This window comes from Nannospalax galili, unplaced genomic scaffold (assembly GCF_000622305.1).
Source record: "Nannospalax galili isolate Female #2095 unplaced genomic scaffold, S.galili_v1.0 scaffold805, whole genome shotgun sequence".
Taxonomy (NCBI): Eukaryota; Metazoa; Chordata; class Mammalia; order Rodentia; family Spalacidae; genus Nannospalax; species Nannospalax galili.
Genome location: NW_008353486.1, coordinates 2132135 through 2182939, shown reverse-complemented (window position 1 = coordinate 2182939; position 50805 = coordinate 2132135). Strand labels below are relative to the sequence as shown.

Here is a 50805-nt window from a genome sequence, read left to right as displayed (position 1 = left end):
AACCAGTTTTAAAACCAAGACTGATTTTTCTTGTTCGAAGGGAGAAGAGCACAGCGTCATATCTGAGCCAGCAGAGTTTCCAAGGATGAAAAGTGTCCCTCCCCAAACAGACCGTATCTGCCTGCATACTGAGCAGTGTTGCAGGAACCAGAGGGAAAAGGACAAGGCCAAAAGGATGAGATAGGAAGATCAGTCCCAGAAGTTATTTCCAGCAATGAAGATGAGTTAACATATTAGATCAAACCTATAACCAACAGTATAATTTTCTTAAACCATTTTCAAGTCTTTAGAGGTCTGAAAGGAATATAAACCAGATCAAGAATGTCAAACCCAAAATAACTTCCAAAGTGAGCAAACCAAAGAGATATTATGAAAGCAAACCCAAACCAAAAGGTATGCAATAAATAAGGACCTTAAACAACCAGTTCAGCCAATAAAATAAAGATATTTAGGGTTTTTGATGGAAACGTATGAAGACAATAATCATAGACATACATGACAGAATTACTTGAGATTTCAGTACAGGCACCCATGACAAACACAGATACAAGACCAAAACACAGAACAAGACAAGCACAGACAAATAACATCAACCAGATTGCCATCAAATCCAGGTCCCAAAAGACAAGCTTTTGGGCTCACGGCTAGGTGGGTCCAGGGACGTCTTTTCTGGAACCTGACTAGGGGGAGATTTGCTGCATCCAGCTTCTCACCTAGTTTTTCTGATCAGAGCTCAGAACCAGATGGCGACAGATCACCGGCTAGCCAAAACCAGGAGAGAAACCAAAAACAAAAATGGTTTCTCGAGCGCTCTTACCTTGCTGGTGGTGTGGGGGAGAAACTGGAGGTCAGGCTGGGGAAGCAGAAGCAACCAGGACTGATGCAAGTCCCCTCTTAGGGAGTTTGCTGGTACTGCCTGACAGCCGAGGCTGATGCAGGTCCCCTACTGGGGAGTCCTCACAACACTGCTGGGCAGCTCTCTTCGCAGAGAGTTTCTCAAATTGTTCTTTGGTTAATAAGTCTGTTATTTTATTACCTAAAGATAGCATACCTGGCAAATTAGTATGTTCTCTTATATGACCAATAAAACGTTTATTTTGCCTGTTAATAATCATACTTTGTAATTTTTGTAATAAAAGTAGAATTTTTGAGCTTCCAGATAACAGAGCAGTCTCTAAGGCTGGAAAAAGGTTAACTACATACTTAGAGTCAGTATAGAGGTTAAAAGGTTGTCTAAAGGTCTCAGCTGCAGTTATGACCGCAATTATTTCTGCTTGCTGAGCAAATAAACCTTCCTTCCTTTTGATAATAGGTGGACTGCCAGGTGTGAAAACGACAGAGGTTCCATTAGAGGAGCCATCTGTAAATACCATGGTATCTTTAACCTTTGAGGGAAATATTATGTCTGTTTCTTGCACAAATTTTAATATAGGATGTCGGGGAAGGTGATATTTGATTTTCTCTGTATAATTTAATAATGCCAATCCCCAGTCATCATCATTTGTAATAAATACTCTAATTGTTGTTTCTTATAAGGGATAATTATACTATGCACATCTCTACCAAATAATTATTTTGATCTAATTCTCCCCTTAATTATTAATTGGCTAATATATATATATGAAGATACCATTTTAACTTGTGTATGGGGTAAATGCATCCACTCCAAGATTCCTTCTTGCCATAAACATGCAGTTGGTGTATATGATGTTTTTATTATTATTAAATCCCATGGTGCTTTATAATCAACTTGTTTTACCTTAGCTGTCTGTATTTTTTCTTACCAATATTATTTTTTCCAAAGCTTCTGGGGTTAATTGGCATTATGATTTAGGATTAGCATCTCCTTTTAATAATTCAAATAGGGGGTGTAATTCTCCTGTAGTTATTTCTAAATAAGATCTTACCCAGTTTATATTTCCTAATACTTTTTGAAAATCATTTAAACTTTTCAATTTGTCTATTCTAATACTTACTTTTTGTGAGCTAATTTTTTGTTCACTAATGACCTTTCCTAAATAGTACAGAGGCCTATTATATTCTATTTTATTTGGAGCTGTTATAAGACCATATTTAATGATCAAATCATGCCTTTTAATATTGATTCTGTAAAATCTTTAGTTTTATGGGCCAATAGAATATCATCCATATAATGTATTATATAAGCATCCTTGTATTTGATCCTGATATCTCTCAATGCTTTATCCACAAATTTTTGACATAAAGTTGGACTATTTTTCATCCCCTGAGGAAGTACTTTCCATTGATACCTTTGAAAAGGTTGTTTTAAATTAGTTGATGGAACACTGAAAGCAAATCTCTGAGAATCCTCAGGACTTAATTGTATCGTAAAGAAGCAATCTTGCAGGTCTATAACGATAATAAATAAGTCAAAGGGGATTGCCACCGGTGAAGGCAGACCAGGCTGTAAAGCCCCCATGTCATGCATGGTTTCATTTATTGCTCTTAAATCTTGCAATAGTCTCCACTTACCGGATTTTTTCTTAATGACAAATATAGGTGTATTCCAGGGACTGGTTGATTCTTCTAAATGCCCTTTATCTAGCTGTTCTTTCACTAATTCCTCCACAGCCTGTATTTTCTCTGAGGTAAAGGGCCACTCTCTGATTTTTATATATCTGTACCACTTCTTTAAGAGTTTATAATTTGAACTTTTGCCAATTATTAAGCCAAATGTACCCAAAGGCAGACCTCCTTTAACGGAGGTCTCTATTAATTGGGTCCCTTCCATAAGCGAGAGTATATACTCTTTATTTGCTGCCAAATCTAACCTAGCACTTCCTGGAGTGGCTCTAAGAAGATCATACATACTAAAAATTTCAGTCAAAGGATTTAGTTCAAATTGTTTGTCTTTTTCCTTACCTGAATTCACCATCTCTATCCCTCTTTCTTTTAAGGGGCTGAGGGCTTGCCCCTCTCCTCATTTTATTTTATGTATTTTTTCTTCTTCCTATCTAGGGGTGTCCCATCTTTATGATAGTTAGACTTACATTCATTTTTCCAATGTTTTCCTTTCTTGCACCTAGGACAGATCCCAGGAGGTTCTCGCTTATTACCAGGTTTTCTCTCTCTGTTATTGTTCCTTTTATTTTTACTGAAACATTCTTTACTCATGTGACCTGGCTTTCCACATGAGAAACAGACCCCCTTGTAATTGGTCTGAGGCCTGCTTTTAAGATTCTGAACATATGCGCTGAAATGCTGTCCCTTCACTGCTGTAGCATAGGCCATTCCTTGGACCACTGATGGTGAGGCATCTATTCAGGCTTTTACATAATCCTGTAAAGAGCCTGTTTTCTTAATTGGCCTTATTAATTCTTTACATAGAAAGTTAGCATTTTCCCAAGCCAATTGTTTTAATAAAATTTCTGATCCCTCAGATGAAGGCATCATCCTTTGTAATGCTTCTTCCAGTCTTGCTACAAAATTCTCATATGGTTCTTCCTGTTTTTGTCTAATTTTAGAAAGAAGAGTGGTTGTACCACCTGTTCCTGGAAGTTTTTTCCAGGCTGCTACTGCCAATCTAGAAATTTCTTCCAATACTGTTTTTGGTATACTAATATTCAAAATTGATAAGAAAAGGCTCTTATTCTTTGACTGAGAATGCCCTATGATTGTTACCAGTTACCTTCTCATCCTCTTAACCTGGTCATCCTTTACCAGTGGGCCTGCAGCACCCTGACGAGGTCCTATCCTTGCCTGAAATTATTAAAAAGAGAGAAAAGGGGAGAGATTGCTTACCCTCTGGGTCCCTGTTCGGGCGCCACCTGCGACGGACCAGCCCAGACCAGGGCAGTTCCGTCCAATGGGAACAGGGTCATCGAGAGGGTGGACAAGGAGTTGGCGAGTGACAAACAGACACAAAGGAGCTTGATGAAAGTCTGAGTGTAATTTTTGCAGTTGCAAGGTTTGAGATATATACAGCAAAGATTACAAAAACCGCAGAACAGTCATGCTAAGATTTACAATTCCAGAGATGAAAATAAAACACAATTTTGCCAACACATTTCCTTATCTTATCAACCTGATACTAGACAGTAAATTCCTGCTTTACTGTGGTTTTTTACTACCAGCCTTTCTCACTCACTTAGGATTTTGCTCGGCTTTGTAGTCCCAAGTCAGAATGACCTTAACCCACCAAGCACTTTCAACACCAGCTGCGCCTGATGTTACTTTTTTAACTATTTGATAATATTCCTTGCTTGTTTGTAGTGGGCCATAGGGCTTCTAAGTTATTTTAACTCTATAAGGCCCAAAAAGGCTATTCCATGTTAGGGATCCATGAAACCATACTTTTCTCTTATCCTACCAATTTTCAAATACCTTCTATATTTGCCCTTTAATGCTCTCTTATTGATTGTTTATCAAAAAGACACCAAGGTGCTCTTGATCTTACCAATTTATCCATGAATTGTAATGAATAACAGAAACCCTTCTTCTATCTATATTTATCTATCTACATTTTTCTTCTAGAAATCTATTATTCCCTGGACTTTCCAGCATTAACTCTGCCTAGTCACTTCTCACTAAGAGCTTTAGAATTATATTTTTCTGATCCTATTACCTCTGAGAACTCTTCCTGCATACTAGGATAATTAAAAGATTTCAATAAAGGCAGTGACAGCGGTGTCAAGGACACCAGGTGCTTTCTGGGCCCCTGAAAGCCCATGATACAGTGACAGTCAGAAAGATAATAGCAAGTAAAAGCATGCCAAGTACACTGCATGTTTTTTAGCACAGCCAATTCCAAGAGGCAACCTTTCTTGAAGTTCTAGCCTCAACCCATGGGCTTCATTGGAGATGGCGTGACAGTCACATGCCCTCACTTCCTTGCTTTCCGATTGTTTACACAGCTCAGGGTAGTTAATGTGAATAACCTAGACTGACATGACTACTAAGCAGACAAGTACCATTGGAGTCTATCCTGGGTCCTCCTAAGACCTGGGTTTTAGTTTGTCCTTTAGCCAGTAAAAATTCCAGCCAACAAGCCTCAGGACATTTCTTTTTTCTTTTTTTTTCTTTTTGTCTTATTGAGACAGGGTCTCTCTGTAGCCCCAGCTGGCCTGGAACTCACTATGTAGACCAGGCTAGTCTCGAACTCACAGAGATCCGCCTGCCTCTGCCTCCCAAGTACTGGGATTAAAGGTGTGCACCCCCATACCCAGTTCAGAACATTTCTTGCAGCCAGAACATTCATTGTCCTAGCATTGATTGGGTGACTGAGACTTATTCCTGAGCTGAATGTCAAATGCATCAGAATGGGGAAATGCTTTCTTTGCAGTATGTATTGGCAAGCTTTTTCCATAAAGGACCAGATAACAAATTACTTATGTATTTGGGGTTAGAGGTGAAATAAAAGAGATCATGTAAGTTCTTTTCATTTGTTTGTTTGTTTGTATGTTTGTTTTTGAGACAGGATCTCCTTGTAGCCCCAGCTGACCTGGAACCGCTACGTAGACCAAACTGACCTTAATCTTACAGAGCTCTGCCTCTGGAGTGCTGAGATTAAAGGTGTGTGTCACTGTTCCCAGCTCATGCTGGTTACATTCTCAAGACAAAGAGCCACTTACATGAAGAAGAGGGACTTGCTCCAGGCCACTGGCCAGAGGCAGAGTGAATGTGTCATGTTGTTGACCCCTGGACTGAGAGCCACTAGGCAGTTGTCAATAATAAAATTTACAATGTATAGGTGGTAACTTCATGGACCCTGAGCAGGGGCAAGACACAGTCACTAACCAGGGAGGTTGGAGCTGGGAGTAGAGGCAGAAACAGGGTTAAATATGACTTTTGAAGGCTGTTGGCACTTTGGTGTTTGTGGGCCTTTCTTGCATAAAAATAAAGATTTTATAACTATGTTGGTATAAAGGCAAATATAATCCAGGCTACATTATCTATTTTTCTTCTAATTTTAAAGCAAGTTAAAATGTTTTCATGTGCCCACAGATGAATGGTAGGCCTGGGTTCTAGGTAGGTCAGCCCTGATACAGTGACCAGGCCTGGTCTGTGACTTGTGGTGATGGTATACAGGAGCAGTGTCCATGGACTGCAGAAAACCAGGCAGTGGGCCATATGGGCCATTGATCTATGGGTCATAGTTTGCTGATTTCTATTCTTGATGACTAATTAGCTGAGAGAATTTCTGAGCCACAGGACACTCAAGAAAAGACATGGTCACTTGAGCTGATGGTAGCCGCTATACAGAGCTAGATCTACCAGGTCCTAACTGTCTCCCCAACCCATACCCCATTGTTCTCACAGAGGACAAAACCCACAACTGCATGACACTGAATGGTCACAAAGCAGATGTTCTCTAGGCCAAGACTCGGAACACTGCTAGTACACCAGACCCACCCAGTGCTTGGCAAGCACAACCCTCCTTACCCAAAGGAGGTGACTCTTGACTTCTAACCCTGTAGGTCAATCCTGTTGGGTTTTGACCTGGAATAAATTAGATAATACTGCAGATGATATTGCACTCTTTGCAATAAGACCTTTCAGTCCTGGCCATTGCTGTCCTGTTTCTGGAAAGATTTAATAAAGTGATCCATTACTCATGAGGTCTTGGGGTCATGATTCTAGAAGACAGAGTCTCCTAGATAGGTTTGGCTATAGATGAAAAAGTCTATAAGCCAGACAACCAGTCCAGCTAATCCAAGGAAGAAAGATCAAAGAGCGAAAGGCCAATGTGCTGCCCAGGACTGCATTTCTAGCATTTGGGAGGCTGAGGCAGGATGATCATGAATTTGAGGCCAACCTGGGCTATACAGTGAGTTCCAGCCTGCTTGGGCTACATACCCTGTCTCAAGCAACAGCTGTAACAGATAAATTGATGCTAAAAAGTACCTAGCAAAAAAGCAGGGTGCCTTGTTACATGAATGTTACACCGGAAAAGCCACATGAGTGTGAAGTCGATTAAGGAAGTTTCTGTTGACCACGATCCTACTGCCTCTAAGATTTGTTAGCCCACACCTATTAAATAGAAAACAAGCAAACCAACCATTTTTACAGGATGGGCATACTCAATACGCTTTATGTTTGAGTGTGAGTCAAACTTTTTGACTGTCGTTCACCTTCACAGTCCAGGACTTCTATGTATAGCTATGAAGACTGTGCTCTACACAACCCCTGTGAGTGCTGTTCACACAGAGTACAATGTAAATTGTGCCCCACTGGAGCTGTATAGGGTGGCAGCTTGGCCAGTGCTAGTAGAATCAGTTCCCTGGATCCTTAACTTAGCACATGGTCTAGATGCATAGATCTTCAGCTGTTGTGTTGGGTCAAAAGACTCTAATATTATGTGTTCTGATTTATATGTGAACCCAGAAATTCATCCCTACCTTTTTTTTTTTCTGTAGTCCAAGTTCTTGATGGACAAAATCCTTCTGAGTAGGTATAGGACAAGCCAAAATGATCAAAGCTGTATTTGGTGATTTGGAGGCTGGTGATTTGGGGGAATTATCTCTTGTGAGGCCTCCCTTGGGCATGTGAGAAGAGTAGGATGTAGTGGGAATGGCAGGGATCTCATTTTGGACATCAATCATCTTTCCCTGGGACTTCTCTATAATGGAAAAAGCTGTTGTGATCACAGGTATAAGAAACAGAATAGGCAACAGGCACAGAGGCAGGAATGGTTAAGGGTCCCGGGACTCTCTTGGGGATGATGAGAATCTTTTGGAATCACACTGTTGTGACAGTCTCACCATACTGTGAATATGTTGGAAACTACTGATCTGTAGATTCTCTCTCTCTCCCCCTGCCCCCAGGCAAACTTCATCTTTAGGAAGTTTCCTTGAACACAGTGTTTTGAGTTGGATTGCCTGCATGTATGTGAGCGCACCTGTGTCGTGCAATGCCACGGAGGTCAGAAGAGGGCTTCGGATTCCCCTGGAACTGGAGTTAAGGACAGTTCGTAGCCGCCATGTGGGTGCTGGGAATCGAAATCGGGTCCTCTGCAAGAGCAGCCACTGCTCTTAACCACTGAGCCATCTATCTCTCCAGCCCTGAGCTGTAGATTTTTAAGGGATGAACTTTATGAGCATGTGGATTATATTCATCATTAAAAAAAAAAAGTTAAGAGTGAATCTTTACTGAGCTCAGGACACACCTGAAGCTTTTTTTTTTTTTTTTTCACAAAAGAAACACTTCTGAGCTATGCAGTTTTCTCTCTCCCTACAGGAAGACCTGGTACACAGTTGTTCTGAGTTCTCTGAAAAGTTTGCCTGTAATAAACTATTACCTGTTGAAATTTAATCCCTGAGGTGAGTAAGCAGGTACAAATTTGATCCAACTACAGTGGTTGGAGGTGAGGCCTTCAGAAAGGTGCTAGGAACTGTTAAACCCCTCAGAGGGGGGTTTATTATTGAATCTTGGTGGCTGTTTCAGTAGAGGGAGACACTGAAAAGGGCACACACGTCCACACTCCTATGTCTGCCCTGGGTGCCCTGTACCACCTCTGGACTTTATTAAATTTGAGCCCTCAACCTTGGACCTCCAAAACCATAAGCCAAAAACAACCCCCCCACTTTTTTTGATAACTCACCTAGTCTAAAGCATTGGGTTATTAGTAATAGAAAATGGGCTGACACTTTTTAAAAATATATATTTTATTATTTTTATTTTATGTGTATGAATGTTATGCCTGCATGTAGGTAAGTGCACCCGTGTTGTGCAATGCTCGTGGAGGATAGAAGAGGCTGTTGGATCCCCTGGAACAGTCAGTGTTCTTAACCGCCCAGTCATCTCTCCAGCCCCAGGCTAAGACAGTTTTGCAAAGCTGACTTGAGAAATTCTAGGACACTCAATTCCAACTCTCTGAAAATGTGAGATGCCAGTGAACATCTTGACTGCCTTCCTGGAGTGGGAGGAGGCTTTGCTTCAAATGACTTGAGAGTTCCTTCTTGCTGCTTCTTCCCTCCCTCGGTGAGAGCCCCAGCCAAGGACCTGCAGATCAAGGGCCTTGAGCCTGGTAGGCAGGCCAGAACCGGACATCCATGCCCAAGTTGTCGTCACTGAATGATGGATAGGGGCTGTCGGCCAAGAGAGCAAGTCCCTGTCTGGAGGACAGCATGTTGCTAGGAGGGAGGTGCTGGCACCGTGGATTGTAATTTGGAAAGACATAACCAGAGAGGCAATTGTAAATGGAAAGCTTCTTTTGTGAATAAGGGACATCTGAGAGTATCTTCACAAGTGTGGCAAGCCTCAGTTTCATTAAGACTATTGTCTAAATGTTTTAGAACGTTTTTATTATTTATTTTGTGTGTGTATACACAAGCACTCACGCATGCTTATTATGCATGTGCAGGCCATGGAACAAGCATGTAACTCTTAGGAGTTGATTCTTTATATCATATGGGTTCCATGTATAGAATTTAGGACATCAGGCTTGGCAGCAGGCACCTTTACCCGATGAGCCATGTCTCTGGCCCCTAAATTTATTTGGAACTCAGTGTTAGCAGTAGACACATTCCTATTCTGTTCCGTTTTGGGGACTCAGTGTTAGCAGTAGACACATTCCTATTCTGTTCCGTTTTGGGGACTCAGTGTTAGCAGTAGACACATTCCTATTCTGTTCCGTTTTGGGGACTCAGTGTTAGCAGTAGACACATTCCTATTCTGTTCCGTTGCCATGAGTGAGCAGAGGGGCTTATGAGTTGAGGTAGGGCTTCCTCTCTATCTCTCCAAGGGGGAAAGGAATCAAACACATTCATGACACTTGTTGAGTTTGTGGAACACTGTTCTCTGGGCATAGTGTGATCATTGCCCTCTTGAACTGTCTTGAACTGTGACTCTTTAAAAAATGTTTATTATGAGCCAGGTGTGGTGGCACACACCTTTAATCCCAGCACTCAGGAGGCAAAGGCAGGCAGATCTCCATGAGATCGAGGCTAGCCTGGTCTAGTACCAGGTCGACTGGGAGACAGTCTCAAAAAAAAAAAACCAACCTGAAAAACATTTATTAGTATTATTTGTGTGTGTGTGTGTGTGTGTGTGTGTGTGTGTGTGTGTGTGTGTGTGTGTGTGTGTGTGTGTGTGTGTGTGTGTGTGTGTGTGTGTGTGTGTGTGTGTGCCACACATGAAGATCAGAGGACAACTTGCAGGAGTCAGTTCTTTCCTTTCATCATGGATTCTTGGACTCAAACTCAGGTTGCCAGGCTTGTGCAGCAAGTGCTTTTAGCACCTAAGCCAGCACTGGTCCAGCGCAGCTTTTAGCACTGGTCCAGCGCAGCTGTGACTGTCTAAAGGAGACCTGCACAAGATTGGGTCCATAAACTCACCATCATGGAAGTAAGGAGGGACTCATGAGGGTTTATAGACAACAGCTGTCAGGGGTGAGGGTTCATGAGGCCACAAATGCTCCCCTAGGATATACAGACTGTTAACAGTTGCTGGGGAAGAGAGGGTTTTTTCCCCTTTTTCTTCAGTGGTGTAGCTGCTCATAAGTTGCACATACTCCTCTACGTAATCCATCACCCATACTCCTGAATGTAACTCTAATTATTATTAAACTCATTGTTTCACGGAGCTAGACTTGAGTGGAACAATTTCTTCGGTCTGCTGTTGGTGAACTATCTGTGGTGAATAGATACTTGTTCATCTCCCCAAGGAAAAGTTCACACAATACTTAGCGCCCAAATGTGGGATCCAACAGAACCAAAGATGAGAGGAGCATCGTCTCTGTTGTGGGTGATGGGACATGGGATTGAAGCTAAGCCATGTGGAGTGTCCACAGGGGCAATCCCATATGGTATGGAGTAGCATGCCTTCTTGCTGAGGTGGTGGCTGCACTACCTCTCCTATGGGTGGAGATACTCTGAAGGTGAAGTGTCCTTGGGGAGAGTCCCAAGGTGACATCTTCCCCTATGTGGTGCGGAATGTCAAGACTCCTTGATGAATGAGTCTACCACATGAATACTGGGACATCTCCCAGATGGCTGATGGACTGAGAATCTATGACAATTCCTGAAAGTAGCTCATATGGGATGGGACTTAAGTAGGTGGTAGCGTCAGTTGCATGGCCTTTGCTCTGGATAATAAGACACAATTGAGTCTAAGCTGCCTTTCTAGAAAGAACTTGCCTGTGAAGGAGGAATTTCAATGAGAAAGAGACATGTGGGTGTTATCCTCCACATTAGCTGATGAATTTTCGGGAAAAATGAAGAGAGAATGACAGAATTGCTGTTTCTTAGGGCTGAGGGGGAAAGGGAGTACAAATCAGATCTGTGCTGAATAGCCTCCCAGGGTCCAGAGACGTGGAACCCATGGAAAAAAATCACTCAGTGAGGAGAGAGTAAGCCAGAAGTGATGGAAGATATTCCTCAGCTCTGACCTTTGATACAGAGGAAGGGAAAATCCAGGGTACGGCACGCAGATGGGGGCCTTTGTAATAACCCAGTGCCGAAAACTATGGTAATTGGGGAATATTCTGTCTCTGAGCTATTTGAATTGGAAAAGAATTTTAAACAAGAAATGAGGAAGCCTCTCATAGCCTTGGCTTGTGTGGCTGTGGGGGCTGGGGAGAATGGGACCAATCTGAGTGCTGTGGACACGGAGAAGTTGAGTAACGTAACTGCCCTTCTTCCTTGAGACAAAAGCTGTAGAACCTGAGGCAATGTGAGGGAAGTCAAGTGGCTCCTAGGTCCACTTGGTTATAGTAATAACTGGCTGGAGTTCCCACAAACATTAGAGACTAGAATAGAGGAAAGACAGGCGTTTCTGAGAGAACTGGGTGTAAGAGAGGCAATGTTTCAGACTGGACTGTGTGCACAGGAGAGTTAAAAAAGGGGTTGATCCAACAAGGACTTCAGGACTGACCTAGTGGCTTTGCTGAGCTCCATGATGAGCTGCAATCTTTACAAGGTAGGAGATATTTTTGAAGGTCTGTGTGGTGGTTTGAATGAGAAGGTCCCCTATGGGCTCCAAGGATTTTGGACATTGTGTCCCCAGTGGGCACTGTTTTGGGAGGTCTTAGAAGGTGTAGTCATGCTGGAGGAAGCACGTCATTGGAGGTGGGCTTAGAGAGTTCTTAAGCCCTGCAGGATCTCCAGTCTCTCCCCACCTCCTGTACCTGATGCACGATATGAGCACTCCTCTTTTTGCCCTGGCCACCTCCTGCCACTACACCTTCCCACCATGGCAGACTAATTCCTCTGGAACCATAAGCTCAAATAAACTCTTCCTTTGATAAGTTCCCTTGGTCACAGTGTTTTATCACAGCAACAGAAAAGTAACTAATACAGTCTGAATGATTTAGACTGGCATGTAAATCAGGTTTGTAAGGTAAAAGTAAATCAGGTTTGAAACCAAGAGGACATGAGAAAAAGGGAAATGCTAACCAAGAGACCCATCTGGGTCACTTAGGAGCAAATATGGCAAGATTTGAGTCAAGCTGGAATTTCTAGGGAAAAAAATATATGACAGAAAGTAAAATTTGGTGCTGTGTGCCTTTGGAAGGCTCTGAAGCCTGGGCAAGGCTTAGTGAAGGTATAAATGATAGGGCAATGCAGGTGAAAAGAGCTCGTCACGTGGGTGGGCAGTTCTCACTGCACAGTAACCTATCTGTGCACATGTCTCTTCTGCAAGAAAGTATACCAGGGTAGAAACTGTTCCCCTCACCCAGGACCTGTCTGTAGCCAGGCATGTCCAAGGGAGAGGTAGCAGAGAGCCCCTGCTTGGGCCCAAAGACAGGCCCAGGAGCCTGCAGGGGTACAGCAGGTGAGGGCACAGCTGTGCTTCCCTGGGCCCTAGGTCAGTTAGAGCATGGACAGCCAGCCCCAGTGTCAGGAGCCCTGCTTGACTTAAGCATTGAAGAACAGAAGACTGCCACTTTAAGAGCTTCTAAGCTCTCTGCTTCAGCGGTTTGAGCTGACAGGCTATGCCTCTGTGAGTAATTAGGTACTCTGGAAACTTAGTTTCGTTTCCGGCTTGGTGGTGTGATGCAGCTACGTGCTGCATCCTTGGTTACTTTCTGTTAGTAAAATATCCTTGGTGATTCCTTGGTTACCCCAAATCTGATTCCTATATAAGATCTGTGTTCCTCACAAAAAAAAAAAAAAAAAAAAAAAAAAAAAGCCATTCCGTGATTGCTCACCTGTTAACGAATTAAACTTTTTATAAAATCGAGACCTTTGTCTTGACTCTTCTCTTGTTGAAGCGCCAAGCCTGGTGGGCTTGCGGGGCGCTCGGCACCCCAGCTCCATCGAGCCTCCTGGAGGTGGGAAGATGCATGATAACCCTGTGACAGCACCCAACAACAAAAAGGCAGGACGGCGCATGGACAATGATTGGGCTGGGGAGGGCTAACTGAGGTAGTGCCTCTCACCCAGGCCATGGTGCCCAGCACCGATCTTTTGAAGAAACAATCAATACAAACGATGGAACCTTCCATGCTGTGTTGAACCCTGCTAACAGTTTTCTCTACTATCCCTTCAGCTGCTCACTGCTGAGATCAAATGGCATTTGCTAGGAACGGTGGGTGCTGGGACTTCAGTGGTCCTGCCCACTTTCTGCAGAAAGGATTTATTTCACAGATGATAGGAACACTAACCTCTAGTTACAGATTTAGAAAAGTACCTGAAAGGTGTGAAAGCACATCTAAGGAGCAAGGATGGGAAACAGCTTCACACAGAATGCATGGTCCAGGTACACCTGTGAAATTCTTAGGAGCTTTGTGGTTGAATAAGGCATGGATAACACCCAACAAGGTGAATGAAAAAAGCCCTCCAACAGCCCGTGCTGTAAACATTAAAACAAAGTGTTTGAATGAAGCTACATTGGAAAAAATGTTCCTAGAAGCCTTAGGGTTATTAAATGAAATCCTAGTGCCAGGGACAGTCTGTCTTCCTAGTTGTTGGCCAGGGAGGCCCAGGGATCCCCCAAACAATACATGCTATTTGTCACTGCTATTTGTTGCTCACCAGAACTGGATGGGAAAAACCCCATGGCTAAAGACACTCTAGGCTTTGCTGCAGGACAGGGAGACATCAAGTTGGGATCTGTAAGCTTCCCTGCTAGCCTGACCGCATTGTGCAGGCTGCTGGGAGAACAATGTCCTCAACAATCCTACTCAACTGTGGACCCTGCATTCTATACCACCAATACACCAGGCAAGATAAGCCCACTGGTGCAATGTGACTGTTAGGGGTATAGCCAGCTGCTTTCTGCCTGAATTTAAGGAGGGAATTCACAATGTGGTCCTGTAAGCCTGGTCTGAAACCTGTGGCTGGGGAGGTCAGAGGCTCTAGCGGGGAAGCTATTCTGTTGTTTTGATAAATGGGTGACTGTCAAATTGCCTTCTAAAAAATTTATGCTCATGTCCGCAGATTAGTGCTGCTATCATCTTGAGTCAGAGAAGCTTCTTTTTCTGGTGGATGGCAGTTACTGCAGAGATTCGTAAGTGATCAAACTGCTAAGAATAAGTGACTCTTGAATGCCCAGGCCTAAATGGGACAGCTCTATCATTTCCAAAGCTCAGGGGACACCAGGGAAGTGGGAGTGGAAAGAATGTTAAGAGTGGGCATGGGGTGGAGTGTTGCAGAACCCTGTCCTTGCACATAACTTGTTCATTGCACTTGTGCACCATGAACAGCCGTGCTAACCTGAAGGAGACCTGCACCAGTCATTTGCCATCATGGGATGGGGGTCTTCATGAGGCCAGACTCCACCCCAAGATTGATGGCAGCTAACAGTTGCTGGAGACTTTTCTTCAGTAGTGTAGCTGCCTATAAGTTACCTGTGATCCTGCAAATCCTTCACCATGTTCATGTAAGTAACCCTAATTAAACTCACTGTTTTACTAAGTTAGGCTTCAGTGAAATTTTGTCTGTTGTTGGTGCTCCATCTGGGATAAATGTTTTTTCATCTAGACACACACACACACACACACACCCCACAAAGTTCATATAACACGGCGGGCCCAGGCACAAAAGGACCCAGGTTGGTGAAGAACATTTCCAGCCATTGATGTGAAAATCAACTTGAACACATCATAGCCTATGTGCCAGGTGCTTGCCTGAGCACCTACACACATGAACTCATCTGCTCTTCACAGAGATAATTGGAATTTCCTCTGGGCAGGTGTGTTCCAACAGGCCAGCACTCTTCTTGGTCACCTGGGCAAGGGCGGCTTGACCAGTGGAACTGTTGCTCTTCGTTTGGCTACTCTGGCAAGCTGATCACCAAGACTGATCCCCACCTCTGAACACTCTGTAGAGGTGAATCAAGACACCCATGTTCCAGGGAGGAACTGGTGTTTGCCACAGGTCCCATCAGGCCTACACAAACTCTTCCAATCTTTGCCCAGGAATTAAAGCCAATTTCCTATTATATGAAGAACTGGAAACATCCAGGTCAGAACAGGAACTTGTTTCTTCCAGTGTAAGCTTGTCAAATAATCCCCTCACCAGAGCTGCTAAAGTTCCTTCTTTGTGCTGGAATATGATGTCACTGAAAACAGAATTATGTAAGAGGCAACATGCCTATAACCCTAGTGCTTGGGAAGCTAAGGCAGGATTCCCACTAGTTCAAGGCCAGCCTATAGCACATAGCAATACCCTGTCTTAAGAGACAAGCAAAACTTTTAAATGAAGACTAGATTATATGCTGGGTGTGGTGACCCTGGGTACAAGCATGGGCAGCTGTCTACCTGCCTGCTGTGGCTATGGCTTTCCCAATAGGGGCTTTCCCTGTAACTATATGCCCTCAGGCTTTCTTTACCATTCCTGCTCTGATGCTTGGTTTATGGATGCTTAATTAATTCCTCTCAACCTAGTTGTTTTGACAAGACCTAATTTTAGAGGTCTGTGGCAAACCCACACACTTTCAGCAAAAGTCCTGCTCATGTGGAGTGAGAGACCCAGGCACAGCCTGGGCCTTCACCAGCTGCCGGCTGGTGGCCACAGAGGACCAGAGAGAGATACCAGTTCCCAGAGGGAATTTGCCCACCTGTGTGAACCAACCCTGCCTGCCTCAGGTGCTCTCACGCTGGCTGAAAAAAGAAAGAAAAGCAACTAGGCCCCCTCAGATGATCCCCTAGAAAAGCAATAGCCCATTGGGAAGTACTTTTTCAAACACAAGCTAGGAATCAAAGACATGTAGGTGCCAGTAAAAATACTGTATTCATTTTTGATGACCGTGCTATGTTTTAAGGCCGGTATCACACATATACAAAACGTCAGAGATGAATGGTTATTTACATGTTAGAGAACAGCAGGGACATATTTCAGACAGTCATGGTGGAATTTTCCTCAGTTACCAACTGCCTGGATTCCTCTGTGGGCCCCAAATCAGAGACCCGGCACCTCCTCCCTCTTCTTCTGGCCTCCAAAGGTTATCCTCCTCCAGACCCCAGCAGCATTCTTCACTGTGGGTCTAGGATGGGACATGAGTATAGCTCCAATCCCAATTTAATGATTCCTCTTAAAAATGGGAAAATCAGAATGGCAAAGATATAGCTTGTAGTTTAGTACTCCTCTATCCAAACTCAAACTTGCTTGGGTTGGAGCTAAAACCGCACATGTACACGCACACACATACACATACCACACATAGACATACATATGTGTATGTATATAGACATAATATATGTAAGGAAATACATAATATATGTAAGAAGGAAAAAGATTCACTGAAGCCCAAAAATTAACAAATGCTCATTTGTAGTTAGTAATCAAATGATGTGATTGTTTCTTCTTTTAAAAACAGTGTTGGCAACAAGCTCTGGCCAGGGGCCCAAGATCCCAGGCCACTCTCTTCTTGGTTCCTTCCTGGACACTCCTGTCCCCACTGGAGAGTGGAGTGGCCCAGTTGATTTAAAGAGAGCCAGGCCTTCTTACTGGCTGCATGGGTTCTGTTTCCCATGGGTTGTTCCCATCCCTCCACTCAGGCATAGGTCCCACTGTAAAGTGGTCTCTGTCCCAAGTCTGTGGGTTTCAGTGATACACACACCAGGGCAAGCAAGAGAATGAGTAAGGGTGACATCTGGGGCTTAATCTCCTGCCATGGGTGGGGCAGCAGAAATGGGGCCTGGACCTGGGGGTACAACAAGAGAGATGTGGTGGACAGTGGGTAGCACGCCAGGGAAGAGGCAGCTTCAATGCTATCAAACGACTCTTGGGAATGAGTGCTGAGGCATGAAGAGGACAGAGCTCTTTCAGGAAAGCTGCCCTCACCAGTGGCTGTGCTCCCTGGAGAAAGCTGTCCCTCAGGTAAGTTGAAAGCGTACAGGTGTTAAGACTTGATTTCCAAGCAACAAAATGACCGTTTTCAGATTTAGAGCTTGCCTCACCAGATCCCACTGATGTAGGTAAGAACAGGTGACAGGATCCAGGACTTGCCACCGGTCACACAGAAGCAAGTCCACACCTGTGGAAATCAGTCAAAGCTAGGGGACCTGAGAACAGGAGCTCCCCTTTGATTAGTGCATGGGTTGACTGGGTGAGGAGAAGTCCTGTGATTTTGTTCTTGGCTGCCCTGTAGCATTTTAGAGAGGATCTACAACCATAGGATCTATAAACCATACTAACAGACTGATTAACCAATATGGGTCAACAATGCAGTGACCACATGACACCTCCTAGAGAAAGAGGTCCCCAGGGCCTGTTGCCAAACCAAAATGGAGATAAAGATGAAGTGCTCACAGAGACCCAGGCCTCAGAAGGAAGCAGAGAAGTGCCATAGGGCTAGGATGGGCACAGCCCTGTTTCTTGCCCTAATCAGGGTACTCCCCACCCTGATTGTATCTTGTAATAATTAGGGCCCCCCCTCAACTCCTTTCCCTGACCTCAGAATTTATATGGTTCACTCAAGCTCCTGAGGCCCCAGCCATCCTAACCTACTTGGTGTATTTATGACCTGGCACTGGGAAGCCCCCCAGAAGCCATCTATACAAGTGGAGCACAATTTAAAAAAAAAAAAAAACTGAAGTCTCAGCTCAGGAAATTCCAGCCCAGTCAAAGAATTTGAGAATTTCTCCAATGACTACTGCTGATGAGGCAATGTGACAGACAACTGGTTTGCCCAGAAAACACCCGATGTAGCTAACCAGGGGGCAATGAAGAATGCATCTGCATGTCCCCAAGCTTCGCCTACAGGACTCCATGTAGGCCTGGCAGCTCAAGGGGGTGTTTCCAAACAGAGTCAGGGTGTATCTGCAGCTGCACTGAGACATGGATCAAGCCAACCATCAGAGTGTCCTGATCCTTGGTAAACAGTTCTGGCCTGGGAGCCCAATGCCTGTGCCAAGAGGTCACCCTCAAATTGGTGATTGGGCAAAGCATTGCTTGAGAAACTCAAAGTCCGTGACGGCCATGCCCACTTCTAAATAATGAGGCAGGCTACCAGGGCAGGCTGCCAGAACTAGCAGTTTGGCTAGCAACTCAGCTGTGTCACAGCACTGACTCCTTAGATTCAAGTTCCAGAGCACTGGCTGCAGGGCCTGCAGGGTTCTGGTGTGTCACCAGCGGTGACGTCTCCCCCTCAGACTTGTAGTTGGGAATGGCCTCCACCTTCACCTCTTGGAGCTCCTGCTCACCTTTCTTCATTGACTTCTGATTCAGGTGGTTGAGGATCCCTGCTCCCAGGGCATCCCCTTCCACATTTACCACAGTGGTGGTTCGGTCCCTGAGGAAATAGAAAGGGAAAAGTGCAGATGTCATATCCAGGTCACTAAGGGGAGCGCACTGTCACAGGCAGGATGATCACAGGAAGTTGTGACTGGGAGGGGTTTGTTTGCTGGAGGGCATGTCTCTAAGGGATCTGTTCTACACTGATTTTTTAAAATATTTTTTATTCTTCTAAAAATATTTTATTTTATTTTATGTGTACGAGTGTATTGCCTGTACGGATGTAAGTGCATCTGTGTCACGCAATGCCCACAGAGGTCAGAAGAGGGCGTTGGATCCCTGGAACTGGAGTTATGGATGATTGTTAGCCACCAACTGGGTGCTGGGAACCGAACCCAGGTCCTCTGCAAGAACCACTGAGCCACCTCTCCAGCCCCTGAATCTCTCTCTTTTAGTCTTATAAAAGTAACAGACTCTCATGATAGAAAAGATGGGGAGAAGGAGAAGCTGAAGGAAGCAAAGGAGTCACCTTGCATATTTCACAATGCTGGGGGTCGATGTGAGCACTGCAATCTAGTTCTTTCCAGTCACCTTTCTGCACATGCCCATTGTACATGGTGGGCCCCATCACAGAACACTGCACACATTCCAGGGAAGCGCAGACATGGTTTTCTTTCCTCAGTGTCACACTTATCCTCATCTTGGCCCCGCTTCACTCCTGGATGCCAAGTGCATGTGCACTCCACAGCTGTGGGCAAGCACCACATCACAGAAAGCAGCCCTGGCTCTTCAACAGCCTACTCAGCACAGGTTAGCCCAGCATCTATTTCCATCACTGGAGCTCAGAGAAGGTCCTGTGCCCTTTAGAAGGCAGGGAAGAAGACAAGACCCTCCCTCAAGGGCACTGGAGGGCTGAACTGCTGGCTGCAGGTGACTGAAGGGCCAGCGTAGGCAGCCAGCAGGGTGTCTCACTAAGCACCTTGGAGGAGATGCCTTGTTCAGGCACAGGTGGCAGCAGAGGGAGGGAAGACACAGATCCTAGACACTGCTCTGGTTCTGCCCAGCTCGGGGATGGAGCTTCTGCTGAGGTGTCTAGAACACAGGAGTCTCTACTGGCTATTTCACTCCATTTCTGAGAGGAGCCCTCAGAAGTCAGCATGCTATTTTAAGTCAGAAAGACCACCATTTCCAACCACCACAGGCAGACCCAGTGCCAGGCACCTGAAGACAGGTTCTGTCAGCCTGGCTGTGACCAGTCCAGCAGGAAGTCCCTCCTCACTAATGTTTACCAAATGCTGTCCCAGGTGCCCAGTGTTCTGTGCACTGTACACATGCTGACTCATTTAGTCCTCACCGTAACAGTGGCATAGTTTCTGCTGTGAGTCCAGGAGCAGATGCACAGAACAGCCTGGGCTCCAGGCCTCATTTCCTCACCCATGGGCTCTGCTGTCTCCACGTCACTACCTAGCCACCTTTCCCTGTATAACAAAAGGCATCACAAGGCTCAAGGAATCCATAAGACACTCTTGTGCATCTACAAGGAGCCCTAGCAGCCTGATCATCTCCTTGCCTAACTTCTCTCTAGGGTTTAAGTACAAGGCATCCTTGTATAGAAATCATTGCTTTCCTTGTATAGAAATCATTCCTTCGATGTTTCCAGGCCAAGAGATAATCACTATTCTAATTAATGTTCCTTGCAGTCAACACCTGCAAATGCCCTTGAACCTATTGAATGCTACAAGCAAATTCTGGGTGGTCTCGTGACACTACTGGATGTTCATGGGCTCTTGACCATTGTTCATCTTTCAGTTCTAAATCTGGCTAAGTCAGTCTATAGGCTCCGTCCCAAGGCAAGGAAGGTTTTAAGTTTCTCTGCATGCCCCAGGCTTAGTAGAGTGTCAGGTTCCCAGAGGCCTCAACAGAACTTTCTTTATTCCAGGGTCCTTAGTACTAATTACTTACACAATCCAGTCTACAGCAAGGATTAGAGAGAGGTCATGTGTGGGTAGCCCAATGCCCTCTAGGATGATGGCGATGGTGAGGACCCCTCCAGCTGGTACGCCTGCTGCGCCAACACTGGATGCTGTAGCTGTCACTCTAGGGAACAGCAAAGCAAAGACAGTCATGTTCACAGCACGTGGAGGAGACCCAGAGAAACACATAACACTGCAGCCATGGCTTATAAATGAAAACTAGATGCCAGGTGTGGTGGCACACACCTTTAATCCACCCCCACACCCCCGCACTTGGGAGGCAGGAGCAGGTGAATCTCTGTGAGTTCAAGGCCAGCTTGATCTACAGAGTGAGTTCCAGGCCAGCTGGGGCTACAGAGAGACCCTGTCTCAAAAAGACAAAAACAAAACAAAACAAAAACAAAACTAGACTCAGACTCTGAAAGCTGGAGAGATATTTTCGTCAAGCACAGTGAGACCCCACATACTTAGGGTCTGTATTCATGGACTGAACCAACCACAGATCAAAACTGGTAAAACAAACTGTATCTCTCCTAAACATCTATATATAATTTTCTCCCCATTATTTCCTCAGGATACAGTATACCAACTATTTACACAACATTTATATTTTATTAGGTATTGTAAATAATATAAGACGATTTAAAGTATACGGGCACATATATAGACCATATACTACTATGGCGTGAGTCTGAAATGTCTGCCCACAGGCTCATGTTTTGGATGCTTATTTCCCAGCTGGTGGCACTAATTTGAAGGCTGTGGAGCCTTTAAGAAGTGGGGCCTGGCTGGTCAAAGTAGTTCACTAGGGATAGGCCTTGAAGATTATACCTGCCTCATTTCCTGACCTGCATTCCCAGCTTCCTGTCTGTTACCGTATAAACAAGACACCATCTTCCTTTACCATGATGGACTAAAATCCCTCTAGACCATGAGCCCAAATAAATATTTCATCTTTCATGTAGTTTTTGTCAAGTATTTTATCATAATAATGCAAAAACTAACTACTACAAGTACCCATTATACATAAGGCTTAAGTGTTATGGAATTTGGTACCTGTAACTAAGGTTCCTATGACGGATAATTTGGATTGTCAAGTTAATTGAATTCAGAAGTGCCAAGAGCATCAGTGAGGCACACTTTTGGGTGTGGTTTTTTTCGTGGGGGGGGGGATTTCCAAAAAGGATTAGCTGAAATGGGCAGACTCATTGTGAATGTGTGTGATACCATCCAATAGGCTAGGGAACTGGACTAAATAAAAAGGGAAAAAGGAGACAGGCAGCTGAGTGCCAGCAGTCAACTCTCTCTGCTTCCTGATCCACTCAGATGTGAGCAAACAGTCTCATACTCCCACTGCCATGCCCTTCCCACCACGATGGACTGTGTCCTCTCAGACTGTAAGCCATGGGATAGCCTGCTTTCCTTCCTTCCTTCCTCCTTCCTTCCTCCTTCCCTCCCTCCCTTCCATTGCTTTCTCTCAGGTATTTTATCCAAGCAGGCAGCACGAAAAGTAATGAATCCAGCCCCTAAGATACTGTGATGACTGTGATGAATTCCCATGGTCTTTTACGTTTCTTTTCTCTCTTTTTTTTTCTTTTTGAGACAGGGTCTTCCTGCAGCCCCAGCAGGCCTAGAACTCACTATGTAGACCAGCCTGGCCTCCATCTCACGGAGCTCCATCTGCCTCTGCCTCCTGAGTGCTGGGATTAAAGGTATGTGCCACCACCAGGTCTGACTCACGGTCTTAATTAAATGAGATGCTAAGTGGTGGCAAGACTGGTTTTTCAAAGGAAATCACAAGGAAAAAAAAAAATCCTCAAGTTTTAAGCCAGGCCTAAAGATGAAAGAAAGAATAACATGCTCACAGAATGGTGAAAATCTGCCCTGCACTCAGCTCCACGTTGTTGAGCTGGGCAATGAACACTGCGGCCACACACTGGAAGATGGCTGCTCCATCCATGTTCACGGTGGCCCCAATGGGGAGAATAAACCTGCTGATCCTCTTGTCTACACCATTGTTTTCTTCAATGCACTTCATCATAGAAGGAAGGGTTGCTGAGCTAGAAATGGGAAAAACAACCAACCAACTATGAGAACAGCCCCTCCCAACACTACTCATCCCAGGCCTTGGAACAGATCAGCCAGCAACAGCGTGTTCTAGTTTCTGGCTTCCTTCCTTTGAAACAAGGAGGAAAGCCAGAGCTGTTTTGGTTTCAGGTATAGCACAAGGCTTTTTCATCTCCCATAGTATTTCTAACATGACTTCAAGGACTCCCCTTCTCCGAATGTCTCAAGAGTCACAGCTTGCCTCAGTGCAAAATGTTCCCAAGAGAACCCCTGGGCTCACTTGGTTCCACACTGATATTGTTCTGAGTAGCCAAAGTAGTTCCTAAACCCACTCACCTGGAGCAGGTAGCAAATGCTGTTGCAAATGGTGTGAGGAGGCCCAGGAGGAATCTGAATGGGTTTTTCCGTGTAAAAGCAAAATAGACCAGAGGTAGAACAATTCCTCCATGAATAACATGGCCCAATATTGATGCGAAGATATATTTCCCGAGGCTGGTCACCAGCATGACAATGTCCTTCATTTCCACAATCTTGCTTCCAATCAGAAACATGATGCCTATAGGTACATACCTAGGTTATAAGCACAGGGCATGCATCAGGGAGGTGGTGAGGAGGGACTAGAGACACTGGGCCTTCCTAATGCACAGGGACTTTAAAGCTGGCCATCTTCATTTCTCCCTGGCGTAACTCTGAACACTGAAAATGAGGAGGGCTGACCATTTTTTAAAACCGGTTGTGTGGTGAGTGAAACGAAGATGATCTCACTCAGACTTCTTCCCTTTGATACATATGTACCACCCTCTTTTCCCTTTTCTTTTCCTCTCTCCTCTTCTCCCTTCTGTTTAGATATTATCCCACTAGGAAGTCTAGGCTGACCTAGAGCTTGAAATCTTCCTGTCTCAGCCTCCTGAGTGCTGGGATTACAATTACAGGCATGTGCCATTGTACCAGCTATACATGTTCCTAACAGATTCTACCAACCACATGACAGAAAGGCAACGAACTCAAGATTAAAGGTGTTGGGACTGTGAGCTTGCCTTCCAGCTTTGCTCTGATTTTTCCTGAGAACTTAGAAATACAAAAGACTTCCATCTATTTCACAGAAACGCTGTGATACAAAATGGGATATAAACTCGGACTTCTGTGAAGTTTTACATTCTTTGTGGTTTGGAACACATGATCCCATGGGAAAAAGTCATTAACAATGACGTTCTGGGAACACTGCCAGACGGGAAGATTTTTTTTTTTTTTTTGAAAGAAGAAGAATGAATGAATTATAGGAGCCACAAAGAACAAAAGTCTGTTTTAAATTTAGTATCAATTCAGGAAAAATTTTATAATTTTTAATTTGTAAGTTTTAATTTACAGCGAATATCTTAGTTCAAGAGGGACAAAAAGCTGACTAGTGTGAAGTCTTTCCCATCTGCCCCCAAGCACCCAGTGGAGAGAGCCAGTGTGACTGGTTTCTTGAGTTTTCTTTCTAAAGATATTCTGAAGAGTGCTATAAATTTTAAAGCCCGTCTTCAAATAAGAATATATTCTCGGGGCTGGAGAGATGGCTCAGTGGTTAAGAACACTGGTTATTCTTGCAGAAGACCCCGGTTCGAATCCCAGCACCCACATGGGAGCAAACAACTGTCTGTAACTCCAGTCCCAGGGGACCTGACAGCCTCTTCTGACCTCCAAGGGTATTGTATGACACGGGTGCCTTTACCTACCATACAGGCAATACATGCAAACACATAAAATAAAAATTAAGAAAAAGAATATATTCTCCCCTAAAGCCTAGAACAAATTCCTCTTCAGGTGCTATCCTTAAGCTAGACCTTCTCAGATAAGAACTCCTACTGCCTATGCACCTAGACACAGCAGAAGGCATGTAAATCTGCCTTTACTTTACGTTCCACATTGTGCTTTGGAGATCTTTTCAGTATTTAGAAATCTACCCAAAGCCTTTTAAAAAAAAACTGTAATTAAACACACATAAAATTTAATATTTACACCATTTTTTTTTTGACTTTTTGAGACAGGGTCTTCCTGTAGTTCCAGATGCCTGGAACTCACTCTGTAGACCAGGCTGGCCTTGAACTCACAGTGGATCCGCCTGCCTTTGCCTCCCGAGTGCTGGGATTAAAGGCATGTGCCACCATGCCCGGCACATTTACACAATTTGAAGTGTACAGTTGAGTGTCATTAAGTACACATTTCTGGGCTGCCATTACCACCTCTCAGCTCCAGAATGTTTCCGTCACTCCAGAGCAAAGCTCTGGACTCATTAAATAGTAACGCTCCAAACCCGCACCCCCTCTACCCCAAACAGCTCCTGATAACTACTTTTCAAAGGTATAGAAAAGCAGAATCATACATATTTGTCTGTTTGTGATTTATGTCAGAATTTCATTTTTTATAAGAATGGATAATACTCCATTTTGTGATGAGCACACTTTGTTTATCCATCAACTTACAATAGTTGGGTTATTTCTACCTTTACATATTGTTTTCATTTATTGATTTTTTTCTCTAAGGGGAGGTGGGTTTGAAACAGGGTCACATGTAGTGAAGGCTGTCCTTGAACTCCTGATTCTCCTGCTTTCACCTCCCAATGGCTGGGATTACAGGCATGCATCACCAGGCCCAGGACCTTTAGTCTCTTATTTCCTCAGAATGGAAATGCCCTGGTTACTCTGCCATGGCCTACTGTTGGACTTGGATGTTCCCAGGCTCTCATCTGTGCAAACACATCGCTTTGTGCTCATGTGCCTGTGTTCTCTAACACCAAGTGGTGGCTCTGTGATTTGGGGTATGTGTACATTTTAATTGTTAGTGGGTGCTGCTGAGCTGTTCTCTGAAGTGGCTAGTCTGAGTCCCATTCCCCCAGCAGTCTAGAGCAGCCACCTTCCTCCTATACTACCTGGGCCACCCAGGGGAGATTATTCCAGAGGTCTTTTGGCGATGTCAGGAGGACAGTTCGGATGTCATAGCTTTGAAGGTGTGGTTTTAATGGCATCTAAACCTACCATAGTGTACGCAACAGCCCCTCACAACAAAGGATGACCAGCCCCAGAGGTCAAAAGTACCAGGGTTAAAAACCATACCCTCATCTTCATCAACTCCTGACAAAGCCAATTTGCCATTTCCCTGGTTTCTAACTAGGTAAGGCATCCCTCAGAATGTATTCATGCCAGCTTCTTGTTCTGTGAACTGCCTGCTTGCATACCCTGTCCATGTTCTAATTCTTTTTCTGTTTCAGTAATCTGGACACGTAAGTGGGGGTGCAGAGTAGGTCTGCCAGGACTTGGGAGTTTGAGACAGGGGGATCAGAAGCTCTAGGTAACTCTCAGCTGCATAACAAGTTCAAGGACACCCTGTCAAAGAACCAAGACAAAACAGAAGCCACAGTTCTCACCACAGAACAAGAGTGGCCTGAAGTGGGGCGTTTGCAGTGAGCTTTGGGCTACAGGGTTTTCAGACTGAGTAAGAGAAACACTGCTGATGGGTTTAGATTTGGCATCTTGGTTTCAAATTTCTCTGAGTACCAGTCCAGTTGGCACTCAAGCCATCTGAGAGAAAATTGCTGGAATTGTCAATGGTTAACAATAAAATACTTCACGTGTGAAATATGAACTAGTTTTTAACAAAAGGCAGAGGCTAAAATTCACAGAGGTCTGCTTAGGTGAAATACCAGGAAAAGCTTGTAAGATCTGGGCCCTGCAATTGGCTTGATTTCTGACAAGTTGCTTTGAAGGAGCTTGTCAAATATTAATTTTTTAGCCAGTAATTAAGCTAATGTTTTTAGTAAGCATTTATCCTTTAACATGATACAAAGAAACACTTCTTACAAATTAAAAGCTTGCATAAAAGACTACTCCAAGTTTTACATATGCAGGGTAGAGATGGGTCTGTCCTCTGTATTGTGAGATACTCTAATGAACTTCCTTAAAGCTTAAAGTCTATCATTTTAAGATAAAATAAGCTTATTTTCCACAGCAGATAGCAAACTAGGCATGATATGGGCTGATGTGCAATGCATTATGTGGATCACAGTGATAGGAGTCAAGGAGTCAGTGTGGGCACCAAACACTGACTATGCGCATGATGATTCTTTGAGATCTTGACAAGAGGAGAAATAACCGCTACTATCAGCACCTCTTTAAACATTTAAAAAACATTTATTTATTATTTGTATGTGCTTGTGTGTGCGTGTATGTGTGTGTGTGTGTGTGTGTGTGTGTGTGTATGTGTGAAGGCCAGAAGACAACTTTTGGACTTAATTCTCGTCCACTGTGGGTTCACAGGATCAGACTTAGGCCATCAGGCTTGTGGGACAAACACTCTTACTCACTGAGCCATCTTGTACTGTGACTGGCCTGTGGTGCATCAATTGCACACAGGGGATGGGGCCAGGTGCCTCAGAGGGTAACCTAGAATGGCAAAAATCTTTCTTTGATGTCAGGAGGAAATCAGAGGAAGAGACAGGTGGTAGGTGGTACTCACCACATAATCCAGGACACCAGCACCATCGTTGCCTCATTGAAGGAATTGAAGAAACGGATGAGCTCTTCTCCCTCAGAGCCTAGCTTCTTTAGAGCCACTCCTAACACCAGGGCAAAAAAAACCAGTCCCAAAATGTTCATTCCTTCAATATCAGAGACGACAGGGATCTGCAGGATCAGAAGAGAAGGAAGGATTCAAGTTCAACAACAGAGGTGTGCGACTTCAGCGTGTATGTGCTTGGTGTCTAGAAAAAGCAGATGCTTATATATTCTTTAACCTTTAGTGAGTTTACAAACACAAGGGAGAAAACAAGGGGAGACAGAGTTGGAGGACACACAATCAAAGAAAAACTTTACTTGGGAGCCAGCAGTGCCAGCTCATATTTGTAATCCTAGCACTTAGGAGGCTGGGGCAGGAGGATCACTGAGGGTTTGAGGCCAGCTACATAGTGAATTCCAGTGATGGCCTGGGCTATAAAGTAAGATCCTGTCTCAAAAATACCAAAAACAACAAAAAAGAAAATCTGACAGGTAGAAAGTTCCTTCAGATGTCGACTCAAGGACTGTTAACTGTGTCACCTAAATGCCAACCAATCGCCTGTTTGGCTCTGACCTCCTAACTGACAAGTTCCTCCAAAGATTTTCCCCAGATATTCTTTCCTAAATCATTGACTGGAGAGGTGTAGACATAACACAGCCTTTTCCCAGCAGTGCTGAATCTCACAAGTAAATAATGCTGCAAACACAAGTAAATAAGCATTTCATCCTATCTGAACATTATAGCCCAGCATGGTGGTACTGTCACCCATACTTAGGAGGCTAAGACAGCTTCAGGAGATCCAATGCCCTCTTCTGGTTCCTGAGGTACCTGTACTCATGTGCACAAACCCACACACAGACACATATACATAATTAGAAATAAATCTTCAAATGAAAATAATAAGAAAAATTTTCACAGAGAGCTATACAGGAAACATGCCACATGGTAAAAACCAGATGAGTTCCGGTTCTGGCTCTGGGCCTTTTCTGAGCTCAGATTCTTCATGTACAAGTTGGAGAGAACTGAACGAAGTAACTATCAACTATCTTTTAAAAATATTTTTTGTTTATTAGTTTTATTTTATGTGTGTGAATGTATTGCCTACACGTATATAAGTGTACCCATGTCATGCAATGCATGTGGTGGTCAGAAGAGGACACTGGATCCCCTGGAACTGGAGGTATGGACAGTTGTTAGCTGCCATGTGGGTACTGGGAACCAAACCCGGGTCCTCTGCAAGAACAGTCAGTGCTCTTAACTACTGAGCTATCTCTCCGGCCCCTTAACTGCTCTTTTCATAATTTTTACAACATTTATTCATTGTGTGTGCATGTGTGTGTGTGTGCATGCATACAGATGGCCTAGCACCTATGGGGAGGTCAGAGGACAACTTGTGGGAGTTAATTCTCTACTTCAACCATGTGGGTCCCACAGATTGAGCTCAGGTCAATGTCTTGGCAGCTGAGCCATCTTGCTGCTCCCTTAACTATTATTTTTTTTTAAATATTTTATTATTTTTATTTTATGTGTATGAGTGTATTGCCTGCATATATGTGAGTGCACCCGTGTTGTGCAATGCCGTGGAACTCAGAAGAGGGCATCGGATTCCCCTGAAACTGGAGTTAAGGACGGTTTGTAGCCACCATGTGGGTGCTGGGAATCGAACCAGGGTTCTCTGCAAGAGCAGTCAGTGCTCTTAACTGCTGAGCCATCTCTTCAGCTCCCCCTTAACTATTTTTTAAAAATAGAACTTTTCTGCTAGGCATGGTGGCGCATGCCTGTAGTCCCAGCACTTGGGAGGCAGAGGCAGGCAGATTTCTGTGAGTTCAAGACCAGCCTAGTCTACACAGTGAGTTCTAGGCCAGCTGATGCTATAGGGAGACCCTGTCTCAAAAAGACCAAAAAAAAAAAGAACCTTTCTGTAAAGAAAGGCTGGTAGAGCTGGGAGCCCCTCAGGCCTTGGGTGAAGAGGTGTGAACCCTAGGGCAGAGGGCAGAAGTATCTTTCCCTTCCTGTGCAGCCCTGGAGCACATTATGGAAATCAGTGAGCTGGATATTTCTGAGGCCCCTAATTCCTTCTAGCTCTAGAACAAAAGCTAGGACATGGCCCAATGTCTAGTAAGTAGACACTCCAAATTACCATAAATTTATTCTCAGTAGGCTTTGCTAGTTTCCAAATCAACTGGACACATCTGGGTGAAAGATATGATTCATAGACTGCGCATCAATGATCAAGAATATAACTGTATCATAAAAACTGATGGGTAGTTTTTCATTTCTTCCAGGTTCTCATTATGAAACATTTCAAATTTAATGGTAATGCTGAAATACAGGAAGATTCTTACCATATACTATGCTTTGTTTATTCTGATACATAAATTTATCAGTCATTTCTATCAGTAGAAGAAATAATAAATACAAAAGACCAGCTATAAAGCCTGAATCTCAGTGCTACTTAGCTGTGTGAGTTAGGGTAAGCTTTTTGACTCCTCTGTGCCTCAGTTCCACATCTACAAAATGGGGATAAAAACAGTAGCTGATCTGCACCTGGTATGAAATTAAATATATACTATGTAGTGAAGTACTTAGAGTATCTCTGGCAAATAAAAGCTAACAAGAATTCATCTTTTCTGAAGGATGGAGTGGGCAGGATCTCATGTAGCCAGGCTGGTCTTGAACTTGCTATATAGCTAAAGAAGATCTTAAACTTCTGATCCTGGAGCTTCTGCCTCTTGAGGGCTGGAATTACAGCCCTGTACCACCAAGCCTGGTTTTATGAGACCCTGGGGATCAAGCCCAAGGCTTCTGCATACAAGGCAACATTCTACCAACTGAGCTCCATCCCTAGCCCAGCTGTTTTTCTTTTTTAAAGAAGGCACAATTTATTTTAATTTATGGTTTCAGAGGTTTTAAGTTCATCATGATGAAGAGCTCATAGCAGAGCAGCTCACACCATAACAGACAGGAAGCAGGAAGATACAGGAAGGGAAAGCACTGTTTTGCTCTTTGAGACAGGGTCTCATTATGTACCCTAGGCTGGCCTAGAACTTCCTATGTAACCCAAGTTGGTCTCAAACTCACAATCCTACTGTCTCTATTTCTCAAGTGATGGGATTATAGGTATGTGCCCCCATGCCCAGCTCTAGTATGATTTTAATGGATATTTTGTTGGAGATCATTCTAGGTTCATTTTATCTAGAATTCGTTCTTACAATGTTATTGTAATCCCATCGACTTCTGAGTACCACGCTTCTCTCCTGGGACTTGGTCTATTAAGTGGCAGGGTTAAAGAGCTATGGAGAGAGAAGACTTGAGTTTCAGTGCCATCTCTATTGCTTGCTTTGGCAGTCTATGGAGAAGTCAACACTGCCAGGACCTATGGCTGCATGCAAGCACCTGGTGCTGACCTCAGAGTTGTCGATTCATTCTTCTGTCCATATTCTGAGCCCTCTTGTAAAGGAGGGTCAAGAACCAATGCAATCAGAGAATTCATCTACTCATCAAATCAGAAGTTTTGCAATTCCCAGGTGTGGAGTTTCAGGTCAGGTGATTCCAGATAAGGAACTAACTATCTGACTTGGGGCAATGGCAATAATTTTTCCAACCAAACGAGTCTTTTCTGTAGAGGAAGCTGGTAGTAGGTGGGTTTACAGTAAGGTGTGTTGGATGTAATGCACCTTAGAATTTGGCACTGGGTAAGGTTAGGAGAGACCAGACACAGTCAGAGATATAGCCAGCTGCATCCCGAGTGGTGCCTCTTGGTATCCCTTTGCATAGTCTGCTCTCCAGGTCTTCCCATATCTCCCTTTCACCTATGGAAGGACTCCCTGCATACCAAGGCTAAGACTGCACCACTGCCTAACACACACATGTGCCTAACACACACATGTTCTTTCTCCGCCTGTGTACATGCTCTGCTTCATTTTCCTCTTAGGCCCCTGTAACTGGCTGACATATGTATTTATTATGATTCCTTCCACTAGAATGTGAGCTCTGCAAGTTCAGGGCTTTGTCTAGAGTGAGTACCACCTGTAATCTGGTACCCAAGAAGGGCACAGAGTGGCTACCAAGTACCACTGTTTACTGAATTAATGATTCATTGAAAGCTTACCTATGTACCTGTAGCAAGCGACTACAGGGGATCAAAGCGGGTATGGAAGAGAACCACAGGTCAGGGTAAGAGCCTGGCCTCTGGGTCCCTTGCTTACCCTGCCATTCTTGGGGACAAGGATGACTCCTCCTATGTCTTTATGAAAGAAAGCCTGGAGGGCCAGCTGTGGTGGCGCATACCTTTAATCCCAGCACTCGGGAGGCAGAGGCAGGCGGATCTCTGTGAGTTCAAGGCCAGCCTGGTCTACACAGTGAGTTCCAGGACAGCTGCAACTACAGGGAGACCCTGTCTCAAAAAGGCCACACACACACACACACACACACGTGTATGTATTTTTAAAAAGTCTGGAATGGGTGAGGCTATACAGCTCCCCAGGAGCTTACATTCCTGAATTCATAGAGCAGGCAGGGGGATATCATCTGGGGGGATACTTGTGGGTCACCAGTACTTCCAGTGGGGAAATCAGAGCAGCCAGTAATGCCACATCTGCCCAAATCTAAAGGCATCACAGAATCAAGCAGTGTTCTAGATTGTGTGTGCATCGTGCTCAGCTTCAAACAGCCCTGCTGAACTTCAGCAGACCTTCACTTCAAGCCAGTTGCAGCAAGGATGAGGTGGTCCTGAGGATCAAAGGCTTGTCAAAGGAAGACATTAGGTCCGTTTAGATACAGAGAGCTTGAACTTTCCAAGAATATCAAAATGATGTAAAGAAAACACACCTTGGTTCTGACTTTACCAAGTGTTATTTGCCATTTTAGAAAAGTGTGTTGACAGGTTCTAATATCCAAGTCACTGGTACAACAAGTAATATAATGCAACTCTAGTTGTAGTTGTGGCATTTGGGTGATTGCACATACAGACACAAAAATATTTACTTAGCACTTTTCAAAATGTTTTTAGGGGCTGCAGAGATGGCTCGGTGGTTAAGAACACTGCTCTTGCAGAAGAACTGGGTTTGAATCCCAGCACCCACATGGCAGCTAACAACTGTCTGAAACTCCAGTTCCAGGGGACCCAAAAGCCTCTTCTGTCCTCTGCAGGCACTGCACGACATGGGTGCAACTTATATACATGCAGGCATAACACTCATACAAATAAAAAAAGTGTTTTTAAAAAAGTACCAAGACTATTAAGCTGAATTCTTTCTGCTTTTATTTTATTTACTATTTTTAGACAGATGGGGTTCACTGTGCTGTCCTAGCTGGCTTGAAGCACTGGGGCAAGGGATCCCTCTGCCTCAGTCCCCACACTGGAACTACAGGCACCTGCCCCCATGCTCAGCTCACTCTGCTTTGATTTAATTTTTGAGACAAGGTCTCAATGTATAGCCTAGGCTGACCTGGAACTCATGGTGACTCTCCTGCCCCAGTGTTACAAGTGCTGGCATTACAACTGTACTCTACTATCCCAGGCCTCCTGTTTTAAGATCCAAATGTATTACTTCTAAGTAGGTGCAAATTTTTATTATGTTTTCCATTATAATTGTGCATTTACATGGTAAAAATGAACTGGTTTGTTTGTTGATTTATTATTTGTTTATTTACTTGATGTGTACAAGTGTTTTGTTTGCATGTATATAAGTTGTGCAGTGCCCAAAGAGATAAAAAGAGGGCATTGGATCCCCTGAAACTGGAGTTAACAGATAGTTTGTTAGCTATCATATGGGTGCTGGGAACTGAACCTGGGTCCTCTTCAAGAGCAGCCAGTGCTCTTAACTGCTGAGCCTGCTTTCCAGCCCCTGGACTGGTTTATTATACATTGTACTTTTATTTCAAGGTAGGAGAAGGAGTGCTATAAAATATCTTACAGATCTCTGAAGATTCTCCTCCTACAAGTGCAGGCATTTGGCCATAGTAGTAAGTAAGCAAAGGAGCAAACCTAACCTGGAGGCTTTAAATATCTATTCAAACCCCCAAACTTCCAACAGACACAATGAATATGTCCTTATTTGAGAAGATGATTAGTTTCCCACAAGTGATCTTATAAGGAGCCTTACCTTCTCCTGGGTCATGTTGCCAGAGCTGGTGTTGTGGGTTATCATTTTGTAACTGGTTGCAATCTGGTGAAAAGGAAGAAAACCTCCCCATTAGTGACCGAGTGAAGACCCACCCAGAGGAACCGAGGACATGGCTAGGCCTTCCTACTTCTGCCAGCTATTCAGTGGGTGTTCTGGGCAGGCCTCACTTGGTTGACTCAACGTGGACCTCTGAAATCTGCACAAAAGTTAGATTAACACCAAGGTACCAAGTCCTTCAAGAGGCCTTTGGGTTATTTAGGGACCAAGGAAACAGGGAGAATTTCCATCTGTTTCTCGGGCAATAGATTGGAGAAGATGTACACAATTCCCTGCTGATGCTTTGTGTTATTTGAAGTTTGGCACAAATTTCATGAAGCCGAAGTTCATCATGTCATTTTAAGTTCATTCATCTCTTTACACACTGCTGTGTTCCAGAACTTATTTGAGTGTGACTGCTCTTCAGCATCTGTCTCTAATCTGGCTTAAGCCCCTGCCTCCAGGGTGAGGCTAGTGTCTGTTGATGCAGTCTTTTGGGAGACTCACACAGCAGCAGCAGCAGCAGCAACAGCAGACAACTCTCCAGCCTTGGTCCTACAGTTGGCTGACCTGGCCCACTTCTGCAAGGTATGCACTGTGTCTTGATCAGTGCTACCAAGCGGACTCTGTTGGCGCCCAGGTCTTCCTCACTCTAGCTACTATGGGCACCTGGCTCCAGAACTGTCCGATGCCCACTTAGAGGTCGTCAATGATGAGCTTTGACTTCTCTCAGCTTTATCAAGGTTACAGAGAGGCAGAAGTGCTCTGCTGTCCCATGACCAGGGGTAGTAAGGAAACAACCCCACCCCATCCGTTTGTGACAAGAACTTCATTATATCAGTCACTCCCGTGCTCATACACAGATTAAAAATGAAAAACAGAAACACTGTAATAGAAAGTTTTGGGATTTTGTTTGTTTTGTTTTGTTTTGAGATGGGGTCTCCCTGTAGCTCTGGCTGGCCTGGAACTGCTTATGTAGTTCAGTTGGTTTTTTGAGACAGACTCTCACTATATAGCCCTGGCTGGCCTGGAGCTTGCTATGTGGACTGGCCTTGAACTCCCAGATAGCCTCCTGCCTCTGCCTCCCAAGTACAAGGATTACAGGTGTGCGCCACCATACCATGCTGTAAGTAGAAAGCTTTTGCTCATAAAAGATAATTAGATTGCTGTGCTGGAGCTTTAGGGAGACCTTGTCTAAAAAAGGGCAATCAGATCAAACCATCTCACCTAGACCTTTCCACTCACTCTTTGTGTGAAAAATGGGGCTTTATATTTTTTGTCACATTGTTAAAAACATGAGGAAACTATAAACAACCTGAATGTCCACCTACAGGGGACATCAAAAGGAAATTATATTATATATATTTTTAATAATTTAATGATGACTTTTTTTTTGTCTTTTTGAGACAGGGTCTCCCTGTAGCCCCAGCTGTCCTGGAACTTGCTATGTATGACTCTTTTTTTTATTATTTTTTATTTTATGTGTATGCATGTATTGCCTGCATGTAGGTCAGTGCACCTGTGTCATGCAATGCCCACAGAAGTCAGAAGAGGCTATCAGATGTGGGTGCTGGGATTCGAGCCCAGGTCTTCTGCAAGAACAACCAATGTTCTTAACTACTGAGCCATCTCTCCAGCCCCTATGTTATATTTTTATAGCAGCAAGTACTATAGCAATTAACATTAGGTAGAAGGAAAAATGTGTGTAATATGCTGCCACAGAAAGTATGCTACCTGGGAGCAGAACATATAGTATACTGATATTTGCAACATGTACACACATAGGAAAAACATATCTGAAGGATACACCAAAATGCTGATGAGTGACAGCTCTAGGCAGTGATTATGGGGGATCTTTGTTTTCTTCCACTATTTTTGTAATGAATACATAGTATCTTTATAATCAGAACAAAGCTCTATTTTAAAAAATTCTACAATATTTAGTACATTCTTCAAATACTGATTTGAGGGACTTTTCTAAATGACGAGAAAGGCCTTTTCTACATTTTAACCCTAATGTTACCAAGTTCCATTTGTAAGAGGATCCCTCTGGACTGCTCTGGGGTCTTCTCTGGCCTCTTGCCAGCCCTCTCATGGTAGCTCTCCTTCTCACCCCATGTCTTAGTCTACGAGAGAAGCTCCTCTGCGTGTTTTAAAGGCAAGCCTCCCCTTCCCTGTATGGCCCTAACTATTTGACCTTCACATCAACTGCTGTTTTCTGACTGATGCTCTCCCTCCCACCTCAAGGCCTAATCATGGTCTCAAGGCCCTTTCTCCTAGGAAATCTCATCCCCGAAGCAGGAAACAATTAGGAGCCCTCCTAATTCTACTTCACCAAACCTGCAGCAGCAATTTACACTCCCCATCAAAGTTTCATATATTTAGTAAAGTATGAAACCTTACCGTGTTGAACGTTGCAACCACAAGATTGGAGGGAAGTAGGTTTCTGTTAAAAGAAAGAATTTGTCAGGGTTGGTTTTTTTTTTTTTTTTTCTTTCTTTCAGTACCAAGGATTAAATATGCTAGGCAAGCAGTCTATTTAGCCTCAACTCATTCTCTTTTTTTTTTTTTTGAGCTAGTGTCTTATGTAGCCAAGGATGATCTTGAACTACTGATTCTTGTGTGCACCACCACATCTGGCTCTTTTTTCCCCTCAGAGAGTGTCTCACTAAGTAACTGACTTTATAGCCCAGGAAAACTAAATTTGCAATCTCCCTGCCTCAGTCTCCCAAGTAGCTGGGATTACAGGCCCATACCACCAGGCCTGGCTTTGCTAATATTCTTGAAACTTTAAAGTGTCTTCTTTGAAATGTTCAGTCAAAGAGCCTAACTTAGGTGTTGTCTTGGCCTCATTCCCCAGCAAATACTGCAACTCTCTGCTTTACCTAGGTATGGTGCCCAAGTGGTTCTACTTTAGCTAATATTTTGAGTATACTCATTTTTATCCTCTTCTGTCTCAAGGTACACCTTAATTTTTATATAACTGTATTCAACTAAACTTTACTGTGGTGCTTCCCTTTAACCACTTCGAGGTTAAACCCCACTGCAATGGTTTGTGATGGCTAATGCTGCTGCCCACTAGTGAAACCCAAATGCTACTTTATCTCCCTCCCGGAATTTGGAGCTGAGTCCAGGCCTCATGCGTGCAAGTCCATGCTACCACTGAGCTACATCCTCAGTCTAGCCAAGGGACTTTGATAAAGCCGTTTTTCTTAAAATTTTAATTATGTGTATGTGTGTATATCTGTGTATATGAGTGCAGGTATCTGTGGAGGTCAGAGGTGTCATAATTCCCTGGAACTGGAATTATAGGTGGTTGTGAGCTGCCTGATATGGAGTTGAGAAACAAACTTGGGCCTTCTGCAAGAACAGGATGCATTCTTAACTACTGAATCATCTCTCTAGTCTTGAGGATTTTTATTTAATTAATTTTTGAGACAAGGTCTTATATATTGCAGGCTGACCTCAAACTCTCCTCTTTTCCCAAATGCTAGGATTACAGGTGTACACCACCACACCAGGCTCAACCAAACAGATTTTTTGTTGTTATAATTCAGGCCACTTTTGGGACTGAGGGAAGAGTGGCATGGGGACGTGCCAGGTCCCAGAAATATGTCCTGGTAAGTACAACACGTTTTCTCAAAGCCCTAATAGCTCCCGGTGTCTGGCATGAAAAAAACCTTATTTAGAATCACCTGAGCTTGGACTAACTCCAATAGGAGAGTTTTGGTTGTTGTTTTGTTTTCACAACTTGAACACACATTCAATTTTCCATGAATATAAATACTAGGTAAATTATGGGATAATGGCTTGTTTTGTTTTGCTCTGAAAGTTTCCAAGAACTGTTCATCTTCTTAAGAAATCACAGCACCAACGAGAAACTATAAAGTCCGAGTCCTTCATTTTATACCGAAGTTTAAGTATCAATCTGCTTTTATAATGAACTCATTAAGAGTGGCCTCTCTTTTGGTTTTTCTCCCCTTCTTCCCCCTCCTTCTCCTCCTCATCTTCCTCCTCCCCCTTCTTCCCCCTCTTCCTCCTCCGATACTAATACTTTGAGTACATTCATTTTTATTCTCTTCTGTCTCAAGATATACCTTGATCTTTACACAACTGTATCCAACTAAACTTTAATGCACTGTTCTTTGTGTGTACCACCATGCTAGTTAGCAGTACATCTGAATCAAGAGTAAGGATCCAACTTTTTTATTTGAGAACACTTACATAAAGATTTTAAAATTTATTTATCTATCACGTTGGAGGCCAGAGGTCAAAGTCATGTGTCTTCCTTAATCATTCTCCACTTTGTTTTCGTAAGACAAGGTCTCTCACTGACTCCGGAGCAAGCAAGCCCCAGCAATCCTATTTACACCCGCCCCCCGCCACTTGTGAGTTGGTGTTACAGGCATGGGTGTTATACCTAACTTGTTACATAGGTGCTACGCTTTAAACTCTGGCCCTCAGGATTGTGCAGCAATCACTCAATCCCTAAGCCACTGTTCTAGCCCCACATTTACATACTAAGACATTCTTTATTATAATTGTTTTCCTTTTTTTTTTTTACATTACAGGTCATTTTGATACTTTGAAATTATATGTGTAGGAATAGATTTTATTTTCAGATGAAGGTTATTATAAAGCATTGCTTACAAAGGAAGGCAATAGGGACCTGGGGAGATGGCTTAGCTTGTGGCTTAAGCATGAAGACTTGAATTAAATTCCAAAGACCCACATAAAAGCTGGGCACAGAAGTGTGTCTGTAATCCCAGCACTGGGGAGGTAGAGACTTGGGAGGACCCTGGGGCTTGCTGGCCAGTCAGTCTAGCTCAATCAGTGAGTTCTCAGTGAACCTGTGTCAAAAAACAAGGTGGAAAGTGACTGAGGAAGGCACCTGCCTGCCTTTGATCTCTGGCCGCCATGTGCATATACATATGCATATGCATGTACATGTACACACACACACACACACACACACACAAAATAAAATTTAAAAACAACCAGTCCAAAATCTATTCAAGCAAACAGTCTTCATTGATTTCCTCTTTTGACTCAGGTTTGGTGTAGGATGCCAGTCTTAATATTTCAGATATGATTTCTAACAGTCCATTTGCTCTATGCACTTCTAGTGAGAACAAGTCTAGAAGGACAGAAGGCCCAGGGTCAGCCTTTACCATCTGTGCTAGACTTTTCCACTGATTCTTACTTTTGTAACTTGGAAAACTCTAGAGTTACCTGGGAGACAAGCTCTCTAGCCATACTTTTGAGAGATTATCCTAATTGGGTTGACTGAGGTAGGAAGACTCAGCCTGAAAGTGGGTGGCACCACTCCCTGGGCTTGGGATCCTGGTTTAGATAGAAAGAGAAAGCGATTAGGCACACGGTAATCACCATACCCAGCTTTCTGTTGCGGATGCAATGAGACAGCTGCTTCAGGCTCCTGCCACCGTGACTTGAATTATGATTCAAAATAAACTCTTCTTCTCTTATGTTGCTTGTGTTGGGGTATTTTATCACAGCAATGGGAAAAGAAACTAAAACAGCCTGTTCACCTATCAGGCAACTATATGCAGGGCATTGTGGTTCTGAGGTAGGCAGGTATGGCTGCAACCCAGTGGTGGGCAATCTGAGATGGCCTCCTGGTATTCACTATTGCATAATCCCCTTTTTTTGAGTGTGGTGGGGCCCACGACTTGCTTCTAACCAATACAAAGCACCAAAAGTGATGGGGTATCCCTCTCACGATCTGGTTACAGAACACTGTAGCTTCTACTGCACCAGCAGACTTTCCTGATAGTCTCCTAGGCTTAAATACTTGGATGAAGGAAGGAAGCAGCCATGCTAAAAAGGCCCACATGCTAAGAAACCGAGGGTGGTCTTCAGCCACAAACCAAGTAGGAACCATGGCATTGAGGACTAAATTCTGTCAACAGCCATATGACTTCCAAAGTGACCCTTCCCTAGATGATCCTTTCAGATGACAGCCCAGTCCTGGCTGACCCCTTGGCTGCAGTCTTCTAAGAGCTGGAAGCAGAATGCCAAATTCCTGCCTCGGGGATACCTCATATAACGCCTGCACAGGAATTTGTTCAGTAGCAATAGACAGGCAGTACGCTAGCCAACAGTGTTAATGAGGTGAAAACAACACAAAATGTCTTTAGAACTCTCCAGGTGCTCCCAGAGGATGGCCACCATGTAGAGACTTGCCACTCTTACTGGTTGATGAAACTTGAATTGCTTTTTGGCATACTTAAGAACACCAGAAAGTATGTGCCTACATGCAAGCAGAAAAATGGTGAATGGTGATCTTTGGCTGAATTAAAATTGTGATAAATTCTTATCACAGGCATAATTACTTTAAACAAAACAGACTTGGGCTAGGGTTGTAGCTCAGTTGGTAGCAAGCACAAAGCCCTAGATTTAGTCCCAGCACCAATAAACCCTGCATGGTGGTACATGCCTATAATCCAAGCACTGTGAAGGTGAGGCAGGAGGATCAGAAATTCAAAGTCATCTTTAGCTACATAGTGAGTTCAAGGCTGACCTGGGATACATGAAACCCTGTCTCAAAAACCAACAAACAAAACTAGCAACTTAAATTGGCTAGTCTTTGGTATACAGGTGAATAGTAATCATTTGTTTATTCCCATTACAAAGCAACTTCCTATCCCATCTCAGTCTTGTGGACTGGGTTTGCATCTCCTGTTTGTTAGAAACTGAAAGAGCCCATGCCAAGCTTTCCCCCTTCTACACCCACTACTTGCCAACTCTCAGTTCTCAGACCCAGCTGGCTGGGGTTCTCCTTCTGTGAGGACAGGGAAGTTAAGGGACCACCAAGTTAGAAAACCTCCACCTTTCCCACAGGCAACAGTTTCCTCTGCAAACCCCTCTTGTCCTTCTGGGATTAGCGCCTTCCTGGATGGATTCGAGCAGCCTTTCTCACAGCCTAGAAATGGACTCTCCTGCAAGGAGCACAGCACTTGGTTTAAATCCTTCTTTCCTGCCTAGTCTATTAAACATAGCACTAACCCTCCATCTCACTCAGAATGGACCCAAACCCAGAACTTGTTTCCAAACCATCTGTAAGACCTAACATAAATAAAGAGTATAGACAATACTACAGGCAAAAGAGCAATTCCAGACCAAAAAAAAAGGTCAAGTTCATAAGAATACAGAGTAGTTTGGCAGTCCATGAGAAAGTTAAAATGCATGTGCCCTGTGACTCAGCAGTTTTACTCCTAGATATTTGCCCAAGAGAAATGAAAATATGTGTCTGCAAAAGGCTCTGTATGCATGACAGCATTATTCATAATAGCCTCAAATGCCACATCCATCACAGATGGATGAATAAGCAGATTGTGATAAAGTCACACAATGGAATTCCACTTGGCAACAGAAAGTCACCAATTGATAAACATAATAGCACAGACCATCTCAACAGCATAGTCCTGAGCAAGAGAAGTCGAAGAAAATATGTACTGAATGACTACACTGACTTGATCCTCTATTCAGTGTGTTCATTTTGGTGGTAGTTTCATGAGTTATCCATTTCTCAAAAATTTGCTAAACTGTACCCTTAATATGGGTACCTTTCACATATGTAAGTCATACTTTAAAACTGCTTAAACAGAGCAAGGTGTGGCACACACTTTTAGTCCCAGCACTTGGGAGGCAGAGGCAGGCGGATCTCTGTGAGTTCAAGACCAGCCTGGTCTACTTAGTGAGTTCCAAGCCAGCTGAGGTTACAGGGAGACCCTGTCTCAAAAAGACCAAAATAGAAATGGCTCAGTGGTTAACAACACTGGTTGTTCTTGCAGAAGACCCAGGTTCAAATCCTAGCACCCACATGGCAGCAAATAACTATCTGTAACTCCAGTCCCAGGGAATCTGACAGCCTCTTCTGACCTCCACAGGCTTTGCATGACATGGGTGCACTTACCTACATGCAGGCAATACACACATACACATAAAATAAAAAATTTAAAAAACCAAAAAAAGACCAACCAACCAACCAAACAAACAAACAAACAAAAAACCAAAACAAAAAACCAGCACTTGGGTGACAGTAGTAGTAGGATCCAGAATTCAAAGTTATCTAGGCTACATAAGATCCTGTCCAAATAAAGAAACAAAGTCAAAAAGGTACAGTGATAAATGCAAAGGAGATTCCACACTGAAAAAGCATACACTCAATGTGATGACAAACTCAGACAGCACAGTTCTCACTCCCTAGGGAGGTGCTAGTTAGCTCTCTTCTCATAGTGGTGACTAAAATACATGAGAGCAACGAGAAGGGAGGAATTATTTACTGATTTCAGGGTTGCAGAAGGCTCAGTATATCAAGACAGGAAAGGCACAGTGGAGCAGTTCATATCAAGACAGAAGCAGAGGGGAAGAGTTCCAGGGAGGGGCAAGATTCAATTCCCAAGAATAGTACCCGCAGTGACCGACTTCCTCCAACCCACCCTTCCAACAGTTCCATCACCTCCTAATTGTCCATTCACATTTTGAGTCCATCAATGAAATAACCCATTCAGTATGTCAGAGATCTCATGATCCAGTCTCTGGAAACTCCCTCACACCCAGAGGCATGCTTTATTGATCTAGGCTTTTCTCAATCCACTCAAACTGACAATCAAAACTAACTAGGACTCACCTGGGGGCAGTGAGCTGAAGTTTACACCCCCTAAACCCACTCCTTTCATTTGGTCCCCTGGTTGCTACGGATCAGGAGCTGGAGTTTCCCTCTGGCTGGATCCCAGGGACAGGAACTGGGGCTGCAGGAGAAAAGCACAATTCTCCGGCTCTCCTTTGATTTTTCCAACACAGATATTTCTCTTAGCCCGAGCACTCCTGTACAACAGCTGCTTGCCAGGCGAGCAGTTTTGTTCCTCAAAGCTTGTCTTTAGGCACTTTTCCCAACTGTTTGCATTCACATAGTAGGCTTTCGACAGGAGGGACATTGAGCTGAAAGGGAAACTGAAGGCAATTCTCACTTAGCACATCCGATCCCTAAGGCCTGGGAGTCATGGAATTGATCTACGTTCCTTTGCATTCCAACTAGCCCTGCCCAACAGAAGTATTTGTATCTGTGCTGCCCATGGTGACTATGTTACTAATGAGCACTTGAAGTGGACCTAGTGCTGAGGCAGGCAACCACTGGGGATAGCTTAGCAACCTGGGACTCTACTTGGTTTGGGCTATGCACACATTCGTCTCCTAATAATACACTTGGCAGCAGAGGGCCTTTACCTGTACACTTCTCCTAACAATGCACCTAGCAACCTGTTAGCAACCTAGGACCCCCACCTGCATGGAGCTGTATGCATATTCCACTACAAACAATGGAGTAAGTTTCTCCTCCCCTTAACGACCATCAAACAGAGACAGGTTCTATTCAAATGTATTCTCCATATATCTAGTAGGAGGGTAGGAAGTCCAATCTGGCCTGAACTACTTTGGGTGCCGGAGCAATAAGACACACTGTTTCCTGTGTGGACTTTTAGGGAAAAACTCTTACCATCTTACTTGCCTATGCATATGGACACACAAATGATTAAAATTAGATGTCTTATGGGAAAGGACATATGCAGTGAAGCTGTCCATCAAAACAGAGAACCACCCACCCGGTGCCCCTTGGCTACCAAACTCCTCTTTCTCTTGAACCCCATGAAAGGAAACCCCAAACAATAACCTTGAGTACCCTTACTCATGTGGCCTGCTGTCACTCCTGACAGCATATCTTCTGTCTAATCTGAACTATGCTTAGCTTTGAATAAAGTTTCCTTGTTACTTTGTAAATCAGTGAGACTTTATTTCAGTTCCTTGAATATAAGGCCAAGAACCTGAAAAACCCAGTCTAGACAATGATCACCAATAACACTGCTACTGAGGAAATGGACTTTTCTGTGCTTTTAAAATTAATTAAACTTATCATTATTCTGTTTTTATTTTTATTGAGACAGGGTCTCATGTATCCCAGGCTGGCCTTCTATTATGTAACCAAGGATGCCCCTAAACTTTTTAATTTATTTTTATGTGTAGGATTGTTTTGCCTGCATGTAAGTGTACCACATGCATGCAGTGCCTGTGGAGGCCAGAAGAGGCATCGGGTCCCCTGGAACTTGAGTTACAGAGGGTTGTTAGGCATCATGTGGGAGTTTGGAAGCGAACCCAGGTTCTCTGCAGGAGTAGCAAATGCACTTCCATCTCTTCAGGTGACCCAGAACTTTTCTTATATTTATTTATTTTTTAATGTGTGTGAGTTTATTGCCTGCACATAGGTAGGTGCACCCATGCCGTGAAATTTCTGCAGAGGTCAGAAGAGGGTATCAGATTCCCCTGGAACTGGAGTTAAAGACACTTGTTAGCCATCATGTGGGTGCTGAGAATCAAACCTGAGTCCTCTGCAAAAGCAGTCAGTGCTCTTAACCACTGAGCCATCTCTGCAGCCCCATGATCCAGAACTTTTGATCCTCTTGCCTCCACTTCCCAAGTGCTAGGGTTACAGGTGTGCATCATCCTGCCCAGCTATGTGGGTGTTTCTAACCCCAGAGCCTGTTACAAAACGCCACACATATATTAAACCAAAGTGTCTCAAACATGATACAGAAATAATTTATTGGTTTTAATCAGCATTTTAGAAGAGATCATATATATCACACTTAAAATAGTGTTTGGTGTAACTTGCTGCGGTTGGTATGTGGGGGTAGGGAGTTTATGTGTGTAGATACCTCACTGTGGTAAAAAGTAAAAATATGAAAATGCTGAGTACACTATCAAATCTAGAGGCTAAGTCTGACCAAACAAAGTGAATGGACAAAGCCTTACTGGTACCAAAAGAATCTTTGGAAATACTACTTAAACAGGAAAACAGGTGTGAGGCATACATAGCTGGACTGGCAAATGGAGAGCTTGGCTGGGGTACTGCATAGACTTAGAGCTCAGTGTGAAAAACTTCAAAAACTTTTCTTCTGTAGACATTAGGTGCTGTTTGTCCTTCTGATCTATTGTCAAGGGTGGTATGCATTTCCTGTTCGGTATAAGAACTCAGTGAACGTCTGCTCAAATATACGTTTGTTTCAGAAGTATTTCCTTTTATTTAAGTTCAAAAATTCCTTACTAAGTCTATGAAAACTTCAAAGACTCTAGAACAGGATAAGACATGGTATATTCACACGATAAATATTTATTACCCCATTAGTGTTTATTGTTTCAGAGCTAGTTAGCAGAGATGTCTCCTTTTAGATCTTGGTACCCCCTATAAGGAAGGAAGCTGGGGAGGGACTGGGAGTGGTGACGATGATGGTGTTGATGTATATGTTTTCAAGTTTGAAGCCAGCCTGAGCTACACAGTAAATTCCAAGACAGTCATTGTGAGACCCTGTCTTAAAAAAAAAAAAAAAGAAAGAAAAAGAAAGGAAGGAAGGAAGGAAGGAAGGAAGGAAGGAAGGAAGGAAGGAAGGAAGGGAAGAAGACTTTCCAGACCCAGGAAGCATTTCTAGAAGGCTCAGGTCTGTTTCCTGTCATAAGTTACTTGGCATAAAACCAAACCTGACCAGATACATGCAAACTTTCCTTCACTCAAGTGCCTCATCCAAATGCCAAGCTGGAGGGAGTGGGCGCCTACCCTAGCCTAACAGTAGTTCCTCTTACCAGTTCCGCTTTTGGCTCATAGCAATCAATTTTTAGATGGTGATATTAGACCAGCAGTGTAACATCATCACTACACCATGTTGACTTGTGGGAAGAGTAGGAGGAACAGAGCCTTGAGATGTGGGGCAGAAGACCCATAGTTTTCCTACTCCTAACTCCACCCCCATGCTCAGGATCAAACCCAGGGCCTTGAGCATGCTACAAGCACCCTACCACTGAGCAGTAAACCCAGCCCTTGGTTTTGTTGAGACAGGATTTCACTTGTAGCCCATGCTAGGCTCAAACTGGAGATATCCCAGCTTCTGCCACAGAAGTGGCCTAAATCAAAAGATTTATGAAGGGAACAAATCCCTTGACCTCTATCTCAGGTTCCTCAGATGTAAAGAGGATTGTAGTAATGTCCCACTTTTATCCATAAATGGCTAGATGAAGTGAAGTTAGCATTATAAAACAGTACCACCTAACAAGCCAGGAAGAGCTCTTCTCTGCAGATGAGACCCAAGTCATTGGGAAGCTACATCTGTTTTGATGGTTAAACTATGACACTGGTTCTCTATTCACTTCAAAAGCAGCTAAAGGACTTAAGTCTAAAACCAGACATAAAACAGGAAGTCCTTCGAGGGCTAGACGGGTTGTAGTATTTTCCCTCAGCTCCAACCCCCAATTTTTAGCCAGTCCCTCCCTTTTTGAGAAACAACACTATTAAGGCTCTCCTTGAGCTACCAGCAGAGAGGAACATCATACCTGGGCCACAGGTCTCTGCAAAAAAGAATCCCCGAACCCCATGGTACTCAGGACTTCAGTAGACTTCTTTTTTTAATTCTCAAACTTTAAAACTCAGAAGACTACCCCACCTGAAGGGGCCTGACAGGGAGCAAAAGCTATATTCCAGCAAGTCCCTACAGGTTACCTCCATCTGATCTTTTGGCAAGAGCTTTTGGTCCTCTTTAGAAGATTTTTTCAATACAGATGTATTGATGTCCTCGGTTTTAGTTTTGTTTTAGATGAACAATCTCCTTCTTAAGTGGCAGACAGCTGTCACATTTTCCAGATGAAGAAATGGAAATACAAGAAAAGCAAGTTACTCTGCCCAAAGTTTGCTGTTTTTCATAACCTCAGCAATGAGGAGCTTCGCCTCAGCGACACAGCAGGAGGGCTCAGACAGCTGGAAGGGGAGCCAGCTGGACTCCTCACTCAGATGAACCTGGGTAGATCAGCAAACGCTGCTGTTTCCCCACCTGTGAACTTTGGATTAGTGTAGACAAAAGCTTGGGAAACGATATCATCTCGGATGAAATGCAACCCCAGTTTGAAAGCAAGCTTGCAAAGCGAGGTGAAGGAGCCTCTCAACTGACCTCTAGAATGCACTCCTTCCCCAAAGCAAGCTCTAGTGCTCTGCAGTGGTCCTGACCAAGATGGCCAGCGACCTGTCTGTACCACAAGCCCTCAGGACAGAGGCTAATCTGGGCGACGGGCATCACAGAAATGCCAGGTTTATCATCCTCGGACACATCTACAATTCTGCAGAAAACTGCCAGCTTGACAGCCCAAAAGCTGAATCAGAGAACGACACAGACTGCAGCTGGATGGCCCCACTGGGCCAAATCCACTCAGTGGCCTAAAAGCTTTGGGGTACTGTGATGTAAAAAAAAGAGGGGAAGACACCGAGTCATGATGGGAACTTTTTCTTTGAACCGGTGTGAACAGCTCAAGTGTAAGGAATGACGCACAAGTGGGAAGGCAGCCTCATTAGCACATCCACCTAATAGAAAGCTGAATCCTGCTAACGCTGTGTCGTGCGCCCGCCGCCCCAACTGTCCGGCCAGCCGTCTCTAAAGCGTGCTCAGCGTGCAGCCCAGACTCGAGCTTGATTCTCAGTGCTAGAGGCCAGCACGACCCGTGCAGAACAGACTCTAGGCTACGAGTGCACGTGGAGTGCACTGCGTCTCCCACTGTGCCGTGGGCGAGGCGGCGTTACCTGAGCAGATCCAGGAAAGAGTCCACCGTCTCCTTGGAGACCGGAGGAGGCCCCGAGTCCTCCAGCCCCAGGATGCTGGACTGAAGGGTCTCTGCGCCCGCCCCTGGTTTGATGATGAACGCCAAAGCCACCGCGAGCGCAGAGGCGCTCAGCGTCGTCAGGCCGAAGTAGGCGACGGCGATGCCGCCCAGACGCCCGAGGGAGCTGGCGTCCAGGGAGGCGGCGCCCGACACCAGGCTGCAGACCACCAGCGGCAGGATGATCATGCGCAGCATGCGGAGCAGCATCTCGCCGGGGAAGGCCAGGTAGCTGATCTGCGTGCGGGTGAGGTGGAGTCCGCGCAGAGCCACGCCCATGCCGGCGCCCACCAGCACCCCGAACACGGTGAGCAGCACTAGCGCCTGGCGCCGCAGGAAGCGAACACAGCGCTGCGTGCGGCCCGCCGCCTCGGGCTCGCGGGGCCGGGCTGCAGGCTCCGCGGCGGCGCTGTCCAGGTAGCCATTAGTGTCGCTGCTCTTCTCCATGCCGCGGTCAGCGCTCCGGGCTGTAGAAGGGAATCGGGCTCCCACCGAAGGGCGGCTCTCAATGAAAGGATCGGGCGGACACAGCGGCCTCTGTCAGTCGTGCCCCGGGGGTCTGCGGGTCCCTGCGGGGGCAGGTCGGGAGGGTGAGGAGAGGAGGCTGTGGGCTGGAGCGGGACCGAGCGCACCGTGCCGCGCCCAGCCTTCCTTCAGCGCAGCCTCTAGCTAAAAATGATGCAACGCTGGGAACGCGCGGGAGGCCACAGTCTGGGAAGGGGGGAGAGGCCGAGCCTGCCCTGCCCCGACACCACGCCCCCCTAAACATCGGCCAATCAGAGACCAGGTCTCTGCCCATCCAGCCCCTGGGGGTCGCCCCGGAGTGCCGAGCGCGGAGCTAGAGCCAGACGGGGCTCTCGCGAGATCACGGGTGTTCCGGGCTTCAGCTGAAAGCTGTTGCTCCGCGGCCTCTTTCCCTTCCGGCTAACGGGAAGTGGCTCCCGGTGCCCGCGAGGGTGCGGCTTGAGGGTCGGCCGGGGCCTCGGGGTGAGAGCGTGTGGAACCGACCGGGGAGACGCCTCCCCGCCCCCGGAATCCGCATTGCCCCTCCGCGGGCCGCAAGAGCCTGCGGGTCCCTCCCGCCTTGCGGCCGCGCGCAGCCAGGGAGCCCGGGACGGCCCTCCTGTGGAGAGTGCTTCTTCCGGGGCGAAGCAGGGCTCGGTGCAGAGACAAAGGACTGCGTGGATGGGCTCGTGGGAAAAGCGGTATCCCTGCGCCTCCCGCGCTGTAGCAGAGCTTTGCCAGTTGGTCACTGGTGACTCGCGATGGCTGCAAACCCAGCGCCCGGGCGCGGTCCTGAGCGCCAGGGTCCCTGGCAGCTGTCTGCTGTCTGCGAGGTGCAAACTCCTGCCACCGCTTTCAGTTGCGTGTCGCCCATACAGCTTCAGCCGAAGCAAGCTGCTGGATTGTAACCTCTCCCGGGCACCAGACCTGGCACGAAAGCAGCACACACAGGGATTTGGCCAGTCTGAAAGATGGTTCCATATTGTTTATGTTCAAACAACCGATGTTTTTGTTTGTTTTGTTTTGTTTTGTTTTTGATATAGGGTCTCCCTGTAGCCCCAGCTGTCCTGGAACTCACTATGGTAGACCAGGCTGGCCTTGAACGCACAAAGATCCGCCTGCCTCTGCCTCCTGAGTGCTGGGATTAAAGGCATGCGGCACCACGCCCGTTGCAACCGATTTTTTAAAAAAGTTTATTTCCTATTGACTATCTGCTTTCCTCACAACAGAAACGGCTGTAATCAGCTCACTGTAGTTTATTCTTACATTTTCTCATGCTTCTTGAAAAGAGATGGTTCTTTCCTTGGTGCCTGAGAAAGTCTTATGTGTAACTAACCTAAGCGAGGGAGGAAGGCAGTTTCCTTAGAAAGTCTTATGTGTAACTAACCTAAGCGAGGGAGGAAGGCAGTTTCCTATTTATCTTTTGGAGAAAAGGAATCATGATAAAGCATTCCAGAACAGAAAAAGTACAAATCAAATATCCTCAGAAGTAACTTTAAGGCGTTGTCCAAATTTTGGGACAGCCATGTAGCTATCGCCTGAATCTTGTGGTAGGGTTTGTTGGTGGGGGACGGGCATGCATTAGGTGAGGAACTGAACTTTTCCAGAACGTGGCTTCTCTGTGTACAGAGATGAATAATTTCTTCAGACACATGTTGTATGTTACCAGCTCCTCCCTTGTTTCAGCTCCATTTTTATGCAAAAGACGTAAGTCATATTCCAGAAATGGCTTTCCAACTTCCTGCTTTGTATCTGCACCTGCTCCTGCAGGCAGCTGTGCATACTCAGAACCAATTTATGATTACCTCGGCTCAAGCCAGCTTATCTGTCTGGCTGCAGATTTCTGTTACCAACATGGCCTCTGTGGAATTCCAAATTGACCTCTGAGTCTTTAGTATGTTCTCTTATCAGCTACCAAATCCCAAAGATTTGGGAGAATGGTCAGGTCCATTCTCCACTCACTAACACACTGGCTAGGTTCTTGGTCTTTTTTGTTTTGTTTTGACAGAGTCTTGCTATGTAGCTGACCTCGAAGTGTACATTACAGGTGTGTGTCAACCACATTTTATTTCCTCACCCTTTAAACAAAGAATTTTTTGGTCTTTTTGAGACAAATTTCCCTCTAGCCCCAGCTAGCCTATAACTCACTATGTAGACCAGGCTGGCCTCAATCTCACAGAGATCCACCTACCCCTGCCTCCTGAGTGCTGGGATTAAGGGCGTGTCCTACCATGCCAGGCTTTTATTTTTACTTTAATGTGTGTATCTTTGTGTGCATATGTGCATGAGTGCAGATGCTGCTGAGGCCAGAGGCGTCAGATCCCCTCTGGTGCTAGAATTACAGGCTGTTGTGAGAGCCGCCTGATGTAGGTGCAGAATACTAACTTTGGGTCCTCTGCAAGTGCAGCCATTGCTCTTAACTGCTGAGCCATCTCTCCAATCCTCGTCCTCACTTTTTAATCTAGGCTTTCAAAAGTTATTTTGGGCTGAGCATAATGGTGCACACCTTTAATCCCAGCATTTGGGAGGCAGATTTGAGTCTGAGGCCAGCCTGGTCTACATAGTGAGCTCCAGACTAGTCAGGGATACATGATTAGACACTGTTTTAAAAACAAAAATAGTTATTTTTATTGTCAGGTGTGTATGTGTGCGTGTGCATAAGTACATGCCATTGTGGAGACCAGAGGACTCAGGTGTCCTGCTGATACCACTCTACCTTGTTCCTTTGAGGCAGGGTCTCTTCCTGAACCTGGGGCCTGCAATTTCTTGGCTAGACTAGAAGCCAGCAAGCCCCAGAAATCCTGTCTCTGCCCTCCTTGGAGCTGGAGTTCCAGTGTGGGACATCTGACTTCTTTGAATGGATGCAAGGATCTGAACTCTAGTTCTCATGATTGTACAAAAAGTGTTCTTAACTGCTGAGCCATCTCTCTAGCCCTAAAAGATTTATGTTTTTGTGTATATGCATATTTTGCCTGCATATATATAGCAAGCCCCAGAAATCCTGTCTCTGCCCTCCTTGGAGCTGGAGTTCCAGTGTGGGACATCTGACTTCTTTGAATGGATGCAAGGATCTGAACTCTAGTTCTCATGATTGTACAAAAAGTGTTCTTAACTGCTGAGCCATCTCTCTAGCCCTAAAAGATTTATGTTTTTGTGTATATGCATATTTTGCCTGCATATATATGTATCGTGTGTGTGTGCGTGTGTGTGTGTGTGTGTGTGTGTGTGTGTGTGTGTGTGTGTGTCTCCCCTCCTTTGTTTAATGAAAATAAACAAAAC

General features: G+C 44.7%; 1 protein-coding gene across 1 annotated transcript; it reads right to left on the bottom strand.

Annotated features, from left to right (window-relative positions):
• Positions 1 to 16114: 16114 nt before the first annotated feature.
• On the bottom strand, positions 16115 to 47740 carry Slc1a4 (solute carrier family 1 member 4). The gene is made up of 8 exons (XM_008850639.3): positions 46946 to 47740; positions 35719 to 35761; positions 33259 to 33321; positions 27113 to 27279; positions 22955 to 23188; positions 22417 to 22611; positions 20541 to 20675; positions 16115 to 18636 (listed from the first exon to the last, which is right to left on the bottom strand). Exons 1-8 carry the CDS (start codon positions 47467 to 47469, stop codon positions 18402 to 18404), a joined length of 1596 nt encoding a protein of 531 aa, XP_008848861.1. The 5' UTR covers positions 47470 to 47740; the 3' UTR covers positions 16115 to 18401.
• Positions 47741 to 50805: the final 3065 nt, after the last annotated feature.

Coding starts and splice junctions, on each gene's coding strand:
- Slc1a4 (XM_008850639.3), bottom strand. CDS start 47,469: ATGGAGAAGAGCAGCGACACTAATGGCTACCTGGACAGCGCCGCCGCG. Junction 35,762..46,945: donor TCTTTCCTGGATCTGCTCAG/GTAACGCCGCCT, acceptor TTCTTTTAACAG/AAACCTACTTCCCTCCAATC. Junction 23,189..27,112: donor CTGGTGTCCTGGATTATGTG/GTGAGTACCACC, acceptor CTTATAACCTAG/GTATGTACCTATAGGCATCA.